We start from the raw sequence: 72089 nt of genomic DNA, 5'->3' as shown, positions 1-72089 counted from the left end.
GTTTGACATTTCTGATCTAAATTATTAGTCCAAAATTTATACACTGAATTGAGGACGGACTCTTCCGTTTTTTACCGATCATGACATGGAGCATTTTGACGGGTGTGACCGGTCGGCAGGGGATGCTCACTCCTCCATGAATCCTGATCCAACCTCTGATGTCTTGGAGATCTGTGTTTCCTCTGCTCCTATTTTGTATTGTTTTATGGACTTTTGATCTAGAATACTGTTCGTTATCTTCATATAAATCATCTATGTGAATTTTGGAGTTCAGAGTCTCCAAACACTCAATTGAAATTTGCCCTCAGTAGTTTACAGATCTATTTTTGTATTCATATGAATATGTTCAAATCGATTTTTAGATACATCGATGTCGTTTGTCAATCAACAAGGACTATTTCATTTTGTTTAGCTGGAATTAAAATACACCACTGGATCCGACAACCATTTTCATATTTAACTATCTAAATAGAAAAAAAAGCATAAAAGGTAACTTAACAAAAATATCTTTACGGTAAAAGTAGCTTTTTTTAAACTTATCAATCGTCTAATTCCTATACCTATGCAGCAATATGAATGTACACCTGATCTTACTGATCTTGCTATAGGCCAATAATTTACCAATGATGTACTTCTTCTTTATTATCATATGTAATTGTTGCTTGACTTTTTTTTCTTTTTTGAAGTTATAAGCGCATATATACATGTATACGATCATGTTAATAAATGATTGGGTTTTTTTCAGTTCTATTAAAAAAAAAAAACCGGTAACGTACCGTTAACAACCGTAACAAGCATCATCCTATCTGTTTTGCGTTTCGTCATATATGTAATATGTATACATAGATCACAAACATATTTGAAATATGTGAAGGAAAAAAAGTAATAAAGTATAAGAAGTCCATTAAAACGAATCAAGTTTGGAAATAGAGAAAACACAGACCTCTAATCACATCAGTTTTACCAAATTTACTATCATAAAAAAAGAAGATAGAAAAAAGAATTTAATTTCTACTAATGTTTTTCCATCGAATTTGTTATTTTATTAGCAACATTATTTTTCAATGATTTTTGTTACGCATTATTTCACAGTTTGAACTTCTTTGTCTGTTATTACAACGAAAATGAATTTTTTCTTTAAAAAAAGTCAGAAGCCAAAAATTTCACGGTGTAAATAAGCTGTAAATGATGTGTCTATTGATTCAATGAGCCGTGCATGATGACAATGATCTCGTTTTTGGCAATCAAAAGTAAAACTTCGCTACAGGATAAACAAAACAAACGATTTTGAAAAACACGTGATTTTCCTATTAATATAATTTTTATTGACTTTCACTTATTTTTCCCAATATTTCAAAGCAGTTACCATTCATTTTTTATATTCATTCAATAAAAAATGGAACCTAACACCAAAAGTTTTGCCGTTGCTATAAAATATATGGAGATAAGGAACAGTATTCAAGTTCCGTAAGCATGCAAATCAGGAGCAGACCAGACTATCAGAGATAGGTTCGAGTCCCTGTTGGTCACATCCACTGTGCATGTGTGCTTTTTGTTATGATCGAGAAATAACTGAAAAGGCTGTCGAAAATTAATTAGATAATGACTTAACTATTAGTATTGAAAACGTCATACAGCATATGACAAAATGAAATTTGATTTCAAGGTCATTATATAGACATGCAAAATATAAAACAATATGATTCCTCTCAATGAAAGTTTGAAATAGTTAGTGACTGGACATGTTATCATTACTGTACATCTATCAATCCTGTTTCACGTGAATGGTAACGCTGTTGTGCCAAGGCTTCCTGAAAAAAATCGCAGTGCATCAAATGCAACCACTTCTCTTAACTACCAGAATATGAAGTCAACATTGTATATGATATCAAACTACCAAAACCTTGCGTAATCATGACAGGAGAGTGTCAGAAAGTTTTTAATCACGTTTTTAACAGTCCAAGCAACAGTTTTTTTCATAATCTTCACGTTCTCTCCTGAAGTCCTTTTACCGTTGTCTAACCGTTTAAAATTACACTTTGCTACTTGAAAACAAAAGCCAGGAATAACTCTGTTTACTTCTTGAATCTTCAAACAATTTTGAGTCTACGTTGGCATTTTCCCGAGCATAATCCAAAATTTATAGAATTACGCTTCTCCGTCAGTTCACGAGAATTTTTAATGCAGAATCACTTTATCTCTGTAGTTACATTGCGTATTACGTCAGAAATGGTAATCCATAATAATTGAGCGATGTAAAGAACACTGATTAAATTATAGCGATTGATAGAAAAGAATTCAAGATAACTGAAAAGATTTTGGAACATCTGTTAAAGTAAATGATAGCAGAGTCCACATAATTTTTTAACGGGATTTTAAAAATGTAATTGCAAAATCACATCTTTTTACTCTTGTTTTAGCCTGAGGATTTGTAATCTTTATAAATTATTAAAACGTTATGATTTTCTTTAATTCCTCTGGAATAAAATAAAAGGTTTTGTTCATTTGTTTCCCAATTTTTTTGTTTAACATCCCTCCCGAAAATTTTTCACCATTTGCTGATGGAGAACTGTAAATGTTTACTTATTTTCTGCATTCATAGCCATTAAGTAATCAGGTAAATTTTTCATGCAAGCACATACTGCAATACTGGACCTCGGTTTATGCCGTCTCATTTTAATAACTGACCTTCAAGTTCCACATTAGAATTCAAGATTTCAAATTTCAAAAAGTTTTTAGAATCCTTCTAAAGAATCAACAAATACATTAGAAAACTGTATATTTGATATATTGTTATTGACATTTTGGCTAGAGGAAATCAAGTATATGAAATTTGAATTTAGAAAATGATGTGTTTTCCCTCCACGTTTTACCATTAAAATACGTATACAACCTTTTATTTATCATTTATTAAACGACATCAAAAGGCATAATTCACACTCTGAATCGTCTAATTCTGTTCTTCCTGATCATGACAAAGAGCACTCGTCTGGTGTGCTTAGTGGATAGGATGTTTACTCGTTAATGGCTCCTGATCCATCCCTTGAATAGGCTTCGATATTGTAGGAGGTTCATGTTTACTTTGCTCCAGATTAGAGTTAGAGCAGAATATTTAGCGAGGATTTAATTTTGGCATTATAAGCGAGAGTTATGATATCGCTAAAATTCAATATCATTAAAAATTAATTGCGTTTTAATTGTAAAAGCTTTTTATGTGAGAATTTTGAAATCGCTAAAATTACAACTCACTAGCTAGAACTGACATAACAAATTTAAAGAACAAATTTGCATCTCGGTAAAATTTTACTTATATGGTATTTCAACTCTTGATAGGATGATGGGAAATCAAAGGTGTCAACTGATTGGTCTAAATACTGGCATAACTGATAAAAATGTCGACAGTTATACTGCATAACTTGTTACCCCTCTTCCGTTTTCCTGTTATAGTTATCGTTTTTTACGTACTAAGACGTATACCTTCTCTGTGTTTCTTGTAATATATTCCACAATCCCAGGACGAGGTTTCAAGCCAATTAACTGATATAGCAAAGATTTTAACATTTATTTTAGCCCAAAAAATATCTTGATGTTGTATATTGAATATTTAATTGTTTAAGTTTCAAGGAAATTAATGATTCACATAACCAACGAAGGACTTCTCAATATGTTGGTATTTCGATTACAATGTTTTCAAAACTTACATTATTAGAACTTAGTGATCTATCTTGTTCCAAAGAATTCTATAATCTTACAATTTAAGTTTGAAGGAAAATTTAAACAAGAGTTTTTTTTTCGTAATATTGAGATTAGCATTCTTTACATAAATCGTTTTTTTTCTTCAGGGAGTTTTCAAAGTTATTAAAAACCACAATAGAAAAATAGTATGAATAGAACAGCTACACATTGTCATTTGAACGTCTCAGAAGTGAACACTTATGGCTTATTTTCCTGTGAAAGTGAACCGGTAGCATGTAAAATGAAGGATAGAAAAGTAGGCTTCTCTTTTTGAGGAGTGATTTTCCTAATCTATAATCAATAACATGTCTTATACTTGACTCTCAAACACACTGTCTTTTGTATTGGAGTGCTGGTCCAATGTCCCTGAAAGAAAAAATGTAAAATCTTACTTTAAAATCTTACTTTACATCTCTTTTCTATATATTTCTCATAATCAATATTTGCTTATATGTCATCAAATAGTAAAAAAAAAAAAGATTTCATAATTCAATTAAAATTTTACAGCCGTTCCAAAATTAAACTATTTACATCTTTAAAAAAATCATGTAGTAATTTTTTGTAGAAAAAAAAAACGTTAACAAACAAATTCCAAGAATCGAGATCCGCTTTTTGTGTCTTTGTGGTTGAGGTGTCTTTATTCATGATAAATTGTATCAAATATGAACTTCATATCATGCACTGTAAATCATTCAAAAGTTATCTACAAAGTTGACTGTTATAAAAATTAGATCGAACATAAGGTTCAAATGGTCATAAATCATAGCATGCTCGAAAATATCTTGTCACGGGTAATACACACATCAAATATGAAAGCCTTATCTGTTCTCTTAAAAAGTTATAATGAAAAAAATATTTTTTTGAAAAGTAGGTCAAACGTTAAGGGCAAGTTTATCAGGTCAAAAATAATGCATAATGTCTTGTCACAGGTAATATACATGCGAAAAGTGAAATAGATATTGATCTTCTCATTCGAAAGTTATGACAACGTAAAAATTTTCAAAAAGTAGGTCAAACTTAAAGGTCAGTGTGTAAAAAAATTAATTTAAAATATTGCTTAATTTCTTTTGAATGCCAAACTCCAAGTCTAGGTCACTTGGTCAAAAGTCATAGTAAGATCTATTCATAGGTATTACATATATTATGATATATGAAAGTCCTGTCTCTTTTCATTGAAAAGATATGACTAGGGTTAAAGTTTGGGACAGACTGACAGACTGGCAGACTTAAAGACTGACAATCGAATGAAATTAAATGTACCCTTGCTTATACGAAGGCGAGGGACAAAAACGCATGCTCTACCTTTGAAATTAGGCCCAGTGCATTTAAAATGGTCCAAGCTTGTTAAGGATACGCCAGATACAATCACACTACGGAGATTCAACAGAGAAGACTGAGAACTATGTCTGTCTTCTTGTGTTGTCCTGTCTCTAAGTTGAGCGTTTTGATACGACCGTGCTAAGGGACACTCTGGGTCGGAGAGAAGCATTTCCTGTGTCTGATAAAGCTTGTCGCTTATATCTTTACCAATCAATAAATGAAAGATAGCAGATAAGGCAGGATCTGACAGTAAATATTGATGTAGTTTATCAAGTGACCATGTTAAAATAAGGCATTCTTCTATTGCGGAAATTGACACCTGAAAAATAAAACAGTTTAGAAGTTTTAAAAACATAACAATAAGCGAATAATTCTCCACAAATGTAATAGAAAAGGCAAAAATAAAGTTTTTTTTTTCATCGCTCAAACAACAACACTACAGACCTGAGCACGAGAGATCAACTCAGTAATTAACACTACTGGCTTTTAAAACCCCTGTCCGTATGAAAATCCACTGTCTTTCTCTGTATCCTACAGCATTTTCACAGTAATCTACCGTAACGGTATATCTACAGTATGCTACGGTATGCTAGCTCTGTATATACAGTAAATCTCTGTATGCCACTGTATGTATCCCCAGCATGCCACAGTAACATACAGTAGGCCCCGATACGCCTACAGTATGCCACTGTATGGCCACTGTTTCCTACAGACAACTACGGTAAACCACAGTATATGCCCCAGTACGCCCCTGTATATGTTCATTGAAGCAAAAATAAGAAGTTTATACACTCCCAGAGCACTGTACGTATACCTAAGATGTGGGATTATCAATTTATTACACAGAGTTACTTACCTAAGAAATTTTTGAACATTATTTTAAACACATAGTAGTATCTTTTTTAATTTGTTAGGAAACTTATTGTGTTCTTTTATAACTCTGAAACAGCTATTAAAAATTAATATATCGTTGCTTCAAAAAAATATTTATCTATCAATTTTTAAAATTAATTATTAAATTATTCTTTGAATTGATTTATTAGTTAATTAATTAATTTATTTATTTTGCAAACACCTATTTAATCCATAAAATACTTGGAGTGACTTTGTAACTTTTGGGAAAAATCAAACAAAAAAAAAAAAAAACCACAGCCGGGGTAATGCTGCATTTTTGAAAATTATAGTTTTTAAAATTGATATAGTTTCTTTGACAAAAATAAATATAATTAATTAACGGCATGAAATTAATCATTTTAAAAACAAATCAATCTATTTCTTGACAAATGCAGAGCTGCATAGCAGACACGGCACAAAACAAATAAGGTGAAGTGGAAAGTGAAAATTAAATAAAATAAATGACTTTAAAAATACAAAATTAATAAATGAACTAATTATTTATCTTATTTATTTATTCTGTTTATCCATTTATCTACAAATACATAAATAAACAAAATAAAAAAAAAACATATTTATTTATTTTTGTAATTGACAAGACAACACAGTGATTAAATATACACCCCCCCCCCCCAATTGATTTTTTTTTGTTTTATTTTTATATGAAGATTATTTCTCCTAAAATATGCTACGAAGTATTTTTTAAGCATATTAAAACATATTTCAATTATTTTACGTCCATGATGGATATCAAAATAATCGTCAGATTATGCACAATGTAATTTGTAAATTGCAATTTCTTATATTTACTTTGTTTTGACTGCTGTTTTCAAAATCCTAACACGATTATGAAAGAACTTCAAAGCCACTGATTGTTTACAAGTGACATGGGGTACACAGTAATGACACCTATCGTCTTTTTCACTGACTACTATACCTTGTTTATTTTGTGGCAGAGAGCGATCGTGTCCACTCTAAGGCTGTTTGAAATAACATTTTCTCTTTGTAAAAGAAACGATTTTTGTCAATCAAATCAAAATTAAAGTATCAAAAAAGTAAATGACGGGTTAAAGTTGTGGATAATGAGACGATTATTTTGATATCCAACACGGAAGTAAAATAATTAAAAGTAGTATAAATATGCTTCAAAAAGACTTTGAGAGACATTTTAGCGGAAACTTGTTTACATTAAATAAGCCAATTAAATCCAACTTTCGGGATTATAATTAATTAATTTGTTTGTATCGTCAATTTTAAAAATAAATAGATAAATATATTGTTCTTTTTACAATGTTGAAATACGTGCTTTAAATCAGTTTTATTTATTTATTCACTAACCATTTAAAAATCAATTATTGAATTGATTTTAAAAACTAAAATTTTCTAAAATGCAGCATTACTCTTGTTGTGTAGGTGTGTGTTTGTGTAATTTTTTTCTCCAGAAGGAACAAAAAAGCCATTCCAATTATTTTATGGATTAAAAAGGTGTTAGAAAAATAAATAAATGGTAAATAAATAAAATAATTAATTAATCATCATATAAATGTCAAACTATTTAGTTATATGTTTTACATTGACAATACAACAAAATCAATTATTCATATCCCCGAAAATGAGATTTTTTTAAGGATTTTTTGTATTAATATTTTTATCCTTAACTATGTTACAAAGTATTTTTTAAGCATATTGAAACGAATTTCAGTTATTTTACGTCCGTGATGGATATCAAAATAATCGTCATATTATACACAATTTTTATTTGTCAATTGCAATTTCATATTTTTACTTTGTTTTGATTGAAAAAAAATCTGTTTTCAAAACCCTAAAACGATTATGAAAGAACTTCAAAGCCATTGGTTGTTTACAAGTGACATGGGGTACACAGTAATGACACCTATTGTCTTTTTCGCTGACTACTATACCTTGTTTATTTTGTGGCAGAGAGCGGCCGTGTCCACTCTAAGGCTGTTTGAAATAACATTTTCTCTTTGTAAAGAAACGATTTTTGTCAATCAAATCAAAATTAAAGTATCAAAAAAGTAAATGACGGGTTAAGATTGTTTGTTTTTTTTTCCCCAAAAGTTACAAAGTCACTCCAAGTATTTTATGAATTAAATAGGTGTTTGCAAAATAAATAAATTATTTAATTAACTAATAAATCAATTCAAAGAATAATTTAATAATTAATTTTAAAAATTGATAGATAAATATTTTTTTGAAGCAACGATTAATTAATTTTTAATAGTTGTTTCAGAGTTATGAAAGAACACAATAAGTTTCCTAACAAATTAAAAAAGATACTACTATGTGTTTAAAATCTTAGGTAAGTAACTCTGTGTACTAAGTTGATAATCCCACATCTTAGGTAAACGTACAGTGCTCTGGGAGTGTGTAAACTTCTTATTATTTCTTCAATGAACATATACAGGGACGTACTGGGGCATATACTGTGGTTTACCGTAGTTGTCTGTAGGAAACAGTAGCCATACAGTGGCATACTGTAGGCGTATCGGGGCCTACTGTATGTTACTGTGGCATGCTGGGGATACATACAGTGGCATGCAGAGATTTACTGTATATACAGAGCTAGCATACCGTAGCATACTGTAGATATACCGTAGATTACTGTGAAAATGCTGTAAGATACAGAGAAAGACAGTGGATTTTCATACGGACAGGGGTTTTAAAAGCCAGTAGTGTAAAAGTTTGAATAAATTTGATTGGCGATATGATTGATCTACTCTTACTAAAGTTGCTTTTAAATTGATACTTCACATGATACCCTTGCTTTCCCTATTTTCTCTATATTTTCCTAAATCTTAAATAAATATGATCACACATTTCGGTCGAACCCCTACCTCTGGGAGTCATGATTTGAACAAATTTGGATGTACACTACCTTAGGATGTTTCCATATATACACATCCATGAAAAATCATGGCTTTGCTATTCTAGAGAATTAGATTTTTAAAGACTTGTCCTTTATCTTCATATGCTGAATTTTGCTCGTCCATTTTGATCCCGCCCTTTCTCAGGGATTCATGATTTGAAGACACTTGAATCTACAACACTGCAGGATAAATCCTCATCATTTTTGTCTTATATTTTTCAAATAACGCTGACAACGCGATGTACATGAAATTTGTACAGCATTATTGTTTAGAAGCCTTTTTTCAGATAAATAAAAAAAAATGTTCAAGAAAACACTCAAAAATACATTGATATTATTAAAGATTATTAAAGATCTTTGGATCGTTTTACAAAGTTTCTTACGTCTTCAATTTTATAGGTGACCATGGACTCCCTAGAAAATGCGGATTAATTGTGATATTGGTATGAAAAATAATTGGATAAAGCTTTAAAAGTCTACGACTACCTACCCACTCTACTCCCACCCAAACCCCACAATTTTTTTTCTTTTTTTTAAGTTTGGGAACTGATTTTTTTTTTTACTTGGGTGGACTCTCTCTGGAAAAGAAATTCTTGTATCCGCCCCTTTTGCTTTTTTTTTAAATTGATCATTTTGTTATCTCCAGATCTGTCTTTCAGAACATGTAAAATACAAATGACCTACCTGGTATGTGTCTCCTTTGTCAGACAATAAGAAGCGTTCGGGTGAGCTACATTCTGGTCTTTCAAACATTTGAGCACGATTAGTTAAGTCGTACTCCGGAGAGTCGATAAACTGGCTTCCTTCTATGTAATGGACCAATATGTCTTCAAACTGCACTTTCAACCTTTGGATAAGAAATTCTAATGATGAAAACATAAGAATTAAAATAATTTTGTTCATCTCTAAAACCTATGAAGTAGAAACTATATTGTTACATTCTAGTTTCAAAATTCTACATGTAAGTTGCTGAAATTTTACTTGCCTCAGTCAATATTTATATTTTCCTGGCCATTGACATATCAGTTTTAACACCAAAAAATATTATATGTTATACCTAACGAAAAAAGCACTATATATCTCCTTTCAAGATTTGGTTTTCATATGTTTCTGTAACACAGTCTGCATCAAAAATAGCATACCTGCCTTTTAATAAAATTGATGTTTTCTGCCCACATTGTGTTATTCCCTCCTTTGCGTATTCACCAAATTTTTCTAATTCATAAACATAACCAAGTTTCACAAGACAATCATATTCAGGCTTTCCCACTCTTAAAGGTTCAAACAATTTTTTGTAAAGATCATCCAAATTTTTATCTATCCTCGACGGCAACATACGGTATCCTATATAACAGAGATGAAAAAGGTTCACAAGAAAGAAGCCTGCGGACCATAAAAGGACGTCTGGCATACAAACTATCAGCCCAGACCACAAGGAAAAGAAAAGATAACCCGTTCCTAGGAATATTCGCAGACATAAGGGGTAATAACGAAATTTATTCGGAATCAGAAATGATAGGATGAGGCACATGTTGGCTAGCTGAAATAATGAATGCTGGGCCTCTCTCCAGTCTGCGCATGCGCCCTGCGTGGCGTCAGAGTGAGGTTCTGTACTGTCAGACTTGGACAATGTTTGATTCAAAGTCATTGTTTCCATACTAGGTTCATATATAAACTGTATAACCGTCTAGCCTGAAATAGAAAAATAATGACAGAAAAAAACCCACCATTCATAGCTTCTGTAGTATGAGAATTGCTTATCAACACGGATTTAATAGCACGGTACAGTCATGGTGAAATCATAAAAAATTCAATACACAATACATTTATTTTCAAACTGAAATTATAATATGTTGGCGGTGCGACCGTTAGGGCGAGCGCAGATATTTATCCAGTTTTCATTAAGATCGGACTCGTCAAGTCGCATGTGACATTTGGTGCGTATAATAGACTCTGACGTCACATGACGCCATTTGCATGTTGTTTTACCAAACCGAAGCTTGAACAGGGCTGATTTCATTCAGTTTATGATAATTTTTCTGCAATAAACAGACAAATTCATTAAATCAAGGCAAGTTTATTTTTTCTTTTAACTTTTTTCGTTATTCTCGCGAGAACGTGGCTTTGGGTTTTGTGTACAAAGCAATGCATTGTTGGTCAAATCACTTGGGAAAAAAAATGTGCAGTAGTCCGAATTTTCTCTTCGCGCAGGCGTTGTCGTTAGAGCTCGCAGTTATGAGCGTCGCTTGGCGACGCTCGCTATAATCGTTTCAATATGGGAGTATTATACTTCAAGTTCAATATCCCAAGACAATCCCTACTTCAAATAAAGATTTGCTTTTAATTTCTGTTTCCGTAAAAATATCTTCTGGATCTGAAATGAGCTTTCATATTTGATAAATTAAATCTTAAGTACATTTTTTAAGTGAATACCAACTGAAATATATGCCACTTTAAACAAGTAAATAATGTAGTTTAAAGTGTATACCTTTACATTCATTTACAACACAAGATCAATAAATAAATAGGTACATGTAACAATTCATAATTAGGATATGATAGCTTATCTTATCCACATACAGTAAAACTTGGTTATAGCGAAGTCATGGGGACCTGTGAATTTAATTTGCTATATCCGTAATTCGTTTTATCCATATAGCGAATTCGTATATCCATATATAGCGAATTCGTAATATGCATGTTTTCCTTCAAGAATTACTACCGAATATGTTAGAAAAGCAAATATCACAAAACATACCTTCGATAATTGAGGTTTTGCTATGAATTGAATTTTGTATACAAACATGACAAATGCTAAAAGAAAATAAAGTAAGTTTAATTTATCAAATTTCGAGATCTTTAAAAATTCGTTATAAAAGATGTAAAATTCATTATATTTAACCTCAACGGGACTCAAAACCAGTTCGCTATATCCGTAAATTCGTTATATCAGAGTTCGTTATAACCGTAAAATTTTATAAAGATTTGTTAAGAATTTTGCCGGGGACATGGAAAACCTTTGTTATATCCGTGAATTCGCTATATCCGTGTTCGTACTAAACGAGTTTTACTGTATATACTTCTCTGTTTTAAAAATCATTGATATATTGGCATGGTGTCAACATTAACATTCCAATATAAATAAGTTTCAGAGGAAAAAATTGAGAGTCAGGTTAAATTTGTAATTCCATTAGTTTCTTAAAAAAAAACTATTTTCTGTACAAGCGATGAAACTTCAATGTAAATTCATGATATTGATTGCACTAGCAGACACAATCAAAGATGATCTAATGAATGTACTTGTGACATATGAAATTATGTCTGAGTGTCAAGGACTGTATCGATACGTGCCCCATTTTATATGTTTACTTTAAAGACTATGATGATTAATGATCTATATTTGTTTTAAGTAAAATACACCTGATAGACTGTTCAACAAGAACAAAGAAATACGCATTGCATTCAAAAAGACTGCACAGTGCAAGCAAAATTACCCCATATTAACTAAAAAGAAAAATGAAGAATGAATATAATACCCATGTACGTTATGCGGTAAGAGCTGATTGGGATAGCTGTTGTAATATATTAAGGGGTTACATTTTGGTTACCATTAACTTTATTTTCTATTTTTTAATTAATAAGTGTAAAAATGTATTTTTGATGACCTTCAAAAAAGCATGATTTAAATTATAATGTAAGAGAGAGAGAGAGAGAATCAAGTATCACCAGGAAATGCAAGATAAATTAAATAACCTTAGTACAAGTAACCACAAGAACTGAAGTAAAACCGACTGGCGACTGATTCATTTTTTATGATTAGCTTGGGTGGGACTATTTCATGTTATGTAAAGTTGTACATGCCTTTATGGATTTTGCAAAAGCTATTAACCTTTTTCCTATTGTCTTCCCTTGGGATAAATATTCTCAATATTGTTGTTACTCTGTAATAATAACATCACGCCTAGGCGTTTTCTGATACAATGTACGTGTGTAATAACGTAGAAGAACGGATTGATAATGCCGTTTATGGATTAAATTTGCTAATTTCAATTGAGTTTACCTGTGATGCAGGAGATGAGAGTTTATGTATTTTTGAATAGCTTTGTCGATGAAACATATGAAGATAAAGAACGGTATTCAAGATCAAAAGTCCATAAAACAATAAAAAATGGGAGCAGAGCAAACAAGGACCTCCAAAACATCAGAGGTGGGATCAGGTGCCATGGAGGAGTGAGCATCCCCTGCCGATCGGTCACACCCGCCGTGTGCTCCTTGTCTTGATCGGGAAATAACGGAAAAATCCACCGTTAATTCGATTTTACTTTTCAATATTTTAATGGAAGCATTTATAGAACGTCTAACACACTTTTTGGTATTTTTTAATTGAACCAGGATTAAATATCTTTCTTTATGTAGATGCACTTACATGTATCCCATACCCCCAAACTGCCAAAGCGAAAACTTTTTCAGACTCTCTATAACATGGAAAAGAATTCTTGTATAATATGAATTCAAATACCAGTTTTTATTAAATGATTATACAGAGTGTATCTGCATTGACTATTTTATCAAGTCTCCTTGTACAGATACATACTTATGTGCTTTAATTACGACAGAACTACATTGTTATGCAAACAGAACCCATTCCAGATACATAAAACAGTATGTTCATTCGTGACTCAATAGAGTCTTAAGCGATCTTATCTTAGCAAACGACTTTATGAAGTACTTTAGATACGATGAGGAGGGATTGCTGTCAGTTAATAGATACTCATTTCCATTTTGTCAATTCTTCTAGAGTTCGTCTGACCTATGTTGACCCAGAAGAGGGAAATTAAATGGATTGTTATGTGGGTTATTGCATATATAAACCCACCTCTCAAATTAGCACAGACGAATAAAATCAGATGGGAGTTTTTGTATTTAGGAATGACAACATTGAGTAATGTAGGGTTCAAGAAGTAAGCATGCATGAAAGTTCCTGTAGACCAGCATTGTTATTTTACACAGGGGATCTTCCCTCCTTCTAGCAATCTAATCCCACCTCTGAAATTTTAGTGGTCCATGTTTATGCACTAACCGTGTTGTTCGAAGTGTTAATGAACAGTTAAAAAAAAGTAAAAAGTCATTGATTACAAGTTCTATGAACAATACTTATTTATGAATTAGGACGCCCATAAACTTTAGAGTGCAGGTTCTTTTGAAAAGGGAACATTCCTATTCTACAAGGGTCATTCGAAAGTCATATTATATCCAAATTTGGTACACATATTTTAATAACAAATTCAAATAATTTGAGTAATAAAATGGAATATATCTTCATATTTATAACAATTACCAAAGATTTAGAATAGCAAAAATGGGGTCACGGAGCACAGTCAAAATTGAGTAATTTTCACTATATAGTATTTATATCCATACCTCTAATGAATGGAACTGAAACGAAATAAAATTTACATATTTAAATCAAGTATTGCTGTATTAGTTAAAATGATATCAGGTTATAAAATATGTCGCTCCGTTTAAAAGATATTAATTTCTAAATACATATGGACTTGATTATAAAAGGCAAAAAAACAATGATGTTGAAGGACGTCACGGAGCAGCAAGTAGCAAAAAATTGTGTTTTGCATTAGGGAAACTTTTTTAAAATACTTAAAAAACTCGGTAGAAACCAGGATCTGTCTGAAATATAAGCCCTGTATTAATATTTGTATAAATTGGAAAATACAATTTTTGAGTGGTAGCGAGTTTGAATCAGACGATGGATTGTCTGCAAAGAAACGGGTTATAGTTAAAAAATATTGTAAAAAGAATTTGGAACGTCATTAAACGTAATGTGCGCCTCACTGTTTCAGAATTAATAGAATTACATGGCAAACTAGAGAATTTGAAAACACCTACAATCTAATTCAAGCTGTATTTGCACAATTTTTATCAAACTAGGTGTTAAGTGTTATGGAGACGTTTTTTATAAACAAAGAAGATGTTACAAATCGTGTATGAAATTAAAAAGCCGAGTATAATTTTGAGAAACTTTCTCAACATTGTTTTTGACGTTACAATGTTGGTTAACCGTGCTCCGTGTTAACAAAACATGGTGTTTTAAAATTTGTCTAACATGAGTTCTATTTCATCAAAAGGAACGAAACTTCACACTTTGACAAAATAAATGTTTTTGTTTAAGAACATGTGTTGAGCTATAATAATGTAATAAAAATGTGACGATGAGGAACATTTTCTACTTATTTTTTGAGTGACCCTCGTATATGTTCTGGCTTGTTCTTATCCTCATAAATCACGTGTCATATACATGTGGACTGTTGTTCATGCCTTGCTAAATAATGTCCCCTTTTGAAAACGTAGTGGAGAAAGGTGTTTTATGTAGACTTTATTGATTGTAACATTAGCTGATTTTTAGAGCAATCCCTGTTTGTTAACTTTTCTTAGTTCTTCTTTTTAAAACAAGTTCTTCCTAAGTTCAAATACAAAATAAATCTATTGAGTGCTTAAATCAAAAATCTTACAGTAGTATTCTTTAATGTCAGCAAATTACAAGTTTTGCGATTGATGCATTGACCTTTTTGCAAGTTCAGCGCATGGTTAAATCGAATGCTGATTAGCGTCTTTCATACAAATGTTAGTACATGTATATTATCCCCCCCCCCCCTATTTGCTTAGTGTTAATTTTCGTTTAGCGGATCATGTCAGGAGCACAAGGCAGGTATGACATTTCGATAGTAAAGCTTAATCCTCCAATACATCCCATTTTGCTTAGTTTTAAAAAATCCTTGTTCCTTCTGTATTTGATAATCACATAATCCAAAGAAAAGTTTTTAAAAAGCTGCAAGAATTTTTTTGTGTATTTAAGTTGTATATTTTTCTCTTTAGCATGTGTTTGTAGCTTAATAAATGCATTTTGTTCAGCGATACATATTTTGAAAGATATTATTTTTTAACCAATTTCCTGCTCAGCTGGTGGCAAAAAATTATTCAATGCGTAAATAAATGATGAAATAATTTGTATTTTCATGTGCCAGGATCAAGAGATCGGGAGATCATATCATTTTGTACATGTCCTGTCTGTCTGTCTGTTTGTCTGTCAACTTTAACCTTGTCATAACATTTGAACCATGAGAAATAGATAACTCATGTTTAGTATGCATACTCCATTAATTAACCTCCTTCTAAGGTCTCTAAGTTCAATGATCTTTTGAGCTTGAAAGTGACCTTTATGCTTCAAAAAACCTTTTTGAACCCTCACCACAACTTTGAACCAACAGAGATAGATACCTGATCTTTAGTATACATACTCCTCTAATTAAGACCTTACAAATGACACAAAGGTCAAAACCCTTGACCTTTGTTGTAACGTATATACTAAAAATAGTTTTTTCGAACTTTTTGCCGCTGGGTTCAGTGTTTCACAAACATCGCTTGTTGTTACATATGAACATTTTTTAATTCATCATGATTAGAGATCTGATGGATGTGAGAAGGAGATTCATTGCTTGATATGAAAACTTTTCATGATTCCTTACAGTTATTATTATAAGCAGCGGCACAATATAAGCCGTGCTATTTAAGGATCCTGAAAAAGCAGGCCATTCCGTGACTGCTGTATTTACCAGCACTATCAAAAGGATTCACAGCTTGGATTGTTTGGATTAAATTCCTATACTAGAAGATTGATCTCATCGATCATAAATATTGTAATTCAGTTAATTCTAAAAAAAAATGATTATTAATATTTTCATGATATTGATTAAAAAGAAAAAAAAACTTTTGGCCTTATAATATTTTATTAATTCATATTAGTTTCACAAGACACAAAATTTTATTAGATTCATATAAATGGGTAAATAGTTTGTTCCATGTAACATATGGTAGATTATGTTTTATGTAACATATGGTATATTAAATTGAAAGCCATTTTTTCTTCTTCATAGAAAGGCAATTATCTGAATAAATTACAAAAAAATTATATTTGATACTGCATATAGGGTTAAAATATTCGTATATTACGTTTAACAAATGGAAATATAGAAACCTAATGCTTTACTTAAAATAAAATGAAGCGTCTTGCATAGTGGCTGTCACAAAAAGAAAATACGTTTAACTTTTCCTTGCACAAGTTAATGATGTCGTATAAAAGGCTAATCCTCAATGCATTTTATTAAGGATAACCTTCATGATTAAATCTTAACCGTTTGAGACAAAACATCTGCATACACAATTCTACGTAATATTCATTTTATCCATTTTGGCAAAAAATAGCTTTCCAAGAATATACAGTTTTCATACACGAGCACAAAGTTTAATAATTCCAACACACCGTACAATAAAATTACTAGACATGCAAACATTTTACAAAATCCCTGAGCTTATTTTGCTTAAATTGGGAAAAAAGTTATCATCTAATGGGATTGGAATACTGCCTTTAATGCACACAAATGTTACACTCAGGCATGCATTTTTGTAATAAAATCCTGATGCAACCTTTCTTAAAGTCATAAGCTATCTGACTTTTAACATATTTAGTGCATATCCATTAACTAGACAGTGTCTTTTCCACAGTTTCACCTTTTCCATTTCATAACAAGTACCAAATGGTGGGTGTGACTGGACGGCAGGGAATGCTCACTTCGCCGTGGTCTCTTTTCTCACCTCTGATATTTATGAGGTCAGTTCTGTGTTTGCTCTGCTCCTGATTTGCTTTCTTTGAATGGTCTTTAATGTTGTATTTTGTGTTTCATCTTCATAATTTATATGTACTAAATGTATTTGTCATAATTCAAAATGAATATTAAAAAAACAGGCTGATTGCTTGTTTATACCTTAAAAGATATATTAATGTTTTTAAAAAAAATATACAAAAGAAGACATTTAGATGATTCGACGACTTATCCGACGTTTTTTATTTCCATTTGTATGTCGATACGATATATCCCGGCGAGTTTGAAATAAAAGATACCATAGAGTCTGACATATCTATTTCATGATTGGAACTTTTACTAGAAAAAGACATTCATGGTTATTTAACAACAAAGCTTTAATATCAACGTAATTACTTTAACTTTTCAATGGTCTACATGCACTTCCTTGCTAATGCAGGAAAATACTCTTCGCACATGCATATAGAGTTTATATATCTCAGTTGATTAGATACGGAAGAGCATGTTCTACCTATAAATAATTTTAAAAACGATGAAAATTATTGATAATTAGTTGATGAAGCAAGAATATAAGAAATCTCGTTACGATGACCTACTGAGCAAAAAAACATATTTAATGGGTTAAATGCTGACCGACTTTTTTCATACTGATCGTTAGGCCATAATTTACACAGTCACTGAGTAGTTGTCGACGGTTTTCCCGTTATTTCTCGACAATTTCAAGGAAGGAATAGAGTACATTATCCCCACATATATTGCTTATTTATATAGACTTATTTTTCTTATCTCCAAATTTAACACAAATTTAAAGAAGCATAAGGAGGGTATGACTTTTCGACCGGGGATTCTTACTTTTAAATGACACTTGGTCCCATCTCTTATCATTTTTAAACGGTGTGTTTGATTCTGCTCCCAATTTGTACTGACTCAATTTACCATTTTGCTTAATTACTCTTCGTAATTTTTATCCTTTATTATTTCTAATTGATACAAACTGTGACATATTTAATGATTACTTTTCAAATCAGTTTTATGAATAGTGAAACTCTTACCTTCTGATGACAGCTGGCTTATTATTGTATCTGGGCGCCCTATCCTTCCAGCGGAACACGACAGAAATCAATAGCTGTAGACGGCGGCTGTAGCAGATGATTCAAGTGCTTGTTAGCCTTTATCAAGACTCATTTAGGTGGGCGTGACTCTTTGATTTCACCTGTATCGTGGATAATTGCTGATGCTTGTGCTAATCATAATTGTATCTGTTGTGTAATGATTATGATTGCACTATTCTTTCAGTCAGATTGACCTTCAAACTATACATGTAGCTGTATATTTATTTTTGCAGTAACGTTTTACATTATCAATACATACAAGTACTAGGTATTTGAAAACAAGCATCCAGTTACTTAGTTAAAAAGATGGTAACTGGTTAAAATTCAGCAGTTTAAATTCATTCGTCTATAAAAAAATAGAATATGTGAATAACAAAAATGTCTTAACTTGAACGCAATTATCAGAGAATTCAATTAAAAAACAAAATGTTTAATGTTGTATTTTTACCAATGCGTATAATCTGACACTGAGATACATGTAGCGTGGGTTTCAGATTTTTATCGTATTGATAATTACTCCCTTAGTGATGTGCCATATATTTTTGTTCGCTTATTAAAAGAAATGAATGTTATATTGTCTTCAACATATGTAATCATTTAAATGTAAGCAGCTCATTTTGTTCTTGTTTTCTTGAAAATATCTTAAGTGAAAAAAAGGAAACAACCGAATAATCGGACGGAACGTATTAATGTTAATCAGTTATTTTTCTGTACTTAATCGTTATACATGAACTGCATACGCTTTATTTTATCAATTCACAGTGATCGTAAAAACATATACAACAAGAGGGAAAACTTAAAGAGTTTATTTTTGCAACCTATAACTTTTTTTGTCAACAAGATGTTTCTTTTTAATACAAAAGTACCAATTCCGTTTTAATGCATATTAAGCATCTGTCACGGACTTTATTTTCCCTGCCTTGAATGAATTAATCATATAAAAATCAACCGGTGTCGTTTAATGTTCAGGATATGAAAAACCTTGAAAGAAGGAATGTAAAAGAGGGACTAGGGAAATTAATTGTCAGGAAATTTATACTTCCTTTTAATGTTCATCTTTTACTGCATCTGGTTGATGAGATAATAAAACGATTATGTCAAGATTATCATCAAGCAGAATAAAACTTTATTGGCATACTTTTGATTATATTCCGCACAATCTGTTCTTTTCTTCATCTTTTTATCTATTCTGGTTAACAAATACCATTGTTCGATAAATATTTGTAGTCTTTCAATGCATTAATCGAAATGCCCTCTTTAATTCTCGATGAAACAGATTTATGAGGGGAATGTATTTTTCAATCATCAAATCATTATAAAATTAATTCTCATGACACTCACGAGCAATATGCCGTTATGAATCGAATTGTAATTTTTAGGATCCACAGTCTCGTCTACTCTACGAAATAAATAACGTTGATTTAGAGGGCGGATTTATTTTCATAGATATAATTTCTGGAATACTAGAGGTATAATAGATATTAATATTAAACTTACAAAAAAGATACATTCACCGCTGGGAAAATGTTTAGTTTAAAAATTGTAAAAGGATCAAACAGTAAACGTTAAAATCCTCAACGTTCTTTCAACTTCAACGTTGAAAATCTGTGGCATTTTCATCGTTGTTTAAACTTTGAAAAGGGTTGAGATTTTAACATTGAAACCACAACGTTGAAACAACGTTGAAAACTAGTTGATCAACGTTTTAACTTAAATTCCAGCTATTTTCAAAGTTGAAACAACGTTGTGTGCATGCTGGGATACTGTTCACAACTAAGTCACGTTGCCCTGTTATTTTTAAATCCTTCTCTTATTTTCTCACAGACTTAACGTTATATCAACTAATTATTCCATGTTAGATTAATTATTTGAAAGCTTCCAACGTAAATTTTATGTTTATAAAAATGATGATTTGAAAACTATGAAAATCAGAAAGTCCATTTTCGTTTTAATTTCTATGCGATATTTGACATTTTCTGCAATTATCTTTTTCATTACTTCAAAATAAGCATACTGAATAAAGAATAACACCCGTAGTGTGATTTCATTTCTCTCCGTCATATAATTAAAAGATTGTTAGTTTAGGTTTAGTCGGATAGATTTCATTGTGTTTCAAAATGTATTTCACAGTGTATTTCAGAGTGAATTTCCCAGTAGTTAGACGTGGTGAGTGGTTCTTTGGCTGAGACTGTGTTAACCGAGAGGTCCCGAGTCGCAGTAGGTGCTCAATGTCCGTAGGTCGAGTATAGGACAAAAGAACTGCGAACGATAGTATTGTTCTCACGCCTACCTCCAAGTCAATTTTCAAAAGTTAACATATTCGATGAATTTTTAATATTTTTCATAGCTTATTATGTGGATTTTCATTACACATTACTTATTTGGGAAAACAAAGAGAGATAACTCTAAAATTTTGGTAAAACTTGTGTTTTTCACTAAAAAATCAACGGAAAACGGAAAATATTTTAAAAACATCTGGCCCCACCCGTGTCTCAAAAATTCCTTTTTACAGGTAATATTGAATGTTATTTCACAAATTCATACCAAAGCTTTCTGTGTGACACTGGGGGGAACATATGTTTATTGACAAAAAACGATAAAAATGCTTATTTTCCACCAATTTTAAAGCGATATACAACTGAAACATTATATTTTATTGAAATATTTATGTTTTATTTATTTGCCTAAAACATAAGAAAAGATATAAGGAACATTTAATCACATCCAAGACTATTTAAAAATACGGTGATGCTTGAAACTCCGATTTCAATGGAAAATATCGTATACCCCCCTTTTTTCAAGAGCTGGAATTATGGATAATTTACTGTTTAGCGCTGGTATTAAGACGATTTATCAATTACCATTGAACTGTTCTTTGTATTAAACAAAGATTTTATGGCCAAATTGTTATTCATGTTGAATTAAATGGTTCCAAAATGTAGGGGGGAATCGAGAGTTAGCGTGCGTGTTTCTTTACAGCTCTCCACTGGCAAGTTGTGGTGTTTACATACGATTGAAAAATGCTCGAGAAGGACTTTAAACAACATACAAACAAATAAATAAAATATCTTTTGAACTGAACACCAGTTCCGTTTTCTATTAATGACAAACTTAATCAATGCAGTATACCTCAACAATCAAAACAAGTTTAATAAATACATTCTGACATATGCCAATAAACACGTCTCAGAGTAAACAGAATTTAGAGCAATTAGTCTGGCACATTATTTGTCGCATTGTTTTCATATCAATAAATTATATGAATTCCGGGAATTTTATATTTTGTGTTGGACATTAGGCATTTCACAATGATTGAAACGAATATGACAAAGATTTAATCATTCCAGAGAATTGTGGGATTGCATAGTGGTAGAGTGACTTTACTAATTAGTTATAAAGCAGCTGTTAAGTGTCCCCTACTGTACAATGAAAGATAATCGATGGGTTGAATAGACGATATTGTTTAACGTTTCTCTCCATATTTTTTCATTCATGTGGAGAAGCCACTACTTGCATGGTTATATTGCTGTGTCATCCCAAAGACCGGCCTCCACATCCAACTTCGAACCCTCGATGTAAGGATTAAATCCTTACTTTGCAACTCTAGAGCACACGCTCTTATAACTGCTCCATGCGGGCGGCCACCATGTGTGATGTACAAAACATAGGCGTCGGAAGCAAATTGAAAGGGGGGGGGGGGGGGGCTAAACCTACAAAATAAAGATGGACTCCAATTTCCAATGCCTATGTTATGTACATCTGCAAAAAAAGAGGTGGCCAAGCCCCCCCCCCCCCCCCCCCCCCAAGCATCTTGGTTCCAACGCCTATGCAAAAGCACTCAGTAAGAGAGAGAGATAGAGAGAGAAAAAAAATTCCAATAAAGAGATATAAATATTTTTATTACAGTTAAATTCTTAATCTTTATTACAGTTAAATTCTTAATCAAAGTGGCAATTATCTTGACTAGACACATTGGATTCTGGAATTTTTCATCAAAAAGCAGTGCTCGATCATGTTTTTTCAGCAAATCTTTTACTCTGATGATCCTTTACTCCATTCAGTAGTTCGGTTTTCTCAGTAACATCTGTTTGCCCTTGAAAACAATTGAAATTAAAAAAAAAATTACCCCACAATGAAGAACTATATATTTTTCGACAATTTCTTGTCAAGTCCATTTAGTTTTGGTTTTGAGCGTATTTAGCCAAAAATGAAGCCTCAAAATTAGCCACATGTACTGGATATCATGTTTAAAAAGTCTAGTAAATTTCATACACAAAGAACATAGAGTAAGAAGGTAAGATTTCGAATAAGCAAAATACACATGACTAAGGAAATGCATTATTTACAAGTATGGTTACATGTCATCATGCTATGAATGTAAGTGCATATAATTCAAGCTCTTGTGACATAAAATCAAACATGATAGATTGAAAGATTCATACGACGTCACCATTTAAGTTTTCCAAGTAAAAATATTCTGATATTAGAAAATATATGAATTTAACTACTTGGGAATTTTCTATTTATAAGTGTATATGTGTCTTTACAGTGTTTGCACACCTTCAAAATGTCATGCTTTTGTAATTTCTAAACCCAACACTCACCCTTGACATAAAAGAGTTTGAATAAAATTCGGGCCATTGGTTACACGACGTAATGTGCAAATATAAGCAAACCAATAAGAATATATTTTTAAAATCAATTGCTTTTAAATGGTCTTTCCCCACAGCATTTTTTTATGATTGTAAGAATGACTAAACGCCATTAAAGGTCCAAAAGTCGAAGGTCAACATCAAACATAAAATCATAAATTCTGTGTTTGTTTAAGATTTCATTTTCGGGCGATATCCAAAGAAGCTTTTAAGCTCTTGATATAAAAAATTCTATACTATTACTCCTTATAGCCCTTCTTAAAGTATCCTCCTTTGACATCCCCTTAGATCTGTGGATACTCTTCCTTTTTTCTTACGCATGATCCACATGTTCTCTGAATTAGCTTTTTTTTTTACTTGACTTTTTATTTAATTGTAATTAGCTATTACTATTATGAATTTTACTTTCATCCCTTTAAAATTATGTTTTATTAAAATTCTAAAGCATTATGGCATTGAGACTGTCAAAGTGCAATAAAAAAAAATATGAATTTCTCGGTCGTATTTTATTACATCTATACCAGATCAAAGAATCTTTTTTCAGCTGATAATTAAAGAACTACCGTCTAGTCTACATTTTTAATTTCTAAATGCATTATTACTCATGCAGACGATCTAGGCTTTAAAATGCAATGTTATCTAAGATTTACAATTAAATGTGTCATACTTAAAGGCATAGGATATCCGTAATTGTTTCATATTTTACAGTTCATTTGATTCTAATGAATATTATTCTTCTGCAAAACAGACCATAAGTAAAATATGCAACAAAAAAAAAAGAAAGAAATACGATATAACAGGCATTTACCTTATATACTGCACACCATTTTATTTTTAATACTGTGAAATCATATTTTTTCCCGGGGGTTTAATTTTCATGGCTTTCAAGGTATTAATGTCCACCATGAAATGTGATTTTTCACAAACAATTTTTTAACAAGAAATCAAATTCCCATGAACCAATGTATTTTCCTTAAACCATGAAAATCTGACACCTTGAACATATGTGATTTTACAGTATTCTGAATACCTTGAATATATGTGATTCACCTCCCCTCCCCCAGACACTTCCTCTCTCTTCTCCATTCCATTCTCCTCACTCTCACTTTTCAACACCTACGTGTGTCTTATATTCCGTTTTTATCTATATTAATAATCTATATTAATACCTTCTGAAGATTCTTCCCGCTCAATATGTCCCAGTGTGTCCCCAAGCTTTGTCCCATACAGAGAAGTTTTCCGTTCTATGCCCTTTTCAATGACGTCATCATGACAGTGCCGCCCTCGCGCCACAGCTGAGATACTCGGAAGTCGTATGTCCATTCGGGATCCTTTATTCTTGACAAGCTATATAATTGAAAAGGACAATTTGATACATGTATTTTCCTTCTTGTAAACACACTAAAAATCATCCTATTTGTACTTCTTTTATTATCATCAAATCTTCAAATCGGGTTTTTTTACGATGGAATAAAAAAAAACATGAAATAAAACTTTAATGTTACCTTGTCATTAATGGAGTATAACTTGTTGGTGATATCTCTTCCCAAGACCGCCCTCAAAAGGCTAGCAAGGTAAGGCTCCTTAATCAACAGGTACTCCAAACCGCTCCGCTGCCAGAATATGTACCGACATGTCGAAACAGCAACTATTGACACCTAAAAGACCAAAATGTTTAGAATACAGTTAAAGTATTTCATTGAGTGAGTTAGCAAGATTCCAGTTCCCCAAGACCACGAATATTTCCCAAGGTTCAATCACCGATGGAAATAGTCCTGATCGAGGGATATTCCCTCAATGATGTACTATAACTGTTTTTTTTTTAACCGATACAAATTTGAATTGTAAAGATCACCTTTAACAAAATAATCATTCACAGATTAACTTATCATTATTCGTCGCAAATAGCAAATATGAAGACAGACATTACCTAATTCTAATGCAATCATTGCATGTTGCTTGTTGTCTACGTCTTATTTTGTTGCGTTTTCTTATGTGAAATACGTCACGAAGCATTGTGTTTTTGCCTCGCTCTATTATAACACCACAATGAGAATCTATATCCGCGAATTAGCATGATTAGCCTTCGGCCGAGGGATAAGCTCATAAACAAAACTAACGCACAGGGATAGGCCGATTCACAGCGATTTCTAGGGAACTGTTTAGATCTAATGACTTAATTTTAAATAGGGAAAATCATTAGAGGTATAATGATAATAATCTATTTAAAAAGATTTTACGATTTATATGGAATTATTCACGTTTTGTTCTCCATGTGATTTTGCAAAGGTAAAAATGTAACAACATGCCAAAATAGACATGATTGAATCCAGACAAAGCAAAGTTCTGAACATCTGTTCAAAAAATAAATCATAAGAGAAAAAAAGATATGGATAATCTAGATATCTTGAAAGAGATTTAAAAATTTACCATCTTCTAATTTCATGCTTTATTCATGTTTTTAGGTTCAATGGATACATTGACAATAAATAGAACATAACATCAGTCCACGAAAAGAGACTATGTATTTTTCATATTTGTAATGATGTAAATTGCAACATAAATGTATCCTAAGTGAACATGCAGATGCTGATATCAATAAACTAGGAGAGATTAGAAGGCCTGGAAGTGGCGCTAATAAGAAATCGATATAAGCGGCTAAGTTGATGATCTCTCCGGTGCTAATGGCATATTCTCAGGATATTGTTAGCGTGCCGTTTGTCTAGCCTTTAATGTATTGGTTTCGTCTGTGTATTTGACACAACACGATATTCAAATACGATTAACCAAATTTAGCATCTAGAGAATCGGTAATGCTCGATGATTTAGAGCAACTTGCTCATTTTATTGTATTTGAATAGATGTTCGAATTTGTAACCTTTTATTTTTGTCACGTATTACAGTAAATGAATGAAACAAAACAAGAAATGATAAAAATAATCCTTTTATAATGCAATAAATAGAAAATTGTCAAACAAGAAAAATATAGATGTGGGATCTAGAATTTTGCTTTACCTATTAAATATCAATACAAAAATATTTATCCAATGTAAAATCTTAAAAGAAGTCATTTTAAAAAGAAACGAAGGATTATCAAAACGTTTTTGAACGTGTTAAATAAATTCAATAAAATAACCAAAATTATATTTCAGTGTTCATTATTCTTTTTAAGTATTTCTCTGATTTTAATGTACAGTGGATGCAACGTTATTGTTGACAAACCAATCGTGTAGAATCGTTCGTGTATCGTGCGTGATCGTTCGTGTCGCGTGCAAAATCGTGCGTGTATCAAACTCAATCGTTTGCGGTTTTAATCGTGCGAGATCGTGCGTTTCGAATCGTGTAAATTTCGTTTTGTAAGTTTTTATCGGAATGTTATTTGTAAAATTAGCATTTCCCCTTTTTTTTTTTTTATTTAAATCCAAATAAAATGTACATAATTGAATGCAGAACGAACTAATTATAGCTCGTAAACAAGCAATATATTAGGTCGTACAATATTAAGTTCTCGTCAAATGGCGTGATCAATGTTGTGATTAACAGTACTTGGATCATCAACGCTTTTTTAAATCTGATTTTCATTATTATTTACTGCTAATTGTGGTCAAAATAATTTTGAAATCAATCCATCAAAAATAAATATATTTACAAATTAATAAACATTTCCTCAACGCTTACATAAATATTTAGTCGACGAATATACATGCACACGACATGATTTTTGGGGGTTTTGATTATATGTGTTTATCACTTGAGCTTTTTAATTAATTAATTTTTAGATTTCTGCAAATAAAAAGGTTAAATAAGTCACTGTAGCAAGTTCATTTTTAGAGATTAACAAACATTGAATCAATGGAAACATACGGATATAATTTGTAATTTCAGTCATTCCATGCTGCCATTTTTTTTTTCAATCGTATCCCCATTTCTGCATATCATGAAATCCAATTCAATCAATTATACGACCCACATACATGTACATCTTCTGATAGAACAAAAAATCCATACGTTTTTTGGTCGGAGAATTATCTTAATAATTATTTATAATCTTAAATATTAAGTCTAACATGTATTAAGCTACAGAGATATCCATTTCCGTTTATTTTTTGAAAGTCTATGAAATAATATTGATAATTCTTTGAAATATTAAATTAGTATTAGGCCGTATTTCGTTTTGAAAATATCGATTCCTAAATATTTTGAACTATTTTGAGTGAAGAATCGTGCGTTTGTGTTAGCAATCGTGTGCGTGAAGGATCGTTCGTGTAACAGGTTTAATCGTGCGTTAATCGTGCGGAATCGTTCTTGTAACGTGATTGTTCGTGTATGTTGCAGCCACTGTACACCTGCATACGTTCTGGCCACGCGCGAATCAACTGATCCAAGCGGTCACGTAACATGTTGCCAGAAATGATCACATCTTAGAAATAGGATCAGTGGATAAGCATGTCCTTTCCCAGAAAGAGCACGATGACCAACACAATCAGAGTAAATTCTGTCGTAGGATCAGCTTTTATTAAATATGATTATAGATCATACCTAATGTGTTAAAATCTATAGTAAACCAAATATTAGGTATTGAAAAATTGTATAAATCTTACGATAATCATTTTTTTTTCTAGCTGTCTTTGGCGATCTTTCATTACAAATTGCTCAACTAAGAACACATCTCCTTCTCTGCATGCTTTCGCTGGGCGAATGTCAATTAAACCATCCTCCTTCCTCAAAACAGCCTATCCAGTTAATAATCGAATGCTTTGGTAAGTCTTTTATCCTCATAATTCTTGTACAAATTATTATATGCTACTGAAAAGGTATTCCCAAATTATTGATTAAACTTTGCAGCCGTTCGATGCTCAAGTAAGAATGTGTCAACCATTTTTTTTGTCATATATCATCTACTTGTTGACTTCATTGTTATGTATTAACGCAAAATTCATGTAGTGAAACGCATGTTAACGGCGAACACAGTTAATAAATGTATGATATCAAAGATTCTTTGGAAATCTCATTGATATTTATTCATTGGTATGAGAAGATTTGCGGATAAGAGGTGGGTATTCCAAAGCGTAACAGACGACGGACGTACAGACAGCCAGACGGACATACCTATACAATTTCTATATACCCTCCCGATTTTTCAAGCGGTGGGTATAAATATACAAGAAATGTTGATTTCTACAATGTTTAGCATGAACATCAACAGCGACTATAACGTTATCTTTCTTATGAGTCATACTACACTTGTCCTGCTTCACTTTAAGTTTGAAACGTGATGGTTGGTTGATTGAATATTGTTTACGTGTTATTCATTTTTTTACTTCTCTCTAGATAATACTTTGCCATACACCCACTGAGGCTTCCAATTGTGACTTTTTGACTCTTATATACTTTGAATTCTCCATAATGTCAACGTCTACCGTCACATGAAATCTCTGTTTTGAATGTATCAAATGCTGACTGACGTTTTTCATTGTTATTGTTAATCCATTATTTATACACTGATTTGACGACAGATTTTTCCGTCATTTCCCGATCATGACAAGGAACACACAGCGCGTGTGACCGGCCGGCAGGGGATGCCTCCTCCATGACGCCTGATCCGACCTCTGATGTGTTGGAGGTACATGTATGCGTATCTCTCTTATTCTGTTTTGTCTTGTTTTATGGACGTTTGATCTTGAATACTGTTCATTATCTAGAATGTTTCCTGAAAGATCCTTGTAGTCTTGACCAATGTTTACATACCCCGTTTAATGCGATAAATAGAAATTAATCACCCTACCCCAAACCGAATTAAAAACCAAATCCCAACTATTTCACTGCATTCAATCAAGATTTATAACGTGGTATGATATGCAATTGTTTTATAGTATCTAAATGTTTTTCTATCAATTCACACGGTTATCGGCGAGGGACCGGTCAATAGGTGTGCCTCCCCATCCTTGACACCTGATTCTTATTCGTTTCCAACCCCTTATTTAGTTAATGATTGTGTAATATTTAAATGCAAAAAATAAAACCAGAGCATGGTTGCTTGCCACAGGATCGTAATTCCTTTAGTTTCACAAAACCTCCCTAATTATGACATCGCAAATAAATTACGCAGTGTTATAAAGATTATTGAAACATGGAGATAATTTTCCACAAACACGACGGCGTCATTAACGAAATTGCTTGGCAGATAATTAACTTTTCAAAAAATACAAATTCTTCCCAATGGATCAGAGATTGATGAAATAGGAGTATCATCAGTCTCATTAGAAATACTAATTTCGGAAGTTCTATGGTCGATGCAATGACCTTGTCAGCAAATAAGATTGAATTCACTTCTAAATTATAGATTTATGAGTTATGAACGGGCGAAGTCCGTTATGCATAAAATATCCCATGTTTCCCACAATCGTTGATGTCCCTGGCGTACTATACTAACTAGACAGTATTTCCATTTTATTGTGAAATAAAATTGTAGATTAAGACTTTCAAAATGTAGACATTGATTTAAATTACAAGAGGACTCCAATGGCATTTTCAAAAGTTCCGCCCACTGACGTCAAACATACATGCATATTTGGCCTCCTTAGCGTCAGACACAGAGACAGATGCACACGAGCTTTGCATGCATATTAGGTCTTCTTAGCTTCTGGCTTATCGACCTGCCTAATTTACCGTGTATCCGGTTTTTTTCGCGATGATCTATTTTTCGCATTTTTTTTCGATCATTTTTGATTTGCAAAATATAAATCACACAGAAATTATGTCAGCTATAATGTGACATAAAAATATTACCATTTTAAACCAAAAAAAATCTTCAAACATAAAAAATAATTACGCGAAATATAAACTGTACTAATCTACCCCTTTTTCGCAAAATTTCTAACACGCCAAAAAAAATAATATACGGTACATTCCGGCAAAATTATTAAGAAATTAACCCCTCTATTTTCAAAGAGTTATCAATGAGAGAAAATTTAGAATTGGAAATATATTGTGTTCAGTTTAGCAGACGTTAAGAGATATTTTTATTTGTTCTTCTTTCTTGTTGCTTGGAAGTGTGTTTGATGCAAATGACGCTGTTGAGATTTAGAATATCATATTATAAATCTATTTTTATTATAACCAAATCGATAGATTCGGGGTATATATTGTTTTTTGCTGTCTGTTTGTTTTTCTGTCTGTTTGTCTGTTTATCTATTTGTCTGTGTTTTTATCTGTTGTCAACTTTAACCTTCGCCACAACTTTTGAACTGTGAGAGATAGAGACTTCATATTTGATATATGTGTATGCGTGCGCCAAAATTTCAGCACTTTCAACTGATACCAAAGTAAATGACCTTGTGACCCTGACTATGAACTTTTTACTAGAAAAAAGTTTTTTTCGAATTTTCGGCGTAATGTTTGATTGATTAATTGATTATATATTGTTTAACACCCCTCTCGAGATTTTCACTCAAATGGGGACGCCACGACTTGCCTGTATAGAGCTTCAGATTTTGTCTTATACTGGGTACTCAGGGCCATTAAGCAGGGAGGAATTTTTTTCTTGCCAGCATCTACTGCAACACGGGACTTTGGTTTATAAAGTCTCATCCGAAAAACGGGTCTGCACGTCCCACAGTGGGATTCGAACCCGCAAGGAAAGGATTGACTCCTTAGTTCGGGACTCTATAGCAGACGCTCTAACCACTCTGCCTAGCGGGTGACACTATAACGCTTGAACCATATGAGATAGCGACTTCATATTTGGCATGCATACTCCACTAGAGAAGCATTTTCAACTGGCATCAAGGTCAGAAAATAGTAAAAAAAAAAAATACTAAGTACTAAAGTACTAAAAAAAGTATTTTCGAACTTTCGATATAAGAGGGAGACTTTATATTTGATATGCATTATCAACTAATTAAATGCTTTCAAATGAAACCAAGGATACCCTGTGACTTTGACTGTGACTTATATGCTAAAATTTGGTTTTTCGAACTTTGTTGCCACTGGGCGCACAATGCTTCACAAACACATCTTTTTTTCATTTATTTCTTCATATTCTTTGAAATCTTATTGAAATACTTTCCCATGATTTTCAAAAAACCGTGAGAATAGAAAGAACAGACAGATTATCTTACTATTTGTATCATCAGTGAAAAAATATATCAACTCGCCTGATATTTGTCGTCTCCAGATATGGCTGATTCGAATTCCGGAGAATCTATGAATTCCTTAGCCTGGACTTGATGAAGTTCCTGATGACTACTATACACTGACATCCTATCAAGGAAAGGACTCAATTAGATTATACTGATACACCGACATTCTATTATAGCATCAATAAATATATCTCATAGTGAAGGGTTGTTTTCAACAAAAGATGTAGTACCTAAAGTCACTCTAATTGAACGTTATGTATAAATTGTAAATTTAATAGTTTTTATAATGTAGCGCCTGCCACAGAAATGGGGAACACTTCATTATTATTTGCAAATCTAAATTATTATGTTAATTTCGTGAGAGAAGTATAAACCTTTGCGTATTAAGCACTTTACATGTGCTAACGGATGCTCATAGGATTTTGTGTGGTTATAAGAAAGGAAAATATCTCAAGGCCTACGGAAACTGATGTAATATAAAGATTTACTGTAGGGTTTTTTAAAAGAGGAAAGAGCAAAAATCGATCAATTTGGTACGGAGGAGGGGAGGGGGCAAATAGAAATCTGCAAACAGGCCAGAAACACAGATCTCTGTAATCTTAGAGGAATAAATATTCCATGTAACCGGTCTAACCTGTAAGCCTTATTTTTATCAAATTATTTTTTTTTTCATTTTTCGCAATTTCTTTCAGTTCATGCTCAAATATATAGAATTGCCTTGCAAGGAGAGAATGTTTTTTTTTCAATTACATTATATCGAAAAATGTCAAATTAGATATACTGTACTTTTAGGAAAATTTTCAATTTACAAAAAAAGGATACCGTACATGTATTAAGTCGTTCGTTAGCAGTGGTGATCCTGGAGTGTGAAAGACTTTATTTCTGTTATTTAAACTTTCTGGTTACGAGAGTATTCCTAGTATGTCTAATATTCTAATTTTCTTGGAGAATGGTAGACCTAATCAGCCTATTTTATCCCTTACACTCTAGTCTATAAGTAGACCTCGTCTGTCTATTTAACCATTTACTTTCAAACTATAAGTAGACCAAGTTTGTCTGTTTAATTATTAACTTGTTATCTAAAGGTAGATCAAGTCTTTATGTTTAACTACATACTTTCCAGCTATAAGTAGACCGGGTCCGTCTACTTCGTCATTTACTTTCCAACCATAATTTGCAATTATTTCCTTTGCTTATATATTGTATTAATGCTATAAGACGTATGTCTTTTGCAATAAAGGAAGTGAAATTGAATTAGATCAAGTCCGTCTGTTTTATCACCTACCGTCAAGTTATAAGTAGACATAATCTGTTCATTTTTTCAATCATCTTCCAGCTATAAGGAGACATCGTCTATTTTCTTTATTAATTACCTTCCAGCTATAAGTAGACCCAGTCTGTCTATTTTACTTATCCCCTGACTGGCATAAACTTCCCCTTCGTGAAGCATTCCTAGGGTGCAGTAGTCAGGAGAGACCAGCTTCTTATAGAGATGCCTAAAGTATATATTAACACTGTTAGATCTTGTTTATATCTAATTTCATAAAACTCATAGAATTTCTAGTTGATTCTAGTCAATTTTGACTTTATTTATTTGAAAGAAAAATTGAATGTAAATAGAGAAGAAAAACTGGTATTTTGACTACAAGAACTACATGTATATGATTTCTACAAACTTCATTGGAGTTTTTAAGATTTTTAATTTTTCGCATAACAAGGAAGTTATCTTGAATGCATAATCATGTTGCAATTTGCATTTGATAGAATCTTACCTGGGGACTCTAAGAGGCTGAAACACCGTGACGTAAACATCTTCCAGATCATCACAGAATTTGACAGGTCTGATGTTGTACAGAATAACTAGGGCCTGAACAGCATTTATCACCATAAAGCTGAAATTCCAGGAGAAGTAATCGGGAGCGCACAGTATTACCCATGACCAAATGGACAACAGCAAGAAGCCTAAAAATACTTCATTCTGTGTAAAATGTAAAATTTGGCGAAAGCAAACACTGATCAATCTCAAAAAAAGTATAATCAAACAAGTTTGTGAGGACATCAAACGAGGTCCCATGGAAATTCCGAGGTATAGGATCTAGTGTCTAGCTATTTAGAAGGTGTAAGCATCCCCTGTTGAGTGGTTACTTCGATGTTATGATATGATTAATAAGTTTTAATGATATAAAAGTTTTATTTATTCTTTTATAAACGTGCAATTTTGAGGTGTTTCTTTTACAATATTGTCCTGCAAGCTATGTTATCTTTATTATTCATTTTAATCGTTTAAAAACATTCCTTTTGAAAAATCATAAGATTTAAAGCAGCAATTTATATTAGTAAGCAGAAGGGTTTTTTTACTGAATCTTAAAAACAAAGACCTATCGTTATTCCTCCATGGCAATTGATTCTACTTATGATATTTTTGAAAGTCCCCTCTTTCTCTGCTTTTGCTTTGCTTGAATGTAATTTTTTTTGCAAAATTACCTTTCATCCTATCACAACCATGAATTTCACATTTCTTTTTTTCTATTTCTAGTTGATGAAATTAATTTCTTATCAATGATCAAGATAGGTTTATTTTTTTTCTCAGAAATATATTTAGAATAACAGTTTATGTTGTAACATATACAAATATATGTCTACCTAGAACAAAGCATGAATGCATGAAGAGTGTTCCATGTTTAGAAGCAGGACTTGCCAGGGCTCCAAGCAACACGCTGTTAGCCATCTGAAACAGGTAATGTTGAGGTACCACCCAATGGCAACCATCTTCTGACTGGGAGAAGTTTAATGAAGGCCAGTCCAGCGAGACATTTCCAGTGGCTTCGTGAAGTGTCATTTTTTGAAGATATTATGTTTCTATCAATAATCTGTAGAGTAGAAATGTACATTAGATAAACTAGGGATAATGTAGACTCTAGAAGACATAGTATTAAAGAAACACATTGCATTTTAAAGTTTAAGAAATTCTCTTAGGTCGTATTATTTTGAACATTATCTTACAAAAATGAATGTCATCATATTTTGCACAAAACTGTATTTTAAATTTCATTTATGTTTCTATTATCAATTGTTTTTATTTGTTTATATTCTCTCACATTCAAGTCCGACATGTAAAACTTTCAAAGTGTATAAATATGTTCTTAAAGAAAAGAAAGAGCTGTATAAATAAAATATTATGCTGACCTGCAGTAAATATATTATCTAACGTCTGCTGTATCAAAAATAAAATGGCGAGTATCCGTCCTCCCAATCAATAACAGAACTTGTAAGCAGATCAACATTTCAAAGGGAAACAAACTCTATATTGTATTGTAAGCATTCTAGTGATTTTTTTTCTTTGAAGAGAGATCACTCTTCCAGAGTAATGATAGATTCTTCTCTCCCAGTTTTTATTATTTACCTTTATGTGATACATAACGTTAAATTTCATACTTAAATTGCTGAAGAAGGGAAACGTTTCATATCGTTTTAACTTACAATTTTTCATACATTCATTCATTGATTGATTCAAAAGACTTTACTAAATACATGTTATGGAAATTTTACTGCAGCCCAGAGGACCGGGCTGCCCTATACATATGAATGAAAATGAACTTATAGTAACGATATAGTTGATATTGTTGACGATTTTAATCATCTTGCAATGCCATTTAATTACAATGGAAAATTTTTGAGAACTCAAAAAACACGCTGCAGAGCAAGGTAGAAAAGCTTCATTTGCTATTTCTAATTCATTAAAAGCACATGCATTCAATGCTGAAACACAGTTATCTGTTTTTGATACTTACGTAAGTACTGTACTTTTATACGCATCAGACGTATGAGGATGGCAAAAGCTACTGATATTGAAAAAAATCCATCATAAATATTGTAAAAGAGCTTTAGGGGTGGGTCAGAAAACAGTCAATAAATTCGTATATTGCGAATTGGGAAGATATCAACTAGCACAAAAATGAAATTAATTTTTTTTAAATACTTGCTCAAGTTAAGAGGGACTGATAATTGTATTCTTAGGGCCTATTATGAAGATATGGTTTTACGTAACGAGAATTTGATTTTGTGTATTGAAGAAGAGTTGGGGAGACTAGGTTTGAACTATTTATGGGATTCCAACATTGTTGATAATTGTACATATAAAATAATTGAGCAAAGGATGACTGATGTTTATAGACAAAATATTTTTTCATTTGTAACTGCATCTTCAAAAAAACAATTGTACCAGTACGTTGTAAATAATTTTGTATTACAAAGATATTTAACAAAACCTATTGATGATAGATAAAAGAGAATGCTCACCAAGATTAGATTATCAAACCACCAATTAAAAAATGAAAGTGGTAGATATAAAAATACACTTCGATATCAAAGAATTTGCACACTACGCTCATTTACAGTATATTGATATTGAAGTTGAATTTCATTTCATATTAAAATGTTCATTTTATGAAAATCTGAGAAGTATGTACATTAAGAAGTATTATTATGTCAAACAAAGTTTATTTAAAGTTGTAAGTTTGATGAGTAGTCGAAATGTAAATGAGTTGTCTAATTTAGGAAAATTTTTATATAAAGCTACAGCTCTACGAAAGTCTAATTTGTAACTACTGTTGATATTTATATTCTTTGTGTACTTTTGTATATAATATTTATTCTATACTCTTTATCATGTTTGTGTGCTGTATAAAATCTGATGAGCCTTTGGCTTAAAGAATAAAGAAAGAAGACATGAAGTTAACTACTATATTTGGCTATAATAACTGTCAATTAACAACTTTCTACCAAGTGTTTTAAGACTCCCATCTTCGACTTCTATGCACTAATTATATAATGCACTAATAAAGACTTACAAATATTTCATACACGGTGTCAAGTGAAATATGAGGATAAATAATTCAGAGGATTAGTGTTGATAATTTCAAGATGAACACAAAAATAATCAAAATCAATAAGATGCAATCAAATTATTTATTGTTTTATTTCAATTTGTCATAAAACAGGTCAGTTGTGTCAAGTATATTTTAATGTATTACAAACAATAACAGCTTCTTATGTTTTTAAAGAGGACAGATATGCATGTCATACTTCGCTTTCTTCTTTCAAATTGCTTCTTCATAATGGATAAGGGTATGTTGATTTTCATTTTTTTAATTAAAACTTTTATGACATTTATAACACAATCATAAAAAAATATGCATTTAAACTTCGAAACGTACGATTAAACTCATAATTGAAATTGCAGACTTTAAATTTTATTTGATGTGTTTTTTTTTTTTATTTGCAATTGCTATATTATTAAAATTTTCACTTTAAAATTTGTAAAAATGGAGTTGTAGGCAGAAAAAAAAATATTTTCATATCAACTAACACATTTTTAGAACACAGTCTTATTACATCGAACGTTTTTATGATTGGATTTAGTTCTAGTGTTAGGAGTTAATGGATATTGCATGTTGTTGGGTTTTGTTCTGTGCAAAGCAAATAATGAAAATATTGCCTTTAATCTATTCTTAAAGCCTAAGGAAATAGTCTGAAATATATTTTTTAATAATAAATGTATACTTTAGATTTTTAGGCCAGTTTACAAAAAATGATTTTGTATTTCTTGCTTTTGTGAAAACTTTCAATATGTTTCTCATGAATTCGCTTTCAAAAATCTTTGATGAATTTTTCTTACAGATTAAACTACTAACGTTGATATCGAGACAATTTTGCAGGTCCTTTGTTTTTCATTACTAGAGATTTAAGAAAAATTAGAACAATAAAGAATTATCTAACCCATTCCACTCTAAAGATTAATTGATTGTGAAGTGAAGGCAGATCTCTAAAAACTAAATTGTAAAATGTTTAAGACGCATACAATTCATAAATTTGAAATTAAATAAAAAACAAAAACAAAAAACAAATAAGAGTTCATCTTATTTTAATTAAGTGTTTTTTACACAAGTTATAAAGGGCATATAAAAAGTTTCTAGAATGGTTTGGTAAGATATTGAATGTTTGAAGGAAATTAATATTCGTGAAATAAACTGGACAATAAAAAGAATTCGAATGAAGGGATTTTGATTACTTTCCTTTGAAAAGTGTACAAAAGTCGTTAATTTTACCTCTATAGATTTCTTTCGGAAGATCAGACAAATAGATTAGTACTGTCTAGATAACTGAGGCTTTATTACAATATTTTCATCGATTCAATCATTTGTTTTTTCTCTTTACACCACCAAGCCTTTCATATGTCGAGCAGTTGATATTTTAAAAAAAAACGCAAAAAAGTGTCAATGATAAACTTTTTAATAAATAAATGCATTATCTATTTGAAATAACAAATTATATTTGAAATATATAGTAAAATATATAGTCTGATAAAAGTGTGTTAATGCTATAATTTTCATCCAACCTCCGCTTCATCATGTTAATTCCAAAAAGTTCATTTATAATTTTAATTTTTCTTATCAGACAATGGGTTATTCTCACATAGAACGGATCTATTCTCGTGTGATATTGTATTTTTTTCTTACAAAATGCAGAGATTTCATCAATATTAATAGAAATACTTCATCGTCTAAGCACCTAATTTTAAGTATATGTATAACTCAAAAATTTACATCTAAAGTATTTCTATTTATGAATTCCAAAAGAAAGGCTATAAAATAGATGGTAAAAAATTATTTTACACCTGTAGTCCTCTACTTCTCAAGACTGTGGAAAATTTCTTGACAGCACAGAGTGAAAAATCTGACTAAGAAATTTGTTCGATATTCATTAGTCAATGTTTTCTAAAGTCAAATTCCACTGGCAAACAAGGTCATTGTTTCGACCATAGAATTTGCAGAATGTTTACTTGAAATTGTTCGTTCGTTGATATTCTTACATAATTAATTTATCCGCTAACGAATTTCTGGGTTTTATTAATTTAGCTTTTTGACAAAAATATAACTAAATAAATATTAAATTACTATTGGCATTTGCTATGAACAAATAGATAAAAGAAGCTAACAATAGAAATATGTTTATTTTTGTAGGCGGTTCCATGCCCAGCTATCCAGCACTGGATGCATATACCATAGGAAACATAACTGAGCTTTATGTAGGTATGGTGACAACTGTTAGGATAACCCTGACATTACCGCCCGGGTATTATGAGGGCGTGAGCATATCCATGAATGACTCTCAAAACCATCAAAATTACGAAAACGTTGACATACATAAACAGTACTGCAGTGTTGGAGAGGACATTCATTATCAGAAGGAAGGAACAGCCAACAAGAATCCTCGTGCAAGAGTAAGTTAGTCTTTATCGCAGTGTTTTGGAGAGTTATATTTACAGTTATTTTTTTATAGCGTTCTTATAAATGAAAGATGACGATAACGAACAGTAATTATGATCAAACCTCCATTTAAAATATACATCTCAGGAGCAGGTATACGGATATCGAGATAACGAACAGTGTTTAATATCTAAGTCCATAAAAGAATACATAAAACGAGCAGAGAAAACACGGACCTCCGGAACATCGATGTTATTAGAAAAAAAAAATGTAAACATTCCATGGACTCTAAGTTTAAGGTTTCACATCTTTATATATATTAAAAGATTGGAAACGGTCAGCCTTGTACCAAAGTGAGTTCTTGTAAAGTCAAATCTAGGTCTAAAATAATAGGCCTCGATTTGTTTTGGCTAAAGTGTGGATGCACGACTGACATCTATCACATATATTTCTTATGCCATTTCTCTTTTCGCTATCTATCAGATTAACCTCCCCATATAGCATATAATTCAATCGTTTTCAAAATCTTTCCTTTGGATTTTGTGTATTACCACAATAAATGTATTTCAAAATAAAATTAATAACATATAATTATGTTTACTGACAGTTGTAAATCCTTGTCATTCATATTCTCTTAAAAATCTATACATTTTTTTTTATCATATTAGATCTCTTTTTTGTCATGACAAAAGATGTTGTAGACATTTCAATGTGTAAAAAAATACTTGTAGGTTTATCAGTGCGTGTGTGAAAAATTTTAAAATGTTTTGTTTATGGTTTACTTATCTTTGTAAGTGTCAAGTAGATACCGATTGGACCAAAAAGTTTTTAAAAAGACAAATTATTTGCTTTTCATTTTGCGGTCGATGTTTTCAAAACTGTCAAATCCCATGCGTTTGGTTTCACATTGTCCATAGATCGAGCCGTTGAAATATCAGACTGCACTTATCCTGGGATCGTTGTTCAGTTCAGTCATAAGATCAACGTTTGCCTTTGTTACATCGTCAGTCACCTAACAACCCTTTTTAAGCCTTTAATAAATGATCTCTTTTTCACGACACGAATTTTTTATTCTATGTTGAGAAATTTTACAATTATAGGTTTGTGTTCGTCCAGCTTTCCGGGGATTCGGTTAATGGCCACATCACCAGTGTTTTGATTGTTTACCCCTTCCTCTGCTAGAGCAATTCAAACAAATACCAGGGGATTTTCTTCCCGGGTCTCAGGAATACCATGGACTTTATTATTGTGTTTCCGAAAATGTTGTTCGTTTTGGTTAGCCTTTCACATAGCAGCTTGTTCCACGTTTTCATTCACCTACTTTAAAAATAAGTTTGTAGACTCATTTATGTTCCTCTCCATGGATATCTTTAGTAAAAGGCGTAAAATATAATCGTGAATTGAAGAGAAACCAAAGTATTTTCCCTATAGGAGCAAACATGCAGACATCGTTACATGCACACTCGTGATCAAATTAAGTGTTTTAAAAGAGCAATTTATATTACAGAATTTATGTAGATGTATGAGAGAAAGAGAGACTATTGATAAGTGACTTTCACCAAGATGCATATAATTTGTGAAATGGAGTTCTGCCTAGACCTTTGAAAGCCTGTTGGAATCACAAAAAATATATTTACTCAACATTTATTCTTATCTGACCTTTAAATTCTTTAGAAATAAACACACAAAATATCGGAACGTTAAAAATAATCTGAAATTGCTCTGGGAGACACTTTATTCTGAATCACTTACCTTATTAGGTTTCTTGTCAATTTCAGAAAGGTTTTGCGAGAATGAACTTAGTGGTGGTCCGGTTTTTTGAAGTCAATGTTCTTTCTTCTGATAACAATACACAATCTCAAATTAGCTGTGACATGATGGTTTTCTTTCACAACGGGAGGGTCTGCTGGATGGAGAGAAAATTCTAACTAAATATAGCGCCGAGGCACCATCAAAGCCGGTCCAAAATCTTCTTAGTGGAGCATTATATTTAACAGCCCGGACGTCACTTTTGGTGAGTGTAAACCAATTCAAACTTTTAATGATTTTTTTAGCATCATTTTCTTCTAAAAGCAGGTACAAATGCAGTTGCAAAACAAATATTTATGTCACTATTGCATTGGGGATAGCATAGTAAGTTACGATTACAATGAATAAATCATAAAAGATGTTATACAGTCATGTAAATATACACAATTGTATCACACATTGGGAAAAATTGTAACGACATTTTCATGAAATATAGGATACGATGGGTTGAAAAATCTAAAAAGTGTAAATTGCCTAAGCCGAAGCAGTTTTTTTGCAAGACAAACAAATTGATCTGCAATTTTCCAAATGATCAATACAATATGTTGATTTTACAACAAATATTAAAATATAATAGGTAAAATTCTCCACATAAGTAAGTTCAAGACGACTCAAATTATTTTTGGCATGTAATCTAAAAAAAACAAATATAGCTCACAATCAATAGAAACGCAACACTCTAATTTTAGGATGAAAATTATATACAGGATATTACGATGTTCCAAAAAGTAAGGACATCTTTAACTTTACCAAATCAGTTATTTAACGGTTTAAGGATTTTCAATCCATTACCGGATGTTGATTTTTAGCCATCTTAACAGAAGTAAAAAATTAGCATTTTTTATAAAATTATTGACAATATTTTGGTTTTTTTAAGGTTTTGTACCTGTTAATCATAAGTATTGTCCGTATCTTTCTTTTTTTTCTACATGTGATGCCTGTATTTCCTCAAAATGACAAAGCAGGATGCTGGAAATTCTCAAAATAAAGAAAAAGGAGAGCTACAGATGCAAATATACACTACAAAACGACTTCTCGGGCTCATGTTTTTCAAAAGCATGAATGACAGTTCCTTGACCGGAAGACTAAGGGTTACTACACTATGCCAAGTTAGAGAAAATTCGACCTTAGTATCTAAAAAACAGGCATTTAAAACTTCCCAAGAATATCTATTTCGCTCAGATAAAGACGTTGATACATCTAATGCACTGTAGAAATCGGGATGCGTATGTTGTACATGGCGGACTAGCACGTTTTAATTAAATGGTCGGAAGGGGGGTGTTTTAAAAGTTATCTGTTAAGAGCGCAAAAAATCAACTTCCGGTAATGGAAATCATTCAACCGTTAAATAACTGATATGGCAAAGTTAAAGATGTCCACACTTTTTTTGGTACATAGTTATATCCCGTATATAATTTTCTTCCTAAAATTAGGGTGTTGCGTTTCTATTGACGGTGAGTATGTTTGCAGGACATTATTTATTAATTAGTGTATTTATTTATTGTACAAGGAAACGTCTTGCCCTGTTTCGTTATTTATTTCATTTTATTTTATTTTTTTTTTTTTTTTGATAGAAAATTCACTCGTCGAAAATAATTCTGATATTTTCTCTGATTTGAAGATACAGCCATAAAATTTATAATTTTGATATGTAAATATATCTCATGTCACTTAAGGCAGTGTTTATATTGATGTGTTTTTCAATTATTTGATTTTCTTTATTAACAAATGCAGCCAATGAATAAGACAGATTCCTACGAAGTGGAGGCAGTGACTTTTTCCACAATAAAAACTGAAGTAAAGAATGTCACAAGAATTGTCTTCAAAGCATGGATCCCATTCTATAATCCACAAATCAGAGTTCATCTCACTGGACAACACATGGAGGCTTTGTATCTTAAAGTTCGTGATGTGGGGGACCATTTTTATCCAGTAAGCATCAATTTTTAATCTTAAATTTGGCCAAATTCACAATATAATTTTCGAATCACTGCCTTGTTTGTGGGGTATGCCAGGGCATTAACGATAGTTGGAAAAGTGGGATGATTTGCAGAACGGGCGAACACATTTGAAATACAACGTTATATTTGCTTTCTTTTTAATGATCAATTGACTAAAACGTTGATGGTTTTGTACATGTATGAAAAATGTCCATTCTATTTAATATCTATATACACGTAATATACACGATATATAGTGATTTGCTTCATTACTAGCCATCGTCATAACAAATATGCTTGATATATAATTAGACTACCAATTTATAACTTCAATTTATAAAGTCACACGAGATCAAATGATCAATGCATGTGTACATAATGATTAATGTTTGTCGTTATGTTTATAAATTGTTGTCTGAGACTAAATGATACCATGCTTGCTATACAGTGGTATAGAGCGTAATACAGAGGACTCTCTTTACAGGGGGCCACTATTGGGTATTTGGAAACGTGTTATGTAGGATATTCTAATATTACCCTACAATTTCCTTCCGACTGGGTGAACAGGGGTTAGTATTTTTTTTTTCTTTTTTGGTTTTGCTACAGTACAACAAATCTTTCGAGGTTTATGCAATTGATTATCTTTGTATCGAGTTCGTATTCGCCTTGCTTATGATTTCCTTGTTAAACTTCAATTTAAGTGCAATTATTTTTCTTATGTGCTAGTCTTTTATAATGGACGAAGTTCAAAACAAACTTTTTTTTAAAGTCTCAAATATAACCACAATAGGAACAGGTTTTTTTTAATTTCATATATATATATTTTTTTTTTTTTTGATGTCGTTTATCTTGTGCAAACAGTCGCCCGCGTTTTTTTTTTCTTTTTTTTTTTTTTTTTTTTTTTTTTTTGCGAAATCTCAAGATTGAGTAATTTCATAAAATCTTGGTATACACAATCACTGAGTGCTTGTAATGATTTGTTTCAGTCATTAGAGACTATTGAAATCATTTTCTTGATCAAACGACTGCTCAATGAAAGGTAACTTTTTTAACTATATATATCCACAGGATATTATGACAATGAAAACACCACGGATGATGACGTCATCGTGTTCGAAGCTGGAGTGGCTCTGTCGGATATGGCTATTGTTGGGACAGTGAATAACATCAGCATCAGTATATTTGTAGACGATATAGAGGTTTGGAATTCAACTGCCTCACTAGAAGCATCAACTTCAACAAACGTACGCATCCATGTTAATTATCTTGTACTTTGTAAAATGCACTCCATGAAGTTATTATATGTTATGAATTCAAAATTTATTCGACTTTAATTGTGGTTTCTAGCATTGAATAGAATAAGCCCATATCATAAGCATTATTAACATAACGTTGGCAACAGGTTTTGACACGTTTGCATTTAAATAACAACGTTTTACATACTTAGTATATTTTTAAGACAACGTCATTTTTAAAAAAATGTTTTTTCCAGGGTGTGACACCAACAATGTTCATACTAAAGGGTTCATCTGACAAACTGTCCCCCTCTGATCAAGTGACCTACATCATGGAAATCGACATTCCGGCCGGTAGAGCAGAAAATTTAAATGTAACGCTTTTATCAAAACAAATAACAGACAAGGCAGAAATAAGAGACACTCCTCTGTACGTACAGAATATAGATGTCTACGGCGGCAAGGGGATGATTTGTTGATCTTATCGTAATTATACTCAAACTCAGTCTGTCGCCTCAGGCTCCGTCATATCTTCAAGATATTTAAATGGCAATAAAGCCCCAGCTTTAACCATTCAATTTGATGTAAAAATGCATCCAAAAGAATTAATCAACTTTAGCAACACTTATGCGGTGTCAATAAATACAGGAGAGAAATCCGTCGAGGAAAATATCATTTTTAACAAGCCTACTTTCTTTCAAGATGACAATTTGATGATATTATCAACTTTTTATCAAGTACTAGTTAAGATAATATGACGACTTGTGTCATTATTCCCAATAAAACTCAAAAAATGATACCTTATTACTTATATTTACATTTGTGACTTATTCATACTTTATATTTGCTTTGTTACTTTTAACGTGTGAAATGCGTTAATTTTTCAATACGGCATGTATAATCCTTTTTATGGTTTGGCATTGAAGTATTTACACAATTATAAAAACGCTTGCATTTGATTTGCAAATTAAATATATGATAATATGACGAGTCATTAAGAAAGAATGAGTACTTTTGATGTCTTGCATTGAAGACAAGGCATTTGATGTTACAGTCAAAGAGAATGAAATGTCTTGTTATGCACATGGAAAGCGAATTCTTCTGGTAAGACCTTTTTCTCTTTTATTTACTTACTTAACAAATAATTCAGAAAATGGACTGAAATATGGGGAACTGTAAAAAGATATACATGAACCTGCAAAGTGCATATCCTTCATGAGGTTTTATTTTTCAATCAATGGTATCATGTTCAATAACGCGATTTCAAAATCGAATCAACAGGACGTTTTCTTCGATTTAAACAAAGTAACCCAGGAAATAAACTGATTTTTTAAGTACTTGATCGAGTTATTTTTCAGGTATTATTCCCAACAACGGTCCTGGTGGACAGCTTTCAAGGATTTTTTGCAACCTGTGATTTGATAACCAAAAATAAAACGCTTAATGCAAACTTAGTGGAATGTACGCATAGATGTGACTGTAAGAGTGCCGTTGAATGTAGCGAACTGATTCTTTTTATTTCAAACAAAGAAAACAGAGATAAATCCGGACAATGGGAAATTTGTGAGATAACCGCTAACAACTTGTGATACACATAAATTATCTTTGTGTTTTCAGGGAAAAACCTACTCCTTTGTGGTTGCAATTCTATTACAACAATGTGATGTTTAAAATATGTCTACCTTATGTGTTAATGTGAACAAATGGACCTGAGGTTCACTTGAGTCAGTTATAACATCAAATCTTTTAAAGGAGGTAGAAACAAATTTGTTACAGTATAGAATGCCCAGGGGCCCGTTTTTTTGTTTTTTTTTAAATATACGACTAAGACAAAAAGGTTAAGGTAATTGTAAGATTTTGCAAAACTAGCTATTCTATTTGAAATTGCAATCATAAAAATATCTTGTTAGATTCATTAGATACAATGTATTGTCAATTTAAAATGGTAATTTCCATTCCTATTTCGATATGATATATACTGGTTACCTTGAGATAAAAGATACCACAGTCTGACACACCTGTTTCATACTTGAATATTTTACTTGAAAAGGACCTTAAAAGTAATATAAAAACAAAACTCTAAGATAAATATGATGACTGTAACTTTCTATCGTCTACTTCCCTTACTTATGCAGCATGATACCTTCATAAGCTGCATAGTTACGTAGTTTATGTCTCTCAGTGGATTCGATACACAAGAGCATGCTCAACGCATGAACAGTTTATAAAACGAGGTAAATTATTGAAAAACAAGTTGATGAAACAAGAATCTCAACAGTCTCGTTCAAAGTCATCATTTCGTAAGTTCTATGGTAGGTACAATAACTTAAAGTACAATTTATCATTGACTCTAATGCTGAGTGACTTTTCTGACCGTAATTGCTAGGTCATTATCTATACACTGATTTGACGAAGGATTTTTCCGTTATATCCCGATAATGACAATGAGTACACGGCGGGTGTGACCGTTCGGCAGGTGTTGCTCACTCCTCCATGGCACCTGATCCCACCTTTGATGTTTTGGAGGTCCCTGTTTGCTCTGCTTCTATTTTTGTATTTTTTGTGGACTTTAATATTGAATATTGTTCGCTGTTTCCAAATCCTTTAACATATTTCTTAATCAATGAAAGTATCTTTCCTTAAACACTAATTCATGTCACAAAACCAACAATTGTTTTATTTTGATTGTTTATTATCAATTCAGTTTAATATTTGTATTAAAGAGAAAACTCAAGATTTCTTCTTTAGTTTATTTAACTTCCGTCCCCATTCTAAGGATCCACCGAAACATGGCTGAAAAATTTCCGACACGGCATAAAACAATATACAATCAAGCAAGCAATCAATCAGAGGAACAAAGAATGCATTTCTTGACCCATTATCAATTAAATTTATAATTACGGAAAATCTCTTTTATGTAATAAAGCATAGGTTTTTTAAGATTGAAGTTGTATATTAAGCTCTCGCCTGGTACTTAGATTCAAAATATGATAATTACATTTTCCATAAATTTCCCTTAAGATTTTTAACAATATAAAATTAAGTTCATTTCTCAAAAGCTGACATGGATGTTGTGCATGAACTACACGTTTCTTCTTTACCATGAAGTGCTGTGTTTCCTGAAATATACCGATGTGAAGCGTTGCAGTTAATGTCCCCATGAATCTACAGCAATTATATTCATTTCTTAGATAAACTTCTCTTGTTTTTTTTTCTTTTTCTTTTTTTTTTTTTTTACAAATACTGTGGAATCATCATTGTTCGTGGGGGACCAATGTTCGTGGCTTTCGTGGGTTACCCTGACCCACGAATTTACATCCCCACAAACATTTGTTTTATTATGTATTTAAGTTACGAAAAGGGAATAGAACTTGTTATCAACGAAAATACGTCCCCACGAAAAAGGAAATTTTTTGCTACCCACGAACATTGACCCCCACGAATAAAAACGATTCCACAGTACCCCTTATTTTTGCAGACATAAGAAATGTACGAAAGCCAATTTAGGACCTATCGAAATATATAATTGAATCCGATATAACGAATTGTCGTATTTGTTATAACGAATTTAATTCGTCATAACAATTTCTATGAATTTGTTATAACGATTTTAATCTGTTATAACAAATTTGTTGAATTCATTATAATGAATTCTTAAATTTGTTATAATAAATTAAATTCGTTTGTTATAACAAATTAAATTCATTTAAACAATTTTGTTATAACAAATTAAATTTGTTAAAACAAATTCCAAAGTTTGTTATAACAAATTAAATTCGTTTGATCGAATTCAATAATCAGGGTCTATAGAAAAATATATATAAATTCGATATTACGATTTGTCGAATTCGTTTTAACGAATTCATTTCGCTATAACAAATTATGGAATTCGTTTAAATGAATTCAATTCGTTATAACAAGTTTTAGAATCTGTTTAAATGAATTTAATTCGTATTAACAAATGTTGAATTCGTTATAACAAAATCGACAAATTTGTTATAACAGATTAAATTCATTATTATTGTTAAAACGAATTAAATCCGTTATAACAAATTCGATAATTCGTTATATCGGATTCAAAAATATTTTTCGATAGGTCCTAAATGGGCTTTTGTAGAAATGCATAGCAAAATTTTAACGTCACATTAATGTGTGCACTAATTCAATATACTCTATTGAAAAGGATATGAATTCATTTGGTATTGATCAAGGTCGAAAACTACGAAAACGATGCTATATAGTGATTTTAAAAGTGTGTGATATACTTCATGATGTACTTAGATTGATCCCTTTTGCAAAATGCATGGATAAATTAAGTCGTACTACACGTATCTATATCTGATTATTTGTGTACGAGGCTTATGCAATAATTTGGTTCGTTAACCTTGCATGTCTAATAAACCTTTTTTATATCATTGTTTCTTTAGATTTTTAAAATTTTGGTCCTGTTGTTTTGCATAATAAATGAGTACATAATTGAAATAGCATTCCCTGCTTTGCAGATGTAGATGACAAAAAAAAATTACAACATCTTAAAAAAAAAGATAACTCAAACTCGGGTCTACTATGAAAGAAACATTGCAAAAGCATACATCTACGGAGCTTGTTTCGGAGATAGATAGAGACTCAAAATTAAGAAAACATTTTTGCTGAGAAATCTTCATTTGGCAAGTGTTATAGCCCTTGTCACTAACTTAAATTCGTCATTAAGATGATTACTGACTGATGTTTTTCATACATATTATTTGATCATTTTTTCAGATTTTGTTGGGGATTATTTCTTTTTCTGGATGATTATGCCAAGAAGCACATGACATGTTTCATCGACCGACAGTAGATGCCTACTCCTCTACGGCACTTGATTCCCTGTATGAACCCTCTTTGCTCTGTTCCCAGTTGGTATTGTTACGATAGACTTTTGATCTTGCATCGAAAATACTTAAAACCCAGCCTAAAAGAACAATAATATTAACGTTTGATTGACCGAACTTAAGGTATATTTTAAATTCAAGAATACGATATGTAGAGAAAAACACTAAAACATAAAGAGAAAACTAGGACTTTCAAATTGACCCAAATGATATTTTTCAGCAGTTACTTTTTGAACCACAATGCCACGATCGTTTATGCTGTCTTCTCGCATGAATAACAACAAACGTTTAACCAAAAAAAAAAAAAAATCGCCTTGATTTTATGTATATATTGAAAGATACATGTAAAAAGTAAATAAAACGTTCTTAATTACAGTGAACAATGTTCAGGCCACGTTTTGGTAAAGTAACTAAAATACGACGTTATGTGATGTCAGAATCTTTACATGCAACAGGTTACATACAGTTTGACAATCTAGCCCGATCGAAATTAAAACAGAATAAGTATCTGCACTCGACCTAACGGTCTCATCGTCAACATATTATCAATTAATTAATCAATACGTGATTTCAACAACCCTAGGCCTTTAAAAAAGAATTCAGTCTGTCTTTTCCACAACTGTCAGTCTACACCATACATTTTGGATTACAGCTTTTGTGTGAACCGCATTTCAAACAGTATATTTTGCAAATTAGGTCGAAGGTCAAGTGAACTGTAACGTTAGTATTTTTAAAAATGATTCATGACAAACAGTGCACATTTTATATGCATGAACTTATAGAGTAGGTAAAAACATGGTCAAGGACAAAAACTATATTGTCACTCTATATATATGCACGATATTTAATACATACCTCTTGCAGTTCTCTAAATATAAGGTGCCACAGATTGACAAACGGACGGACGAATGAGCAGAAATACAGACAGACGTCATGTTTATTGCTCCATACGTGCTCTGCGGTCGACACAAAAGTAAGTTTCTGTTTTGTACACATTTTAGATTTCTGCATAATGTAAAATCTGTATAATATAAAATCGCTATAGTTTGTTTGATCAAATTTTCGTGTTTTGCCGTAATTCAAATGCTCGGTTGTTTTTATTTCTTGGTTCAAACATTATGTTCAAACTGTGCTTTGCCATTTTCCATTTCATGAAGGACATGAATTCGCGGATTTCTCCACTTCCTGAAGAAAAAAAACCCACAACCCCCCAAAGTTTGAATTTCACGGTTGATGGACAAAATTTTAATGAGAATATACATGGTTAATGATATGTAAACTAAATTAAGATCGTCTTCTTTTCCGGAGATGACTATGTTTGCAGTTAAGGGCATTTGCGCAATACATGACAAAAGCTAATTTACAATGATAAATAATTTATTTTATTATTCTAATACGTAAAAGGCTCAATGACAAAAAATCGATGTAAAGCAATTTGGTGCTGAATTAATTTCCAATTTCCTTTTAAAACAGGTAGCAGACATTTAAAATTTATTTTTTGTACTTTTTTTTCAAAGAGTAAAATAGACTCGAACATTAATCCTTACAAAGGGCTGTTATGGATATAACATTGGTGACTCTATATCTGTTGACCTGCTGCTTAAGTTTACTGCATTCTGGTATGTCGTAATTGTAAGCAATGCTTAGCATAAGAATTGAACTCTAATATTTCTTAAATAATTTAATTGATGTAGCTAAAGACAAGTTTAAACAGATTTCAAAGAATATATATTATAAGTCGTTGACTTTTGTATTAAGCACAACTGTCTTTTAATCTTGTATAATCATATACATATTTTGTCATTGCGTCATTTTTTAGCTGTTTTTTTCATATCAATTTGAAGGCTTTTTACATGTATATACTGAGCTTGATAAACAAATATTCTGCCTACCTAATTAATGCTTAACACTCATGGCTGGTTAGACTGGTCGACAGGGAATGCTCAAATTTCTAGGGATCCATGTTTCAATATTCATGTCAAAAAAGGAAAATCAGAGCCTGAAATTAATAGGAGAAATAATTAGTTTTTATTAATACAAATTTAGATGTTTATTTCTCCACGCCGCCTGATTCCTTCCCTGATGTGTTAAATGTTCTTACTTACTCTGGATTGTGGTAGAATTTGGTCCAGGAATTTTTTTATATCTTTTCCTAGCGTACTTGTTCACAAAGAAGACAATTGTATCCAGGTTTATTACGAGAGCTGTTCAATAAATAATGTCTTTGGTGCTCCGAAAGAAGCAAAATACACTTTTCAATGATTGAGTCTTAATGATTCAGCTTAATATTCTCTTTTAATTAAAACACATGTCCGTAATTTTTTTTATCCAACTTCTGATTGTTTTTAGAACTTTTTTGTGTGTGACCCTTAATATACTGGAAAATGGCAAATCTTATGATTTCATCGACTCGTTTCTTTCTTCCGAAGGGTGTTTTATCAAGTTTAGAAAAAGACACAAGTCAAAAGGCGAAAGATCTGGCGAATATTGTTAATGTGAAATAATAACTTTCTGTTTATCCCAAAAACTCCTTTTCTCTTCAGGGCGTGCGGATTTGGACGCTGTCATGAAGAAAATTTATATTAAGGATTCTTGGTTCTGGTTCCTTTCTCTTATTAACCTTTTGATTTTTTGCAAAATATTTGCTTTCTACACTCTTCCGGAAGTAAGACTGCCTCTCCAAATACGAATTCGGACAACAAGACCACTAATCAAGATGAAAAATGACTGGTTTCTAATGTTTCACCAGGTTCATTTAACTTTTTTCGATATATAGCAAAGCATGTTTTCAATTATTAAAAAAATGTTCAAAATCCCTTTGTTATACATTGAATACCTTAAGTGTTGTTCATTCAAGTTTAATCGCAATAATTATTGCGTTTAAACGCAAAACATTCGTTTAAACGCAATATTTTGCAATTAAACGCAAAGTGCTTTGCGTTTAACGCAATAATTATTGCGATTAACAGCAATAAGAAATATTTCTTTCTCTTAACTGGGCTCAACGGGCTTCCGTAATACCATGACATTTACCGTTAACTTTAATCTAAAAATAACATATGCATTTACTCGGAAAAAAAATATTTTTTCATATGCTTACTTATTGAAGTTTGGAAATAAACTGTAAATATAGTGTATCTGAGTGTCCTTACTACTCAGAAAACTGACAGGTACATGTATATGTACCTCTCTAATTAGTACACTAGTGCCGTATTCCTGATCGGTCAAGAATCCCCCTTTTCCCCCACATGACGCATTGGACCATGTGTGTTCAACGTCAACATACCTATACTGCTCTCTCATAAGGTGTCAAATAGTATTGGTGAATACTATCTTGTTCTAATGAAATGCATCTACCTACTTTGAGAATTCTGTCCATAACTTGAATGAAGAACTCTTAAGGTACTCAATGTAAAATAAGGGGATTTTGGACAATTTTGAATAATTTAAAACAAGTAAACGTGCTTTGCTCTATATCGAACAAAAAAAAAATGAATCTGGTGAAACATTAGAAACCAGTCATTTTTCACCTTAATTTTTTTTAAGAGTTATCTGCCCTTTATGAAAAGAAAAAAATGTCCTCAAAATGTCCGGGTAAATAATCCTTTTTTTATCATATTAGAGGGAGTTTATACGTATTTTCGCCAAGAGATTCAAAGTATTTCTTACAATATATTTCTTTAAAACTTACGCTGCCCATAGGCTTCAATGTAAAACTGTTAATTAATTTTTGTGTTTTGTATGTTAAAGAAAACGCAGCATTGTTAAGGCTGTAAAAATGAGGCGGGGCCTAATTTATACTGGAAGGTAACACAAAGTTACAATTTTTATGTATTCCTCATAATACCAGAAAAATAAAATAATTTGCAATTTTAAACTGTATTAGCATTAAAAACAACAATAAAACTTATCAATTCATTAAAAAAAAGTTGCCAGATAAATCACATACAGCTGGTTATAAACAAATCACTAATCTCGATGAACTTTTCAATCATGACGTCATTTTGGTAAAAATAATGTTTTTCATATGCTCTTAGAGGCAGATTGAGGAAAATTTTAACAGTGAAAAATTCATTTTGATTTGAATTAGAATATTATTTACAGGTTTCAAAAAGGCTATTAATACCAATGTATATCTTTGTTCAGTGCGATTAATCATTAACTATAGAGAGAATATATATTTAAATAATTTTGTTGTGTTTTAATGTTAAGGTTAGGTATATTTCATGTCGAGGTGCCTTATTAAATTGTTCTTAAGCAAGGGCATACACTTAATAAATATTAACCTTTTTCTTTTTAATATAAATATAGGATATGTTCCTTAACTTGAAAAGTGCTGCTGCTTTCTTTAAATCGAGAGCGTGACTTTATAAGTACACAAAATATTTGGTAAAAGTAAAACCTCTTTCGACATGGGCCCATTTACTTGAAATTTGAACTATTAAAACGAGAATTCTATTCAAAGCAGCAGCACTTTCCAGAAATTGCAAAGTATACAGAAACAATTAAAAGCTTGAATTTTTAATTTCAAATAGGGTATGCCCTTGCGATATTGAAATTTGTTAATGACTTACACTCAGTACACGTACTATGCATTCATCATGTGTCTGTCTATCGATGGGACCAAACTTCATGCAGTTCAAAGTAGGTTATGGTATACTATTTCCATAAGTATTTAAGTTCTGTGATAATAAAATAGCTTAATGAAAATAAATTAAGTTTTAAAAAAATCCGTTTTGCACTTCCATTTTCCGTTGAATTCTCATATAGTAAACCTAAACAGTGCATCGAAGAGGATATAATCATTTCATTAAGAAATTACACAATTCAACTGACATTTTTAAGGTTTTGTAAAAGGTCAACATGTCCAAAAATTATTTTTTTACAATAGCTCCAAACCTATGTGAGATATAAAATTAAAAATTATACATTTTATACATACATCATTGATTAGCAGATAGAAAGTATCACTGGAAAACGAATATTAGTTTTGAAGAAAGATATTTTTTCGGGGAAAAAATCTTTAAAAAGTGCATATTTAAAGAAAATGCACCTGCTCAATTCTGTCCATTTAGTGATAACCATAATTGTATAATGATATATGTCTTCATTAATGATATATGTCTATTAATGAAGTAAAAGTTGGACCTGAATGGTCTCTGAAAGGCTGTTATTGAGAGCATGACATGTATAAAGATAAGACTCCTATATAACCTGTCATTTGCAATGTACTCTCAGTTTCAATTCTTAACATATTTAGACAAAAAAGGGGGGAAACAACTTTCTTTCGCTAGATCTCCTACATGCATTCTTTCCCTATCATTTTACTATTTAATTTTTATTTTGGATACACCGCATATTGTTAGCTTTACGCAATAAAAACAAATACTGTAGACATACTTTTTTCCATGGGGTCATAATTCCACGGAATCTCAATTTGTATTTAGTCCGCAAGTCGAAAATTATGCGGATTTCTTAGACTGTCGTTATATGCTTTACATTTATATTTAGTACGCTTGGACAAATTTCCGCGAAAAGTTTGCGACCGCGAACTTAGTGTAAATTCATACCACGCGGAAAAAATACTTTTACAGTTCTTAATTTATTGCGTAAATTTCTCCCTTAAATAGGTTGTAGATAAATTTATCATGTTCATTTTATGTACATATTTTTGCAATATAAATAATAAATCTATTTATAGAGTGTCATAATTTTATGCTTTTGTTAAAATGCAACATGTTAAGGCTCTAAAAGGGGGCGGAAATTTTGCGCAAAAGTTTTGTTAACACAAAATTATGACTGTTATGTATTTCTGTGATTAAATGATAATTTACAAATTTTAACTGTTTAACCTTAATATGAAAAAAAAGTTATATAAACATTTTGTTATAAACACAAATAACTTGTTAACATGGATAATTTTTCATGTACTGTGAGATGCAGATTGAAATATTTTTTAGCAGAAAAATAATAAAAAATAATAACAGGTTTTAATTTTAATACATAATATATATCCACTTATTAATCAAGAGAATTTTTTTTTAATAATTAAAAAAAAAAGATTTAAAATCGTACTTTCGCAAGGGCATACATGTACAACAATGATTTTTTGAATATTTTTTTATCACAAAAGTACTGCTAAATATCATTTATTATGCAAAATATTTGAAAAGCTTTGCAATTAATATTAAAAAGCGAATTCTATAACATTTTCAAACAAAAATGGAAATGCAATTTTTATTTTCAATTAGATATATTTTTGTTAATGACCTACATTCAGAATTTGATTTCAGAATGACATAAATAACAACAGAGCTGTTAGTATATCCTGTGTTAGCATTAGTGTGTTTCTCAGCTTAATTAAAATAAATTCAGTTTTAAAAAACTCCTTTGTGTCTATTTTCCTATTTCTCAGTATTGTGCGTGTTAAATGATCTTGTTTAACCTTAATATGAAAGTTATATAGACATTTACACAAATAGTAGGAAATTTTAACGATTGATCAGAAATAATAAAAAATAATAACAGTCTGCATTTCATAATAATCCACTAAATCATTTTTTTTTTAATAATTAAAAAAAAACAACTTTTGTAAGCTTACATGTACAACAATGATCTGATATTTTTTTTTATCACAATACTCTAAATATCATTTATTATTCATAGTGGAGCTTTGCAATTAATGGAACTTAACACAAACAAAAATGGATGCATAGATTGAGATATATTTTTTTGGCTGAATTTGATTTAGAATGACATAAATAACGAATAACTGTTAGTATATCCTATGGTAGCGTGTGTGTCTCCTATCGTATCGTGCGTGTATCCTATCGTATCGTGCGTGTATCCTGTTGTATCGTGCGTTTGTTCTTTCGTATCGTGCGTGTATCGTACGTATCGTGCGTATATCTTATTGTATCGTGTGTGTCTCCTACCGTATCGTGTGAGTCTCCTATCGTATCGTTGGTGTCTCCTATCGTATCGTGCGTGTATCCTATCGTATCGTGCGTGTGTCTTATTGTATCGTGTGTGTCTGTTATCTTATCGTGTGTGTCTTCTATCGTATCGTTTGTGTCTCATATCGTATCGTTTGTTCTTCTATCGAGTCGTGCGTGTATCCTTTCGTATTCTTCATGTATTCTTTCGTATCGTGCGTGTATCTTATCGTATCGTGCATGTGTCTTATTGTATCGTGGGTGTCTCCTATCGTACCGTGTGAGTCCCATGTCATATTGTGCATGTGTCTCCTATCGTATTGTGTGCGTGTCTCCTAACTTATCGTATGAGTCTCCTATCGTATCGTGAGAGTATCCTTTCGTATCGTATGAGTGACCTATCGTATCGTGTGTGTCTCCTATCGTATCGTGAATGTCTCCTATCGTATCGTGAGTGTCTCCTATCGTATCGAGTGTGTCCTCTATCGTATTGCCGTTTATCCTATCGTATCGTCTGTGTCTTCTACCGTATCGTGCGTGTAATCTATCGTATCGTGCATGTATTCTATCGTATCGTGTGTGTATCCTATTGTATCATGCGTGTGTCTTATCTTATCATGTGTGACTATTTTATAGTGTAAGTCTTCTATCGTATCGTGATTGTCTCCTATCGTATTGTGTGTCTCCTATCGTATGGTGTGTGTCTCCAATCGTTTCGTTTGAGTCTCCTATTGTATCATCTCGTTTGTGTCTCCTAGTTATAGTATATCCTATCGCAGCGTGTGTGTCTCCTACATTATCGTGTGTCTACTATCGTATCGTGTGAGTGTCCTATCATCTCGTTTGTGTCTCCTAGTTATAGTATATCCTATCGCAGCGTGTGTGTCTCCTACTGTATCGTGTGTGTCGACTATCGTATCGTGTGATTGTCCTATCATATAGTGTGAGTCTCTTATCGTATCGTGTGTGTCTTATACCGTATCGTGTGAGTGTTCTATCGTGTCGTTTGTGTCTCTTAAGTATAATATATCCTATCGCAGCGTGTGGGTCTCCAGTTGTATCGTCTGTGTCTCCTATCATATCGTTTGTGTCTCGTATCGTATTGTGCGTGTAATCTATCGTATCGTGCATGTATTCTATCGTATCGCAGTGTATATTATCGTATCGTGTGAGTCTCCTATCGCATCGCATGTTTCTACAATCGTATCTTGTGAGTCTCCTATCGTATCGTATGAGTCTCCTATCGTATCGTGTGTCTCCTATCATTTCCTGGGAGTCTCCTATCGTATCGTATCGTATCGTGTGTGTCTCCTATCGTATTGTGTGAATCTCCTATAGTATTCTGTAACGAACTGTATACAGATTGATATGTGTACCCTTATAACACCTGGTTGCAGACTTGAAACTCGGAGTTTTCCTTTTGTGGTCTTAGATCTTTTGCGTTTTTTACGTGCATTTTCTGTGTATGAATAAAAAGAATTGACTTGTTAATTTGCTGGCTCTAATAACGTCACCGCGAGTATCACGGCGATGTAAAATACATATCTTTTCATGGAATCTTGAAATACTTTGAACTGTAAAAGGTTTGTGGCTTGTGTATAGAGTGTTTGAATAGTGTCAATGAAATAGGAATATGGCGAAATATAGCGAATACTGCCTGTTACGAATTCTGTTCAGTTTTATTAATGCAAAGCAAAACAATCCAAAATGAAACAACCATGATTCAAGATTTACGTACATTTCGACGAATATTTATTGCAATAAATTATATCTTCGAAGACTTTTAATATCTGCGTTTTCATTCAATTTTAAATAAGAATTATAAAAAAAATATTCAAAATTATCAGTTTACTGATTCTTTATTGATATATTCATCAACACAAAATACCAAAAAGATAGGTCATGGGGTTTTGTTTTCTCTGCAGAGACGACAATTGAACCACTAAACAAGACCAAGACATCTGAGGGACGACTGCCTTCTTCAACATCTGCTACATTTATGTCATCTATAGCCTCTATAGAATATACAACATCTGTATCTTCTACGGCACGCCCGAATATTACGACAACAGGGAGAAACCTGGAGAACACACAGGAAGAAAAACTAACATCATTTGATGAAAGGAAGGAAACTACTGATCATAAATCATCTGTTCCAAAACGGAAGCCAGAGACTTTTACATCAACATCAAATAAGCACACAGCGACGGCATCCTATACTGATAGGGAGAAATTTACTTCATCAATCTCTGGCACTAGTGAGTTATCCTCAGTGCCCAAAGATGAAGAAACAACTGTCCAGGATATAAAATATATAACCACTGAGAATACCGAGTTATACTGGGGAACAACAGACGGAGAAACGACAATTCAGGATACAATATCTATAACAAGCTCTGACATAACAGAGTTTTCATCATTGTCAATAGATGAAGAGACGACAAATCAGGATACAACAACTGCAACAAGATCTGATATGACTGAGACAGCATCAACGCCAATAGAGACGACTACTGGTAAAGAAGTAATACTTAACTTAGAACAATAGAAATTTGAGGAAATTTTAGGAAAGCAATCAAGAGAAAGGGTAAAAATAACTGAAGATTGGATCTATTTATTCAGCCACTGTCTATATCATTTAGTTGAACTGAAATACAGGTAAACTTCTTATCTCGACATTGGTGGGACAATCGGGAAATGTCGAGGTATCTGAGGTGTCGAGATTTTGTGAGTTGAGACTCCATGTCCTTAATTTAACTGCATAGTAAAACAGACGTGCACATGTCACTACCTACATATCTTCATTAGAATAGCACATCGTGCAGTTAAAAATACCTTAAGTTTACTTTAAATGATTGATTATAAATATGGAATTAAACATGAGAAATCTTGATTGTGTAAGATTTTTATGCTCCCGAATTTATTCGGGGCGTATATTGTTTTTGTCCTGTCTGTCTGTTTGTCTGTTTGTCTGTCTCTTTGTCTGTTTGTCTGTCTGTTGTCAACTTTAACCTTCGCCATAACTTTTGAATCATGAGAGATAGAGACTTCATATTTGGTATGCGTACTCCACTAATTAAGCACTTTCAACTGACACCAAGGTCAATGACCTTGTGACCTTGGCTCTGACCTTCATGTTTAAAATATTTTTTTTTCTTACTTTCGCCATAATTTTTGAGCCTTGAGAGATAGAGACTTCATATTTGGTATGCATCCTCCACAAATTTAACTCTTTCAACAGACACCAAGGACAATGATCGTGTGACCTTGACTGAGACACATTTGCCAAAAATTGCTTTTTAGAACTCTGTTGCCACCGGGCGCATAGTGTTTCACACACACAAATTTCATTTTCATTTCTTTTACAGCTGACGAGCCTTTGATAAGCTACCCAATACTTGACGCCTCACGACTTGACACTTTTTCAGACCTTTATATAGGAATGCGAGCTACCATCAGATTGACTCTATCCTTACCGGCAGGATACTACCAGGGTCTTCTTCTGTACATGTCTCAGAGTAAGCATGAGGAAAACTTCGACGTCATAACAAAGGAGTGTAGAATGGGACAGACGATTCAGCATAAGAGAACATATCCTGGTGATTCAAGAATGTACCGAAACGTGAGCAAAATATTTCTTAACTATTTTAAGAAAAGCAACTCCGTGGTTTGCAATTTCACAAAAAATATTGATACCTTTCATAAAATGGGTAATCGAGATTTAGATGCCTCTTTTCATTCATAGTGTCATATATTGCTTACTATTTCGATCAATTATAGTTGTTCAATTTAAAGTCGTTCTGTTTAAATTTATAATATGTCAAGTTTTCCAGTCGATACGATGACCTTTGTAGCAAATACCAATCCATTTATCATTCAGTCATATGCTGATCGATGTCTTTCATACTAATTGTAAGGGCAGTTTTACACCTTATTGTCTAGGGCGTGTTACACTGTCATCATGACTAGAATCATGACAGGTGCATGTGACCATTCGTCCGAGGACGTTTACTCTTCCCTGACAAATGATATCACTCCTTATGTTTAAGAAGACCTGGATTGCTTTACTGCCCATTTTGATTGCTACAATGGACTTTTGAGCATAAATGCTAAGTGTTATCTCCATTTTATCCCATTTCCGTTCAACATTAGTTTACAAATAATTTGAAAAAGACCTAAAATTTCTTAGTACTCATAATTTTTGCATCCCAAAATATACCAATTAAAGCAAAGGCAACAAGATGCGTTCGTGAAACACTTGTGCCCCCGTGTAGTAGCTTTTTTGTGATGGTCAAGGTTTCTCAAATACAAATCACACTCCGTTGTCAAGATATTAAAATAGATGTTACCCGAAAAAAAAATTGAATAAATATACCTATGAAATTTAGGGGAAAGGTTAAAGTTTTCAAAAGTAGGTAAAAATCAAAGGTTGTTGTCTAAAGGTCAAATTTGTTGCAGTCCAAATGAAGGCCTTCTCAAAAGGAATACACCTGTAAAATTTAAAGGCCCTTATATTAACTATTCAAAAGTTATTTACCAGGGTCCCATTTTTCAAACAGCCTAACAGACTTTTCTTTTTTTTAATATTTCAGACGGGATTTTTAAAATATACGTACGCTAGCTTGTATGTGGATGACGTCATTGTTTCCCCATCTGCAAACCTAACAGATCAACAGTTTACCTGTGATTATTATGTTTACTTTAACAATGCAAAGAGTTTATCTGATGGACAAATTGCCATAACTAATTATGGAGCCGAAGCTCCCTCACAACCAATCAGAAAGGTTCTTCTTGGTGAAATTGGCTTGAGAGTAAAGACAACTATTTTGGTGAGCCATTTTATGTACTTTTTATGTTAACGTATATAGAGCCCCAATGTTCTGAGCGCTTGTTTTATCTGACAAAGCATCTCCATGAATGCCGAAAACATGTAACTGATTTAGAATCTCTTTCGTAGCAAGATAAAATTTAATTCCTACCATACTCAAAGGAGCGAATTCAAAGCAAAGAATTACTTTATCATTTCTTAAAACCGAACTGGACCATTTTTAGCTGGACATTATTGTTTGCTTGTGTGAGAGTATTCTTTTTAAAGAAGCATCTTCGATCCAACTTACATAATGCCAGTCAAACTTGTCATCTCAACTTCTTATGTTCTGGCATAAATTTAGATAATATCAAACTTCAAAACTAGAATGCAGTCGAGGGCTTGCGTTTATATCACCACCTCATAAGTATATGTTTTCATTGATTAATTGATTGTTTGTTGTTTAAATGTTTAAAGTCCCTCTCGAGAATTTTCACTCATATGGAGACGCCATCACTTGCCGGTGAGGGCTAAAATTTTTACCTATCACCGGCAGTTACGACAACTGATCAGGGGGGGATCTTTTTCGTGCCTGCACCTACTGCAACGCGGGACCTCGGTTTATACGGTCTTATCCACCTACTGCGACATGAAACTGCTGTTTATACAATCTTATCCGAGGTACCGGTCTCCACGTATGTCGATGGGATTTGAACCAGTGAAGTAAATATCAACTCTTTACTCCGCGACTCTAGAGCAGACGCTCCAACCACTGCACCACGCGGTCGATCATATATACGTACCTGGAAAAGCTTCCAGAAAGAAGAGAGTCATAACTTTTATGGATCTTAAGTTAATAATATGAACCAAATAAAATGAATCATCTTTGTTTTAATCAAAAAAATAAGATTTTCAATAAACAGCAGTGCTTTTCATGTGAAACGCCTTAATATTTACCCTAAGCTATTTCAATATCATTCACAAAGCCAGATGAAGGAAACGATTACAACATGTGAAAAGTTAACCTTTTGTTATCTATCTTTTTATGATTTGGTGAATGATAATTTCATATTAGTTCCAAATTTTAATTTGTAATATCTTTTCTTTCATTTTCTTATTTAATTATTATATTATATTTCCCCTTTTCATTCAATAATTGAGTTTGTTTTTCATTTAAAAATCCTTTTTTTATAACTTGATTTACAATATGGAGCTTACGTACTTAAGGTATTATTATACAAAAAATATCTAAAAGTGTATACATAAACAAAGTTCCGAAATATTTAACACTTGAAATTACATCCTTCTATAATGTTTATTAAAAATATGATTGTTATTTTTTTTTCTGTTGATTCCTTTTTAATTTATTTCTAGCAAATGAATAAAACGGGTTCTTACGCAGTGGATGAAGACACATCGACAAATTTGACCTCTAGGATAAAGTATGTCTCTACGATTATCTTCAAAGCATGGATTCCTTATTATAATCCTAAACTCAAAGTCCTCCTTAGTGGGGAAAACATTGAAGCAATATACGCAACTGTGAAGAAACTCGGAAGGAACTATCACCCAGTAAGTCATCTTTAGGAAGTGTTAAGGCTTTTGTTAACATAAAATTGTGAGGAGAGAAGGGTGGGGAGTTTAAGTCAAAGTAAAACTCACCGGATGAATTACCACTCAGTTTACTGAAACAAAAATAGGTTTACAGAAGAACGAATGAAAAGCGGTTACCATTCATTTGGAATTTTCATTTTCACTCAGTAGAACTGTTTGTGATACGCAGAAAGTATGTCATAGAATTCTGCTTTTGAAATCCAAAAGCAAATTATTTCACAAAATTCTGACATTCACTTCACAACAAAATCGTGACTAAAAGTTGACTAAAACGTCATTGAATAGTTAATTGGCATCCTTTGTTTATTCTCTCATACATATTACATTAAATAAAAAAAAACAACTATACTGTAATTGCTCAAGCGCAAAAGACCATCAAACAAAAAAAATTGGAGCAGAGCAAATACATTTACCCCACCTCTGTTGATTTTTCGACGAAATCATTATGATTGTTTGAAGTCTGTCATGTGAAAGAGTTGGATTGCTTATACCGATACTGTTAATCAATACTAAGTCCGCAGGTACGATAAGGCTTCCCAGAGAATATTGCAGTGTACTGTTCTCTGAACTACAATTGTATGACGTCATAATTGAAAATGACGTCAAGTCACTACATACTTGAGAGGTAATGATGGGGAGAATGTCATGTACTTTACAACTTATTGCAATCTGCATATAAGGATGCAGAATGCTAGTTTCAAATGTTTTTTATTCATTTTTTTTCTAAATTCTAATATATCCGAATAATTTAGACAACTTTGCTTTATTACTCTTGTTTAAAAGTTAGCATGTTTAAAATACGTACGGAAATATACGCTTGATATTTACCCATTTCTATAACCTCTCTAGCGGAGTGATTCTTATCATGAGCGGTCGAGTGGGAAAATTGGTAGACAATGTAGTATGTAAATAATGATCAGGATTAGTTGTTTTAACTGACAAATTATTGTATCGATTAAAGAATCTGCACAATGTTGACAAAATATTTGAACGAAGTTGTATAATCTTTAACAATGCAAACATAAATAATCTTTATTTGAAAAAAATGGGAATTAGCTTTAATTAAGAAAAATGTCTAATCTGTAAATGCAAAATGTTTTTCTTTAATCAGACAGTTTAAGCAGTTGTAATTATGTTACTAAAATTATACTAAAATTATGACTTCCAATTGTTTTAACAGGGAGCAGATATTCAGTTTTTAGAAACATGTGGTACAAGATATTCCGAGGCTATCCTGCAACTCCCTTCTCATTGGGTAAACAGAGGTCTGTATTAAATCTTAACTGTAAAATACGCACTAAGTCAAGTTTTCTTGATTGTTCAAAGAAAATGTTTCAACCAAAATCAAATCCATTCTGAAAGTGTTAACAATAAATCTTTACCCCTTGAATATAATTCTGAGGATTGAAAGTGGATATTTACAGGCTATTATGACAGTGAAAATACAACGAATGATGACATCATTGTGTTCGCAGCTGAAGTGGCCCTTTCGGAGACAGCTATTATTGGGGCAGACAACAACATCAATATCAGTCTATTTATAGATAATATACAGGTCTGGACCTCAACTGTGTCTCTAGTCGCATTGAAATCAAATTCAAGCGTAAGTCACAAGGTTTTTTACAATTTTCTAGCAATACTGTAAGTCAAATTTATTCCTTTAAACTTATTTTTGCCTAAGTACGCGAGACTGTGTGCTCGCAAGAACTAATTCTCGCGTATATTAGTATTCCTTAAGATTATATAGACCAATAACCGAAACTCGTAACATTTTTTTCTCGTTTAAAAAAAGCAAATTACTATCTCGCCAAAAAAATGTTTCGATTAAATTTAGTGATCAACAGTATCCTTATCATATAGAAAAATAGGAAAACCTGTGTTTTGTCTTTTTGTTTAGACCTGGACTATTAATATATCAAATGTATTTATGTTATGCTACCACATTGAATATGAGTATTCTATCAGGAATGTAATTAATTTTTTTTAATATCAATCATATACCAAATGAAATATTCACATAGTAAATACAATACTGTTGCAATGCAAATTGGTAAAATCATACAAAATTTAATTTTATTTGTATTCTAGCCTCTCATTGCCTGATGTCCAAAAAGGAACGCAAATTATTCTGTATAATCTGGTTTGTTATGGGGACACACTCCCGTGACAACCAGCTGAATCAACTGTATCCATGCAATTCCCTCATTTCTAGTCCTCGGGATTCATGGAAAATTCCAAATTTAATAAATCTCTTTTAATTCAAATAGAAGCTCGATCTCACCTCATGTAAACAAACATCATGGCTGCTAGGTCGATGTAACAGTTATTACCTACCTCCGCTTCCCATCACTTCCGTTACTAGGGTTGTAAACACACAATTTTACATTCACAGTTGTTTAATTATTTTAATATTAAATTGTAAGGAATGGCTCTAATTCTTGACCATAATATTCGAGTATTACCTGGTTTGGGTCTGTTTACGCATGTCGCGGATAATAAAGCGTGAACTGACCCAAACCAGATTATATCAAATAATCTGGCCAAGAATTAGTTCTATTCCTTAAATATTTTGAAGGTGCCCGATGGAGTATACATAAGGAGCGATTCATCTCAAGAGTTGTCTCCCTCGGGTCACGTGACCTTCTTTCTGGAAATCTCTATCCCTGGCGGAAGTGCGGACATATTAAATATTACATTATTGACAAAAGAAAGCACGAACATAAAAAGTTCACCTCTCGTTATCAAAAATGTAGCTCTTTCAAGTTCAGACAAACTGCTATGTGTCTTATTCGAGAACTATTCCGAAAATGTGTCCAACAGAGAATCCTCCAACCAGAGTGCTACATATATAAATATAAAATATTTAAATGACGATGAGGAGTCAAAGTTAAAGATGCAATTTGACGTTAGTCTTGATCATGAGAAAGTGAGCTTTGGTGACGCTTATGTTATAGCAGTGCACGCAGGGATGAAATCAACCGAGGAGAAGGTCAACATCAATAAACCTGACATTTTTAACGACGGGAACAAGACTACCTTATCCAATATTCATCAAATATTAGACGGTAATGATACCACGTGTCTTAGACTACCACTGAAAGGAGAAAGACCTCCATTTCTTTTGATGACAATGCTTACATCTTGGCTTAGTATTGAGACAAAGGCATATGATGTGATAATCAGAGGCGATGAAATATCATGTGCCTCACACAAAAATCAGAATCTTCAGGTGATATATATTTTTAAATATATATGGTATGATAAATATAGTAAATATTTAGAGTAAAACGCTGCGCGTGATTAGAGGAGAAAAACTCATATCTTTTTTTTGCAGGTGTCATACCCGACAAGTGGAACAGTAGAGAGTTTCCAAGGATCCTTTAACATTTGTGATTTGAAGAATAAAAACAAAACTTCACCAGGAAATTTGACAGAGTGTTCATACCGTTGTAACTGTGAAAGTAACGTTGAATGTAGTGAGATGATCTTATTTATGACGATCAAAGAAGAGACGGGAGGATGGAGCCTATGTGAACTAAGTGCAAACAACTTTTGAATATGGATAATGAAATTCACAAGAAATGAATTTTTACCGCCGTTTTCTATTTACTTAAAAATGTTTTTATTTTTATGAGGATAAAGTGCATGCATGTATAACAGAAACTTAAAAGTAATTTGGATTATATAGTTTTTATTTATTTCTTTTTTCAAATTAGCAAGCAGAATATATTGTTTAAAACTGACTATTCCGGTCTTACCAAAACAATCTATGAAACGAAAAAGCGTTTTTCAGTTTTTAAAGTAAATTGTAAAACAGCAGGTCTTATGTTATACTATAAAAAACATTAAATATTTTTAATAGTTACTAATTTCTTTTATCTCTGTGTAATACTTTGCTTAGTATGTATTAAACATATAAGAGATTACACAGTTAATATCTGGTATAACTATCGCTGCCACAACACCAACAATTATCATGATTCCAAAAGAACCAACAGCCTGAGAGCTCGGCCGTACATCGTCTGATGCACTGGTCAACTTCTGTGTAGTCGAGGATACAATTTCAGAATTTATTGCTCGGTTTTTCTTCGATGCAGACATTCTTCTAGATTCGATTCTTGAACACCAAGATTATTTACGCATTGAATGTAAGAGACGTAAGATCCGTTTCTGACGTTGTAAAGTTAAATAACGCAAACGAAAAAAAAGTGACTAATTTAAGTCGCATATTTGTATAAAATGATTATTTTCATAAGATTTATCTCTGTCGTGTTTGGAGTTAATGTAAATGATTAATATTTAAAGCATATTAATTTTTTTATAGAATAGAACTAACTTAGTTTTTTCTTATTTTTTCTGAGTATTGCGTAAATGAATAAAATTCTAAGGTTAAATTCAAAATTTGGGAATTATTATGTAGAGTTTTGTTGATTTAAATAGATCTTTAAAGATTTTTTAGCAGTTGCTACATTTCTTTTGATTCAACCATTGTACATTGGGATATGGCCTGTATGTGTATGTATTTGCTAGAGTTTCGAATATCAATATAAAATATTATTTGAACAGCAATAAATTAGTAACTTATTCTTGCTCAGTCCTTATTATACATGATACACAAAACACACACGATGGTGAATAATTTATCATATCTGCCCTTATAGTTATTGGCCACAAATTAATACCAAAAAATAAGCTACAGAATAAATTTCTTGATTTAAATGTCTTATTAAGATATGCTAGCTTCTTTTATTTTGGAATTTGGTTAGCTTTTGAAATATTTACTTGTAAAGTGCTGATATGGATGGCATGAAAGTTTGTATCATTCTCTCCAGCTTTCTATCACTCTTATTTGCCGGTATGTTTATATAATTCTGGAATAACACTATTTCTTTTTTTTCCTATGATATGTATTTATGAATTTATTTTCTGACAACAAAGCATTTTAAGCATGAAAATACAATTTGTTTAAAAGTTAAATTTTAATGTAACACCCTGTTTTAACAAAAAGGTAGATTTATAAATGATACGTTGATTCATGTATTCAGGATTTATGTGCAGTATATAACACGATGAAAAAGTCGAAATCTGTAATATTTAGAAATAAGGATTGATTGATTGATTGTATATTGTTTAATGTCCTTCTCGAGAAAGAACCTTCACTGCTCAATAGCCCTGAGTGCCAAAAATAGGTCAAATTTGAAGCCCTTCTTTGGCATACGGTGACGTCTCCATATGAGAGAAAAAATCTCTAGAGGGACGTTAAACAACATGCAATCAATCATTCAATCTATCATTGGTTAATTGGAAGCGGAAACTCTATCAAGTTTTGATTTTATATACAAATAAATATGTGTCCGTTGTTATAGTGGTACATATGTATCTGTTACATCATGTTATGAAAAAAAGCATTTTTTTCTTATTTTGTGATGTCGTTAACAAAAAAATAACCATTTCTATCTTTGACTTGTTCTTCAGCCCACTAGATAAATATTGTACGTACAATCAAATAGTAACATGCATATAACCAACATTATTTGTTTGATTGATACTTCACTTTTTTGAAAAATTGCCTTATACTGGCAACTTTGGTATAATATATATGGTCTTATTTTTTTTCTTTTTTTTTCCTTTTGTATTCTGGATACATAGCAATCTAATGAATTTAAAATTAAGTTTTACACATAAATGATTTTTTTTTTTTATTGTTGAGGTTGAAAACATGATGAATAGACCTATAATAATTAAATTTTAAAGAAACATGTACGTTTTCACAACGTAACATGATAAAATAAATTTTAGAACAAGACAAGCTACTTACAGATACAATGGTCAAACAAAGGTACTAACAATCTTTGAAGGCAACATTTTGAAATTTTAAGGCCGATAAATTGTATTCGATTCATTTACTGAAACAATCTATTGTTAGGTCAAAGAATCAGGGGCATTAAGACCCTAAATATGCCCCAACCATAATGGACAAAATATTATAAATATTAAAAGAATTATGATTGAATCACACCTTTTCAGACATATTTTGATGAAAAAACCACTATTAAGACATTTTGGGGTCAATACAAAAATAACACAATTTTCACTGATTTCTGGAAATTCTTAATAATTTTTTTCCCTGTAAATATGATTAAAGAAATAAAAGATGGATGTTTAATACAAGTACAACAGAAATGATCTTAAACATGTGAATAGAAACTATTTTTTTAGCTATAAGTGGTAAAAAAACGGATTTTAATGCAAAACAGTTGTTTTTGTCTCGCGCTTTCGCGAAAGCGAGGGGACATTAAATCTCATTCGTCTGTTCGTCTGTCCGTCAGTCTGTAAGTCTGTCCGTCACAAAAACTTTAACCTTGCCCATAACTTTTGATTTAATGGAGCTACGACTTTCATATTACACATGTGTATTCCTTGTTACAATACCTTTCTTTGGGTACCACCAAATTTGACCTTTTGACCTTGACCTTTGAGTTTAACCCACTTTTACACAAAAATTCCAAACTTTTGCTTTGGCCATAACTTTTGAATGGTAGGTACTAGGACTTTCATATTTCACATTTGTATTTTTTGTGGCAAGACCTTTCATTGGATACCAACAACCTTGACCTTTCGACCTTGACCATGGAGTTTCAGTACTTATGAATAAACTTTAACCTTGACCATGACTTTTGAACGATAACGGCTAGGACTTTCATACTTCACATACGTAATTCTTGTGAGAAGACCTTTCATTGGATATCAACAACTTTGACCCTTTGATCTTGACCTTGGAGTTGACCTACTTTAAAAACTTTCACTTTGGCCATAAGTTTTTAACGGTCAGGATTAGGGTTTTCATCCTTCAAAAAAATCAACTTCAATGATAATTTCTAAATAAATGACATATGGTAGGGTGTTCATATTAGACACAATATGTCATAAAAAAAATAACACACTCACAAAGACACCGAAAGCGGGGGACCACAATTCTTTGAATTTACTTGTATGTATTTAACATAAAAATACATTGAATGCACAAAGTGAACAAACAAGAAATGTATTCAACTAACATTTTTAATAACAATTCATTAAACTTGACAAAAATAACAATTAGGGATTTCAGTTTGCATAAACAAATTCCAGAACTCCCATCACCCACCTATACTTTTTCCAAAAAGATCATAGAAGTTTAACATCACACCACTCATGCCTTATACACTACATTTACTCATAATAAGATAATGTTTATCATCCTCACAATGTCATAAAAATGACCTAAGCATCAAAGAATTAGTTATTCTAGTACATGTTTGTCTGGAAAGGTTTTGTAATTACATTGTATTACAAAAAATAAAAAGTACTTGTATATAGTCATGTTAATTATTAACAAAGTTCAATATGCAAATAAACACATTGCATAATAAACTATAATTGTTACTATTATCTGAGAAACATTTTGTGATGCATTATGCATTTTACATCAGTATATTAATTTTGATAACAATTAATCATATGATAATAACAAATCATTTCATTTGTCAAAGTACATAATTCATCTTTCAATATTTACAACCAAACTTATTAAACTCATGCAATGAATCTACTATGTTTTTGGGATGTACAATGTACTATATTTTAATTTCTCAATTATATAACAGATGTTAAGAAATCACAATTTAAACATAAAAAAAGTCATAGATACATAAAAATCCCTATTTACAATTAATTAATAATATATACACAGCTTCCACTATATTGTTGAAAACAATAATGGGAGTCTAATGCAGTTGATATCATAACCTGCAGATTGATTGATTGATTGATTGTATATTGTTTAACGTCCCTCTTGAGAATTTTCATTCATATGGAGACGCCTATAATCTGCAGAATGTTCACTCTCAATAATGTTCACTATCAATAAACCAATGTCACAATTCATGTCACTCTTCCGTTGCACTCATTTCACTTTCTGATGAGCCATCCATTACTGCAGGTTGCACAGCTGCATCCTCAAGTAGTCAGCCCAGTCTTGAATAGGTCTTACTGCAAAGTTTGTGTGTCTTTCATAGCCAAGAAACCACAATACTGAGGCCACATGGGCACATGCCCCGACAACTCTGGGTCCAGCACGACACTGACAATACTAACAAGTAACAGCTCCAGTAACAGGATATTGTTTTGGACCATCTCCAGGCATCCTACAATTAAAATATAAATATCAAAATTAAATTACTATATATATTATGTAACTATGCACATTTTGTCTATAACTATGGAATGAGGGGGGTTACTTGTACAGTGTATATACATTTGCATAAGATTTTCTTTGTATATGAGAAAAAGGGAATAATTTATTTATACATGTATCACCAGGTATAATATATAATTATTTCATTCATGAAATCAATTTAAATAGCAGTTTTATTGATTTACCTATTTGAGTTTAATGAATAAACTCAGAGGCAAAGGCATTATTGGGTACTTTAAATTAAAACAAAAAAGATGAACCTTGTAATGACAAACATTTTTTTTTTTTCATTTAAATGGTGATTTAAATGAATTCATAATATTCCAAGGTAATCTAATTATTTTTTTAATACTGACAAAAGTTTAATTTTACATTAATAATATTTTAATTAATAAGTTAAAAAAACAACAAAAATACATTGTTCCCACAAGAAAAATAGAAAGAATTTATATTGTTTATTCTGCAAAGAACATTAATTAGATTTAGTGATGTTAGCTTATTTTTAAGAAACAATTTTTTTTTAAATTTCTTTAATGGTTTAACATAAAAAGAAATGAAAAAAAAAAAAAAAAACTTCTGGCAATTTTTTTTTATTTTTGACTGTTATAGTACACCATACATTTACACAAAGTACAAAGGTACCAGTGTAAGGCTAGACTCGGTTGTATTTGTACTCAGATAGAAAAATATGTTATAAACCCCAACCTAGAAATGTAGTATATTTATATTTTAATGCCGTATATGTAAGGATTTTCACAACTGATAAAACGCGGCTAATCATGCAGATTTACCGGCCGATCGAGGGTTCATAATATTAGGGCCTAAATAAAAAAGAATCGATGATTAAGTCATTTTTTTATAATCTATTTTTTTCTTTGAAAGAAGATAGCATGTTGTGTTCCTGTTTGATGTATTTTAGATACACATTTTCTATTTTCAACTGTTTGACATGCATGTGAAGATTACCGTCCCCCCGAGTTCATGGAGTTAGCGGAGTCTGTCATGTCGAATCTTCTATCATTAATAAGTATAGGAGGGGATTTAATTTTGAACAGTGCATGTAAAATTACAATTGCTCTGATTTTCAATTCATCCCTACCTGATAAATGGTTAGAACTTCGATAAATCTACTGTCACATTTTCTGTTTCCTCCAACTTTGTTTACGTCTGAATATAAAAACCGAAACCGGAGGCGATCAAAATCGGCCTCGAAAAACATCGTTTTATATATTTTTCAGGGTGGCCGCATGCAAGCAACAGAATGATATTTTGGGATATAATTTATTGTGCCATTTTAAACAATCTATTAAATTTTTACTCTGTTGTTTGCGTGCGGCCATATCTAAATCTTGTTTGGAATGTGAGAATTTGATGGAAATTTCTCAATTCCGGAAAAATCGCCCAACTTCACATGGTGATAACTCAACTACAAATCAAATGTTGAAAATTTTATTGCTATTTCCATCAAACTGGACATCTCGATATATGAAAAATAAACCAACTTAACGATAACACTGGTATATAAATATTTAAAAAATATTGGGCAGCTCACATATGCTTACTGCCCCTGATTCTTTTCGTGATATTTTCGACGAAATTTTAGGTCAGTATTTTCACACTGAATTGCTGTTATCTCTTGACAGTAGAAACTTACTCCGTTATTGGACCTGGTTTCCTCCTAAAAGGTTCCTGAGATCCAGTTTTGCACTGCTTATGATAGGTATTATTTACAAACCCTATTCTTTTCCTACATATTTTAGATAGCAAAAAATTATACTTTTAAAGTCATATTTAGGGAGAAGACTTCCATAAAAACTAACCGAATTAGTAAGATATTCGTTGGTACAGAGATATGGTCCGTCTTTTGACTTTCAGAGAAGCATTTTTGAGAAAGATAAATTAATACATTCCATAAATATCAATAAATACTTAACGTTTAAGATTAATTTGGCAAT

The 72089-nt window shown here is 31.9% G+C and overlaps 2 protein-coding genes and 1 non-coding gene across 3 annotated transcripts; all 3 read right to left on the bottom strand.

Annotated features, from left to right (window-relative positions):
* Positions 1-3565: 3565 nt before the first annotated feature.
* Positions 3566-18639, bottom strand: LOC134251218 (blood vessel epicardial substance-like). The gene is made up of 5 exons (XM_062733605.1): positions 18567-18639; positions 9982-10531; positions 9524-9686; positions 5038-5374; positions 3566-4101 (listed from the first exon to the last, which is right to left on the bottom strand). Exons 2-5 carry the CDS (start codon positions 10494-10496, stop codon positions 4046-4048), a joined length of 1071 nt encoding a protein of 356 aa, XP_062589589.1. The 5' UTR covers positions 10497-10531; positions 18567-18639; the 3' UTR covers positions 3566-4045.
* Positions 18640-22506: 3867 nt separating this feature from the next.
* Positions 22507-34289, bottom strand: LOC134251219 (popeye domain-containing protein 3-like). The gene is made up of 7 exons (XM_062733606.1): positions 34063-34289; positions 33192-33381; positions 32793-32915; positions 31435-31540; positions 24784-24936; positions 24448-24625; positions 22507-22719 (listed from the first exon to the last, which is right to left on the bottom strand). The coding sequence occupies exons 1-7, from the start codon at positions 34256-34258 to the stop codon at positions 22637-22639; spliced, it is 1029 nt and encodes a 342-aa protein (XP_062589590.1). The 5' UTR covers positions 34259-34289; the 3' UTR covers positions 22507-22636.
* Positions 34290-39988: 5699 nt separating this feature from the next.
* On the bottom strand, positions 39989-40107 carry LOC134251220 (U5 spliceosomal RNA). Its single transcript, XR_009988687.1, has one exon. It is a non-coding gene; the product is annotated as a U5 spliceosomal RNA (small nuclear RNA).
* Positions 40108-72089: the final 31982 nt, after the last annotated feature.

This window comes from Saccostrea cucullata, unplaced genomic scaffold (genome assembly GCF_032062105.1).
Source record: "Saccostrea cucullata isolate Sc308-1 unplaced genomic scaffold, CSIRO_AGI_Scuc_v1 ctg1763, whole genome shotgun sequence".
Taxonomy (NCBI): domain Eukaryota; kingdom Metazoa; phylum Mollusca; class Bivalvia; order Ostreida; family Ostreidae; genus Saccostrea; species Saccostrea cuccullata.
This window is presented reverse-complemented; position numbering and strand designations above follow the sequence as displayed.

Excerpts from the sequence above, each read along its gene's own strand:
- LOC134251218 (XM_062733605.1), bottom strand. The coding sequence starts at position 10,496 with ATGGAAACAATGACTTTGAATCAAACATTGTCCAAGTCTGACAGTACA. Across the intron at positions 9,687-9,981 it reads TCAATTTTATTAAAAGGCAG|GTTGAAAGTGCAGTTTGAAG; the intron begins GTATGCTATTTT and ends TCTTATCCAAAG. Across the intron at positions 5,375-9,523 it reads ACAAAGGAGACACATACCAG|GTGTCAATTTCCGCAATAGA; the intron begins GTAGGTCATTTG and ends TTTATTTTTCAG.
- LOC134251219 (XM_062733606.1), bottom strand. The coding sequence starts at position 34,258 with ATGACACTTCACGAAGCCACTGGAAATGTCTCGCTGGACTGGCCTTCA. Across the intron at positions 31,541-32,792 it reads GGTCTACTTATAGCTGGAAG|GATGTCAGTGTATAGTAGTC; the intron begins GTAATTAATAAA and ends TTTCCTTGATAG. Across the intron at positions 24,937-31,434 it reads CTGGAGACGACAAATATCAG|GTGTCAATAGTTGCTGTTTC; the intron begins GCGAGTTGATAT and ends TTGGTCTTTTAG.